Source organism: Aythya marila (assembly GCF_965140915.1).
Source record: "Aythya marila genome assembly, chromosome: 14".
NCBI classification, from domain to species: domain Eukaryota; kingdom Metazoa; phylum Chordata; class Aves; order Anseriformes; family Anatidae; genus Aythya; species Aythya marila.
This window is the reverse complement of record NC_139055.1, coordinates 3,022,550-3,094,638: the sequence shown is the minus strand read 5'-3', so window position 1 is coordinate 3,094,638 and position 72,089 is coordinate 3,022,550.

The window sequence follows — 72,089 nt, the reverse complement described above, 5'->3', positions numbered from 1 at the left end:
GATCCTGAGGAGAATGCAGACAACAGAAAGAATATTCATCAAGGTCCAAGGCTTATATATTTTGTTCGCAATTACCCCTAGTTAACTATTCAACTGGGAGTTTCAACGTGCATTTTCTTCTTGTGAGCAAACCATTGTTTGGCTGAAGCTGTCAACAACTGTATTATTAAGACGCATTCTAAGAGTTCAGTCTCTTAACACAGTGTATTCACCGGCACGTTCCAAAATTATTAAGTCATATACCTGAGGCATAAAGTAATAACAAAAAATTAAATAATTTGTTTTTGATTTCAGGACAGAGTTTAAAGTATTTTACGTTAAGCTATTAAAAGCTACCAAGTTGGAGACTTGCCTAGCTGAGAAATAGCATGAACATTCAGTGTCACTTTCTAGACCTAGACAGCATCTTTTCATGGCATTTTACTGCCATGTACATAGATACCGGCATACATAAAGTCATGCACCACTGCACTGCACGTGCACTCACCTCCCACTTTAATTTCTAATCTTGCAATGGTAATCAGCAGAAGTCTTTAAACCAATTCCTATTTTTCAGAGAAACACTGTCATTGGCAAGATTGTTCAGCTTTGTTTTCCATTTAGGCCTGAAATATTTATAGCCTACTTACTAAATATGTCATGGGTTGAAAGTACAGCATTTTGAATGGCTAGCTACCTATTTCAGCTATTCTTCACACTCAAGACTATAGAATACAAGGACTGCATTTTTATCATTGTAGTTGCTCTTTTGTTATTACAAATGAATACTGTTTTTATTTAGGTGAAGAGGGCAATATCTTTAGCACTACCTGCACACTGAAACCCTTTGTGCTGGGGAAAGGAGGAAGGCAGAGAAGTTAACTTTAATGAGCTCTTCACAAATATTTTTCAGTAGATACAAGCCAGCTCCATACACACTGACACTGGGTGTACACCTTCCCCTCTCAGAGTATAAACACACCTCTAGTTGGCAAATATATACCCAGTTTCCTTGGAAACATTGTCCTAAGAAGCATTCCAGACTATCCAGCTCTATAAGGTGCATCCATCACTAAAAATCAACCACCCTTGCTTGATAAAGGCATGAACCTGAATTATCCATGCACCGATAATTAGCATGTCATTTAGGGGTCACTACTCTCATCTATTTTCTTGCCATCACTTATTAAATACTGGATAAGAAACCATATTTTCAATCAGTCCACTAGCATATAGCTTGAGTATAGAAATTGTTTGCAAGTTACTAAATTCCATGTAACAGAAGGCTTGACATTGCCATTAGATGAGAGAAAAACATTTTTCAGATGCAATTTCACATACCCATTTAAATATTTTCTGAGAAAATGACAGTCAGTAGTTCTTATCACAACAGACATGATACAAACCTTTGTGCTGGTAAACCAACTATGTGATGTAAACTATATATTCTGAAATGCCAAACTGTTACCTACAAATGCAAAAGCAATTCTCAGTTGTGCTTGACATACTAATTCTTTAACTTTCTCTTTAAATGGGAAAAGAAAATAGGGAAATTCTGGTAGCAGGGCTTGAAATATGAATGTCACAGCCGCGTAGGCAGGAAAGAAAACAAAGCTATAGAAATACAGTATTTAAAGTCAGGATTAAAGTCAGGATTTCATACCCTGCCTTCATTCTCTACTTGACTTAGGAAATTTTTTGTTTCATTTTATAAGATACTTTTTATTTGTGCTTGTATTTCAATTCCTTTTTTTTTTTTTAATTGTATTTTGCATAATGTGACACAAATTACATACTGCAGAGCAAACTTTCTCAGTGAATGAAACCATTTTAATCTCAAGAGTTTTATTATCTGTTAAAATCTATTTAAATATAGATATTCAATTTTGTATTGCTTGACTTTTATGGAAGAGCTATTTTACAGGAGCAGGATTGTGACTAGACTAGATCACAATGAATACTTGTGACTATCTGACATGTAAGATGAAAAAAAAAAAACACATGAAAAAGAATAATCTAAATTTTCAGAAGTATTCACCTACGTCAAAATATTTCTACAGGTCAAAAACCTGTTAACACATTATGTTTATTATGATAATGCCTTTCTGACATGTAGCAGTGTGAACGTGTGACCAAGAAGAAAAAATAAGAAAGAAAAAAGTCCAGGACTGTTAAATTTAAAGCTACTGAAGCATTCTAACATTTAATCATGTAACAGTATATTTCCAATTGATGTATATTACTTGATTGACCACAGATCATTGAATATAACACTTTCATGTATCACAGAATAAAAATGTTAGACTACCACTTCACTTTTGTTTTAAGCAGACGGTAAAAAGGAAGCTTGACTTGTATGCTATAAATAGCACCACAGGCTATTTCTATTTTTTTAAACATACTGCAGCAAGAGACATCTTTACTGAAACACTTGACCAAATTGCCAACTCTAGTTACAGTTAAAAGAATTGAGAAATTGAACTTTGTACATTAAGTGTTACAGTGCTGCAGGCTCTTCATGCCTGGTGTATGATAAAGAAAACTAAGATTCTTACAAAAAAAAAAGCAACTCATTGCAAGATTTTAAATTACACAGAACATTCTGCATGAAACTTCAATCCATCAAATGGCCACTGAAAAATGAGGTAATTACCTACAATAATTTGCATGTTAAGAGCTAATACAATATTACAAAGTAAAGTCCAGTTGCACATTAATTGTGAAAGCAATGCATAATTTCCTGATTAATGTTTCATGCCTAATATTCTTCCGCGGTCTGTCAGATGCTAGAGAACAATATGGCCAATCAATCTACAGAAAGTAGGTTCAGACAAGGACTGAGCTCAGTTTTCATAAATCCTGATGCAATGATTTCACTCACAATAGATAATATTCTGAAGTTTATAAAAGCAACTGCTCAAATTGAGCTCAAAAATATTTTAGGTAATTAATCCTTTCACTAAAAGGATCCAGGATACTATGTTTTTCTAGTCCTTCATGCAACAAATTATTAACTCCACTTCTTCCCAAAAAAGGGACAACAAACCAGAGCTGAGGAAAGAGCAACGAGAGGGTAATATGCTGTCACCTTATACAAACCTTGGCTCACGGGGGTTTGTCTGGTCAGCAAAGGCTAAGCACGTCAAAGAAATGATATGTTCAGTCTCTCTAGAGGAGGATTTTTTTTTTAATCCATGCTCCTCTGTAGAGGCAGGAAGGAGTATTCCTCCAGGAATGACACTCACCTGTCCTGTCAGCCAGAGGCAGGATGTCACAGCCCTGAAAGAGTGTCAAAGAAATGAAAGGATGACAAAAGCGAGGAAAAGCACAAAATACTAATAATACTAATAGTGCTCAAATGAGGGAGGGCAGCATTAAGTATAAACAGCCAAAAAGTAAGCATGGCCTCTAAACTCTTTTTGTCAATTCTCTCTCTTGTCAATTCAACGGTCAGATTTTTGGCAGGCCTAATCTGCCAGGCATAAAAATTAAAAGAACAATTCCAGGAACAACAACAACAAAAAGAATCTTTTTGTTTATTGGTTTTGTGGGAAAACCCTCTGAAAGGTCTGGCAGGTGAATTACTAAATCAGTGTCATTCAAAGAATGAAAACGCTGCAGAACCCAGAGAGAGTGGTTGGCACATCCTCAAAGCAGACCTTTAAAATGTTAAATAGTCAGGTGGAATGAGCAAAACAGAAGAAAAAAAAAATTAAAACCAGATCTCTTGGTATGAACGGAACCACTGGCCACCTATAGAAAAAGAGAGACTTCAAAGGAAGAAAAAACAGTTGATTTCACTGGATGCTGAAGAAATTGCTGGAGACTTTGTTATCCAGTGGATGCAGTAATGAGCGATGGGAAATATTTGATGAGCTGTGTCATTGATTCCACTGGGTCACTGAAGTTTGTCACTTTCCTCATTCCTAGAAGTATTATTCTACCTATTTCACAGCAGTGTTTGGGAACTTGATTAACTTCCAAAAATTGCCTCAAGCCTCTTGGAGGAAGGTGACTCTTAATTGATTTTCCCTGAAGCAGACAATTTTGATTAGAATAAAAATGGTAGTAAAGCAACTGCAGACTTTCAAAGCCAGACTCCAGGGACAGATTCAGTATGTCCATTTTTTAGTCCTTAACTAAACAATAAATATTTGCTGGGGGTGATAAGAGTATGTTTTGTGTTAACTTCCCTTCCTACACATAAGCTAGGTGAGCAGTCCTCCAGCTGTGGAAGTTAAGATTTCACTCTGCCTGTGTGTAGAGATGTATAAAAATTTATTGACCTGATGGGTATAATTTGAACTATCAAAAAAAAAAACTCACCTACTCATGAAATAAACAAACAAACAAACAGAAATGACTTACATGGTTTAAAGATGTTCTCAGAAAACCCACTAGTAATTTTTTTTTATATATTCTTGTATTGTCATTCCCTATCACCTTCCAACCTCCAGTCGGATGTCTACAGAATCCTACTGGGACGCTCAGAAGCCAAAGGAGCTGAACAGCTTACTGCAGCAGGAAGCAGCAGATCCAGTTTTACCAACAGTTCAACAGTTTTCTTATTTTCACTCTCTTTCTCAAACTCTGAGCTAAGTTTTCTTGGCTACTTTTATTTTATTTATTATTTTTTTTTTTGGAGGGGGGGGGGCAGGGGATTATTCCTTGGGTTTAGACTTTCAGACTTAAAATGGCTTTCCCACATTTCTGCTATTATTTCATTGCAGGATCCATCTGAAAGAGTTTTGAGTCTATCATGACAATAGATAGATTTTCAATGAGAGTGTTCAACAGCAATGCTGTATATTAGGACCACTACTGCAAACATTTGCTACAACTTTCCAGGCTACACAGCAAATCCTATTCACATCAGTGAAGGACCACACAAAATAAACACCCTTAGGCTGCAGAAGAAAGAGAAAACAAGCGAGGAGAAATCACAGTTTATTCTACTCATCTCTTTTTTAAAAACAAAATGCATTTTTAAACAGCTATTTTACTCTGCCGCAGTCATGCTGATTCTTCGTTTTACTGAATCATTCTCTGTGATAGCTTCAGTAAATACAAGCATTTGTTTTTATTCTCACCACTGTAACTGATTAAAATGACTTGGAGTATAGTGACTCAATACTTTGTATTCTTCCCTCTTGTGGAATTTACTTTTCTTTTCCTCTTAAAAGAACACTCAAGACTGTCAATACAAGAATTTTTAAGAGAAAAAATATTTCCCTTTTGTTCTCTTGCTATTTAATTTCCACACATCCTCATTTTCCGCAACATGAGGTGCATATAATAAATACATGTAAAAAAGCCAGTGAAAAGTGTCACACTTTCCATAACTAAATATAAAATTTACCATTTAACCCATTCCCAATAAATAATTCTTGCATTTTCCAATGAGGAGTGCTTCTAAAAGAAATTTGAAAATATTATTTGTCGTGCTCCTTTTCTCAGCTTTCAAAACCAGGCCTGTATGATATAATTTTTATGATAACTACGTAACATTTTTTGGAAATTGCTTCAGAGAAATCTCTAAGCTATGCTAAAACACATAGTACTAATCTTTATGTGTACTATGCCATAGCTGAAACCCAAGGAATCCAGAATTTACTGATGTGAATACGTTTCTAAGACTCACATAAGTAGGAAAAACACACTTGAACACCTCAAAACATAATATGAAAAATAGGAATTTTTAGCTTACTAAAGGTTCAAACATCTACATACTATGCATAATAATTTTAAAGCATGTATCACTGATCATTAATTTTCTATTTTTGTTGAGCCTACACAATTTCCTCACCATTCTCTTTATCTTTACTTTTTTCACAATTAGCGAACATGTTTTGATTTAACAACCCCCATCACCTACTTTTAAAGAACAGTTTCATAAGCACCAGAACTAATAAAGACCAAGTTTGTAGATAATGTATGTCATAGTGTATGATCTATGTAAGATTTTCCACATAGAAAAATCTATCTTTTTAATTGCAAATAATGTGCCAGTACATTCTATTTATCTTCAGAGGTAAGAGAATTCACTACACTCGTTCCCTCTTCAATATACTGAATCAAAAGTTAATGTGAAACATTAAATACACAACAACTATGAGAAGGTATAAGAAAAAAATAGTTCTAATTGAGTGGCACTTATCTACAAAAAAGTATTATTCTATTACTATAGATATTAACACTGAAATTATTCTTGGTAATTGTACAGCAGTTTCTTGTAGTTAGTGTTGTAAAATTTTTTTCTTTAAGAAATAGACTAAAATGGAAAATAACACTAATAGCAATAATTACGTAAATGTTTTCAGCATCTTATCCTATAAATATGGTAGTTTGTAAGGAACTTGTACTGGAATAAGAAAATACTTCATAAGCAAGTAATTGATTAAGTCATTGTGTTGTAGGTAGGTCAGACAGTTTGGGAACCAATAATAGAGATACTCCAAAGAAAATGTTTCAAATTTTGACAATCCACATATGTTGCTTACTGTCATTGTAATTGGGCTACTGGCTAATCATCTAACCCATAAATAAAATGTGAAGGTGCTCTACCTTTTTTCATCTGCCTGTGTCCTGAATTGTACTCACAGTTGCTGTAGAAACAAGGGCACTGGGTTGTAGGGAAGCGGCTTGTATGGAAAGCGACACAGACATCTAATTCTGGGGACAGTATTTATGAAGTACGTGCTACACATCTGAGTTTCCTTCAGTGGGAAAGGAATATAACAGCTTGTCTACACTCCAATTATTTCCCAGCATACACAAAGAGAACCAGACTAACAGAAATTAAAAGAGACACAAACTTGCTGGTTATCTTAACTGCAGGAGGAAGTGGAATGTGTTTGTTGTTGGATTTTTTTTTTTTAAATTTCCCTTTACTACTTCCAGTACAGCCTTCATGAGTTACATAATACATAAACTGTCTTATTCTTTAACCAGAAAATAGATACAGAAGTTTTCACCAAATACATAGATTTACACATATATTTGCATGCATAATACAAATGCATTTCAAAAAGGCCTGACAAAATTGCAAATCTTCTATGATCTGCATAAAACTTACAAAGACAGAATCCCAAACCCTCAGGATTTGGGATTTGATTATAGAGTAACATTTGACAGTGATTAAATAGCTGGACTGAATCTTAGGTTTTCTATGAGTCTTCTGCCACTGTTTCCTTTTGTATCATACATTTTCCCTTGCAGTATTTTATCTTGCCTACTTGACTTGTATGCAGTTCCTCCATCTGCTCCCATTTCAGAAGGAGTCTAACAGGAATCTATCTCGTGCTTTCACTTAGGTGCACAACAAGAGATGGAGATGTTTGTAGCGTGCTATAAAATTCAAGTACCATGCTGCTCCAGCCCCTGACCAAGCAGCATAAGCATTTCAATGACCAGATTCCAGACCCGATACAACAAAGCATATGAGCAGAATGAAAAGAAAAAAAGAAAAAAAACACCACACCATAACTCGACACTCCTCACCATATCTGAAATGTGACCGCCCATGAAGACATTCACATGAACAGCCTTGTTCAAGCCTTGTTCCCAGGGCTAGACTTTTCCCCTCTTCCAGGACAACTTGGCTCAGCCCCTCAGCGGCTGCCTCCTCACTCCCACTATGCACAGTGGTCTGTCACCTTCCCCAGCTTATTCAGGAAAACATTCACTTTGCTTCAAGCCCAATATGATGGAATTCCAACAAGATGGAATGTTTCAAAGTGAAAGCTCCAATTTGATGCACTCTTATTCCATAAACAGGTGTTACTGTTTTGTCAGAAATTAATGAAACACAAGCTCAATTAAAAAATAAAAACCACAGACGCTTCATAAGCTAAAGACAGTCAAATTCCCTCCCACTAACAGACTTAGAGTATTAAATAAAACTGACAATTGCTGTAGCACAGATTTACTTCCAACAAATTCACTGATGAAAGCATTAAAAAGAAAGCCTTTTCTTTTTTTTTTCCTTTTTTTTTTTTTTTTTTAGTCATAATATAATCCAGCACTTCAGGAGGAAAGGTCTGAAGGAAAGCATATGTACTGCAATTTGCACCCATCACATTCTCAACCACTTATTTCTTTCAGAATCCAGAATAGATTCAGAATCCAAATTCAGAATATTAAAGGATTGTTTTTTTTCCCTCTGTAGGAAAACTTTGACTTACCTAAGTACTAAGTAGCCCTACATTTCACTCAAAGCAAGCAACATACTCCAAATCCTTGTGGCTGAAATGATATCTTGAAAAGGTTATAACAATAAGTATTTTTCCTGAAATTGACTGTTTTCAGGTATTCACTGCCATTTTCAGAGGAAAGTTCATTACGATATACTTTGTGTCAAAAACAACTTTCTAAATACAGAAATATGAGGAAAGGTAAGAAGTTTTCATCTGAATGTACCACAATCCTGAGGATGACTGGGTTTGACAGTGTTTAAATGTCATAGATACATTATTATATTTTGGTTTTAGACTCAATCATCTGTTTACACTTCTGCCCTCAGCTACAGAAAGATTCAACAAAAATCTGCATATAATTTAAATATGTTTTAAGAATTATTCCTCCAGTGCCAAGTACAATACATTCCAAGATAGATTTAATTATCAAGTAGAAGAGCAGATTAAAAAGTTTATTGAAAAATGTTACTTAATGGAGAACAATCTAGATTTTTTTTTTAAACTCCTTTGCATGGGAGCTATTTTCCACATAGATAGCTTGAAAAGTAAATTTGATAAAATAAGGAGGAAAGAAATAGAATCTGACAAGGAAAAAAAAAATCCAAGTGAATATTGCTTTAATTGCAACGTTTGTATTATTTCTGACTTCCAAAACATCAGACTATTGCATTTTAAGTAAAGACTCTGAAATGTCAATATTATTTCTATGTAACAATAGGAATGAATAGATCCCAGGCTTCTAATGGGGATGTTTTGATAAAAGCATTGTTACAAAAAGAAAGGAATAATAATTACAAAATCATTTGACATCTTTTTTTTTTTAAAAAAAAAAAAAAAAATTTGGTCAAAATACTTCTGAGATGCAAAACATCTTCAAAGAAAAGAATACAACAACTAATAATCATGAGCATGAATTGTGGGATTGAGAACATTCTTGCAGTTTTCTTCCTGTCACAGTTTTACAGTTCCCCCACACACACTTTATCCACCCTTTTCTCACTACATTGGTTGATCACTATTATCCAAGATCCACCTAACTGGTTTATGTTTCAACCATAGCTGACATGCATGGTTAAACGCAGCCTCTCCCTCAGCGCTGGGGCACACCACTCTCCTAGCTGGCATCTATTTTCAGGAATCTTGCAAAAGCATGCTCAAAATTACTTGGGAGGAAGAAACAGAAGTCAGACAGATGCCCACATTGTAAACACTGTCATCAACGATAGCATTTATGATGTAAGGACAGGTGAAAACGTGAGTACTGCATTATGATTCCCAAATACTGTTTCTTGTGAATTTATGACATCCTACAGTCAGATGCTACTCTCGGTTCATTTTGGTTTGATCTAATTTATGTGAAAGCTGCAGGCAACATCCTGACAAATTCAGCAGCACAGCCTTGTCACTATAGATGAATATATATGCACATAACAACTCGTAACTTCACCCCTTTTTAGACTGGGCTCACAAAATGAATGGCACTAGGTACTGATGCTATAACAAATACTTTTAAGTCTGTATATATTATTGTTAAAAAAAAAAAAAAAGTCTTGAAACAGTTGGCTATCCTCTTTACTCCTCTGAAAGTCATGACCATGACTGTAAGGTGGCAAATATGTGTAGATAAAAAACAGAGATCAAGGGCTAATCTTTCCTGATTCTATTCATTAGTGTAAGATTGTATGGCTAGAATGAGTCAGATATTTTCTGCAGCTGTCAAAAGCAATGGATATTTTACATGTACTTGGTTTAGAATTATGATAGTTTTTAAGTGCTTCAAAATACCAAGTGTACTTTTTTTTCTATTATTCACATTGATTTAGTTGTTCCTTGATTTCCAGCAAAAAAAGTTGTTCCTTGATTTCCACTTTACTATTTTCTAAGCAGTCCATGTAAAACAGCATCCCTAGCAACTGTAAATACAGTGCCAATTTGCATCACTTCAGTTAATTACCATATACATTTCTGCAGTAAAATAGTATGAGTATCACATGGGATAATAACTTCTTAGGTGCAAACCTTTTAGTCAGTCAAGTATCACTCATCATATTTCACCTGCTAACAGAGCTAACAAAAGATCATACACTACACAAATCTCTACTGATGCTCAGGCAAGACTCATGCATTTTAAATATTTGAGCTGTTTCTTTCTCTGAAAGGAAACTTGCCAATTTCTAATTAAAGATAGAAATGAACACTGAAAATAACAGGCCACATTTTGATCTCTTCTGCCAGTATGATGCAGGAATACTACTCCAAAGCAACATCAGGTATTAATCTTTTGCAAGTTCAGGTGAACGTCTCTGCTGTGGTCCCTAAAAATCACATAGCTGTGTCCATTACAAGTTTCAAAGGAGACAGGCACAGTAACAAACCTGACATTGCAACCTGCCTTTGAGAGGAAATTCAGTGACACAGAAAAGCACATTTGACAAGTACATAGCGCGTTCTGCTAAGAAATGCATAGCTTTATGCATGGGGTGGAAGTGGTGTTGTCTGAGTTTCTTTCCTTTTTTTTTTTTTTTTTTTTTTAGTATATGCACTGATGTAACTTTTCCTTTTTTAAATGTAAATTTTTATGCAGCTACATTTTCACAGTACTGAACAAGTTGATTGTTGCTTCAGCTTGCCCTGAGTAGTACATAAGTAGTACTTTCCTCTAGGGAATTTTTATCCTAAAATCACTTTACACCACCTTCACCCTAAAAAGAGGCCTTAAAGAAAGTGAAATTACATTTGCATTCCCTGCCAAATCTCTTCCAGAGATTTATGAAGTCATTTTTCACAAACATAAGAATGAGAACTGTTTTTTTTGTTGTTGTTTTGTTTTTCCCCACTGGTGAAACATATCAGAGCAAGCTGATGTCACCTAGAACAGGACTGTTGAATGCAATTAGTAAATGTTAAAGCAGTGTGAAATCATCATTTATTGATGCAATTCTACAAATACAAAATGAGAGATGCAATCTGTAAGTTACTCCTTATGCAATATAAGGTATTTCATGTACAGACTGAGCTTGTCTAGAAATAAAGTTATAAAAACTAGGATTTGTTAATGTTACATTTTAGAAAAGTTAGTCTCCTAGGCTAAATATGCAGTATAATGAGGAAAGATTTTCATTTTTTGCCTGCATAAGTTCTAAGTGCAGTATTTATCATTTGCTAAATCACACTCATTTTTCTGCGTTTTGCCAGCAGTTGCATCAATTGTCATTTAACTGCTCTAAATAATGTGTTCTCTTCCCTGCTGCATTAAACTATTTCTATCAAGGCTAATGATTTTCTGATTTCCACATGCCAGTGAGCTTGGCAGTAACAAATGATACCTCTCTTTTGCATGTTGCAAGTAGCTTAAATTATATTTTACATACCCATTTAAAGGATCATTAGTTAAGTTAATATCCTTGGTATTCTGGAGGATCAAGCATTTTGGTAGAGGATAGTCTCACTATATATTCTCTGCTTGCTCTGAGTACATTTTGAAGAGCTTGGCCTGTTAAACTCACTACATAGGAATAAGCTGTAGAAACCCTCAATATCTCTTAAGGACACAGCTATACTGGCTTACCACCACTTTGAAGTTGTTCTTACAAGGAATTTCTCAGAGGCTGGAGAACTAAACAAGAAGCCATCAAAACCTTCCAAACAGAAACCATCAAAACCTTTTATGTTACAAAATACATTTATAAAATATTTTCTAAACATAATGAGCAAGAAGCAAATGAAAACTTTACTTCTAGGGGATCAGAACAGGAACTGCCTGAATTCTGGATGAAATCATTGAGATCACTGCTGTATCTGATTTAGACATCCACACAATAGAAAGTCTGAAGCCAAACAGCAAACATAGATGGACAAGTATATAGGCATAGACTCCAAAGTCAAAATCATACCCCATGTTTAATTGAGGTGTTCCTTTAAATTACACACCATGACTAATTGTAATTTGAGGCTATGCATTACACTGTACAGTAATCTGCCAGTGCAACAGTAACAATATTCAATGCAGTAGCACTTGGTGATGTCATTTGACAAAATGGACTTTTTTTCTCAGTAAATTTATGATTTGAACCCCTTTCTCACCATCAGCTGTGCCTCTCCCCTCCCTGTCCTTGTAATCCTTAAGAAAAAGGCGGCAAAGGCTGAAAGGTGTGGAGGGAGTGTGCAGAGTGAAATGGCACAAGCAAATATCCTCAAGGAAGTCAGAGGCAGTGAGCAATTGTTTTCCTTCTGCAGCTGCGACAGACACACAAGGTCTGCTCCCATAGAGCTTGATCTGTATGAGTCCCACATGGCATTTTTCTAGCTTAGGGGCCTGATCATCAGGCTCTCATTTGTCAGCTACCTTCCATCTCTGTGTATACATAGATCTTGCACATAGATCTTAAAGAGAGACAAAGGTACACATACACAAAACGACAGACTCCCAAACAGAACAATGACAGAACAGAGAAGAGGTGCTGTGAGAACCACCTCAGCTCAGCTGAAAAACAAGCTGATATTGCTTCTTTTTATGTCCACTGTTTTTTAATCTGTTTTTGACTATTTATAACTGTCAAAAACACAACTTATGTGCTGAGCATTTCATCACTGGTAAGTTTGCTCAGGCTACTGGCTCCAGCTTTGTTAGTTCTAAAACTTCCACATTACATCAGGTAAGTGGGCAGGTTTAGGTAGTCCATTCCTGGCCAAGTTGCTATACTACTGTTTCCAGAAACATATTTATAGTGATTAATATTAAGTACCATAAGTAGTCTAATACTCAGTACCATGTCAGATTCTTCATCATTCACAGGAAATGTATATAGTAAACTATAGTAAATACTGTTCAATAGAGCTATCCAAAAGAGAAGTACTAGTTGCTTGGTTTATCTTACCTTAGTTCCACAGTTCAGCAGGGTCCCAGGTTAAAAGGATCCCACGGGAGGCTGGCTGGGCCCAGCACAACCCACCCAACACCTTCAGCCCGGCCAAGGCACAGGGCTGGCAGCTCCCTGCACACCACACACCCCGCCTACTGGGATGCCGTGAGCACCTCTCCCACACTGGGCCGCTGGAGAGACCCCTCCAGCCATGCTCTTTTGAATGAAGCAGAATACATGACATATACAAGCTGCCACCCAACAAACAGCTTTGCCATCCACTGCAGTTGCCATAGAAGTAGTGGCTCATGAATTCTTGTCAATTTTGCCATTTATCATGCATTAACAATTTCGCTGAAGTGATGCTGTCTAGTATACTCAAACCAATTTTTATCTTAGATAATCACAGAATATCCCAAGCTGGGAGGGACCCACAAGGTTCATCAAGTCCAACTCCTGGCTCCACACAGGACCACCCAAAAATCAGGCTGTGTGTCTGAGAGCATTGTCCAAACACTTCCCGACCTCCGACAGGCCCAGGCCATGACCACATCCCTGGGGAGCCTGTCCCTGGGACCAACCACCTCTGGGTGCAGAACCTTTCCCTAAGCCACAGCCTGACCCTCCCCTGTCCCAGCTCCATGCCGTTCCCTTGGGTCCTGTCGCTGTCCCCAGAGAGCAGAGCTCAGCACCTGCCCCTCCACTCCCCTCATGAGAGAGCTGCAGGTCGCTATGAGGCCTCCCCTCAGCCTGCTCTGCTCTGGGCTGAACAAACCAAGGGACCTCAGCTGCTCCTCATATGTCTTGCCCTCCAGAAACATATATAAGTTTATTGCCAAAATATGATCCTTTACCTCCAATGCCCTGTTTAAGTAATTCCACTATATCTTTGGCATTGCAGGTTATAAAACACCTAATTAAAACTCAGACTTGAAGTGGACTGAAAAGAGGACCAATACAAGTCAAACCCCTCTTCATAGTAGAGATACAACCAGGAATCTTAGTGGAAGCTCCCTCCTGTTCATAATATTGATTTTTGTGGTAAGTGCACAAAACAGCTAAAGCAGTCTCTTAAATATGTACCCACGAGTGATCTTAACCTATTATTGCTTGCACATCTTACTGCTATTTGACAATTGATGATGTATTGCAGTATCCTGGATATACTCTCCATGCAATATTTAATAATTAGCATCCCTCAGATATATTGTCAATGAGAAGTATCTTCCTTGCTTTACATGCACTATATTTCTTTCAACAAATGTTTCATCTACATAACTGTGCAAACCTGTAGTTTTAGCTTTGCAAGGTAAGCCCCCAAATACCAATTGAAAGGTGTTAATTGACATGATTAATCTTTGAAAGGGCTGATCAGTAACAGAATACAGTTTGTTGGTTTTTTTTTTTTTGTTTCTTTCTATTTTTCTGTGAAAGAAAGACTATGAAAAAGATACTATAGTCCCAAGCTGTATTACTAATGGGAAGATAAATATTTCCCCTCACGTAATGTGGGGCTTGCAGAACACCTTTCAGCCAGCTCGGAGAGCTACTGAGGAAAGCCTCGCAGCCTAGCACTGGGCTGGATGCTGACAATGCTCTTCACTGGCTGGCACTCCATGAGCACAAGGGAAAAATGGCTGTATATAGCTCTGGTCCAAGAAAAAACAGAACTGAACTAATTCAAAAATGCTTGGTTAGATTCTCATATCTTCCATTTCTGGCCCAAATTATGGTTTACCCTTTACAACACAGACATGAGAACAGGAACACACAGCACTTGCAAGCCATGTTGCTGCCATTACTTGCAAATCTGTACTGCAGTATTTTTTCCACAAACCCATTATATTCCTCAGATTTTCAAATATAGGAAAAGTAACAAACTTATTCCAGATTATCTAAAATACACCTTTTGAGTCTCTTTAAAGTAACTGGCAATTAATCCACATTACTGCGGGCAGCCTTGAAGTATTTCTGAATTCAGAAAGCAAATTATATCCATAGATAGAAATCCAGTTTATTCATAAAAAGATACAGACTGTCTACTCAGAAGTCAAATAGGCATGCCTCAGGTATAAACTACAGGCTTTTATTATCTGTCAAGTAATGATAGAAGAAGGAAAAGCCACTTTTACAGTGTGCTGTAATCATAGAATATGTTTTCATTACAGATTTGTTAGCAAATGGAATCTATAGCTTCTGTAAAGAAAAAACAGTAAATATAACATATATGTTATCTAGTCACCAGGGAACAACTGTATACTTAGATGACCCATAAGAGGGCCTTTGTAAGCTGCCACAAACTTAGGAAAGTTTTCATACACCTTATTAGTCCTTTCATTCTTTTTAGGCCTTAGTTACTTCCTTCAGTTTTTCTACTAGTCTTACTACTGGTACAGTATTGGTATTCCATACAAACTCCCACAAGAATAAACAGTTAAAAAGTGGCTAAAATGCTTGCAACGATTTATGAATTGCAGTCCTTGAAAGGGACTGAAATTCAAACAAACATACTCTCACTATCAGCATTTCCCACTTCACTATCCCTAGGTTGGAGGTTTACCAGGGCAGTTTCTGCTGTACCTTTTTGTTCCTGCCTGAGACACTCTGAGAAGTGGCAAGTTCTCAACATTTTTGCTTTTCTTCACAGCTTCAGTAACTTGTGTAGATTCATTCCCTGCAGTGCTCTTGAGTAGTCTTTGTGCCTTCATCTATTTAATTAGGTCACAACATAATACTTCTTTCAGTACTTCAGATAATCAAGGGCAAATCGGGTATCCAGCAAAATATACCTTGGTCAGATACGGCTGTCACTAGTTATTTTGAATGTAAATGAGTACAAAATGTACTATAAACACAATGCACTTTTAATGCCATTAGCTTTTTCTAAAACATTCTTAATTGGCATACAACATTTACCTCTAAATGGAAGAAACAGAATGGAGATTTTTTTTTATTTTTATTTTTTATTTTCTCCTCAGAAATGAGCAAAACTAGTGTACAGAAACTATAATAAGGAGATATCATAGCCAGAGGGAATCTATTAAATTTCAATTAAGGGTATAAACTTCAGGCTATAAAACTGAAAGGGACAAACATCCCTTCAGATCATTATGAAAGGCATCTTTAAAAATCAGATCCTAAAGGACTAGATAGATTAAATCCTTCCATAAATTTAAAAATCCCAATTCACAACCAGCAGAAGATAGAGCTAGACCAATTTATTCATGGTGTATTTTATTTTATTCAACAGAATATAACATTGTTCTGCTGTGTCAAGTTATAAGCCCCAACTCATAGAGGTAGCTTTTGATTTCATTTCCATTGCCTTGGGCAAACATGGCTGAGCATCTACAAGGCTGTGTCAGATGCTGATTGATTCATTTGAGGCTGGAAGATAATAGAAACTCTTCAAATTGATTGTAAGAAAAAGAAATCTGAATTGGGACATTAGGCAAACTGCAAACCACTTTTGTGAGCCTAATTTTAAAAATTACTTTAACAAGAGAAACAGAGATTTTAATTCAAAATTTTCACATAAGCTTACCACAGCCCATTAAAATTTATCTGTTGTATTACATTATCTAAATTTTGTGGAGATTAGAGGCTACATGAAGCTTAGAAACCTAAAAGTTAAAAAGGCACTTTCTAGACAATCATTTATGCGTTCAATCAAGAAGCTCAATTTCTTTGGTGCCTAGTGTGTGTTTTCCAAGCAGTGGAAGGTTCTCATCTAACACCTTGGCTTCATAATCTTTTAACAGGCTATTGCTCATTTAAGCCCTCAAAGTCAACATAATGCAATTACGGAATCAGAACAAGAGCAAGGGTAGCAGCATAGCTTTTCAAGGTTAGACAATCAGGTGAATAAAATACACAACTCCAACCACTGAGTACCTCTGTAGTACACAACTGACTTGAGAGTAAAGGTGGGTGAGCTCATAGCAGTATTACAGCCTTAGCAGCAAGTACGCAGTATTAGCAATATAAACACACCTTAATCTTCAAATATTGATAGCGAAGGTAGAGATCATTTTCCTGCCTCTGTCCTGTTCTCACCACACGAACCTCCAGCTCTCTCGTTATACCATCAGTCATGTAAGAGGTTAGTGCTTGCAACAAGTCTCTCAAGGGGGCATTGGGAAGGAGCTATAAAGTGGACAGCTTGGCATAAAAACATCCTGCCTTTGAAGTGCAGTTGTCTAGGAGATGAAGCTTATTCTCCTGTATATATAACAGCGGGTTTGGTGCCATCACACAGTACATATATAAACAGGAAAAAAACTAAAACTGGAATTAAACAGAAAATGAATCAAATACTACCAATAAATAAAAGCTGTAGTACCAGGAAATTAATCATCCTTTTCCCAAATCCCATTAAATCGCAGGACTTTGTTTAACTTGACTGCCCAGCTAAATTGTGAACAACTGAGACTGTGAACACAAGGTAAAGAGTACATTGCCTTTTATGAGTTTTAATGCTCACAGGTCCAGTGTTTGGGAATGGCAGGTTTATAATAAAACCTTCCATTTTATAATTGAAATAAATGAATATGAAGATAGCAAAAAAAAAGCCTGATAAGTAAAGCTGCTGACACCATTCTCCTTACTTGACTTACATGAAGAGTAACATGGATATATGTAGGGATAACATCTGCAATGCAGCAACTCAGGATATTATTATTTGCTAGAGATTCATAAATTTGTCAGATTCTGAATCCCCATGTGATACTTTCAGTGTTAGAAGTTAACTGGGAATGTATAAAATGACACTAAACATTAAGGGAGTCAACAAAATTGCTCTACCTACACAGAAGTTTAGTTACTTTGGTTTTCCTATTGATACAGCCCAAGCTCAGCCTCAAGCTGAGATTGCTCGGTGACTGCTTCCCAGAGAAGCCGCCAACAGCACTAGCTCTTACAAGTTTTGCAGTCATGGTCCAGGCAAAAATCACAGATCATTGATTCTTGCTAAGAAATCCTCACTCAGTAATGATTTATCCAGGACAGTTTCAGCTTCTTGGCCTGTAGGAATAGTTTCTGTGAAGTATTACCAGCCCACTGAGCCACCTACTTCTATAAGAAGTACTGTATAAGCTGTGGTATCTGCAGCACATTTTAGGAACTGGGTTGATTGTTAAATCAGAATCCCTGCTGTAGACTAATGGTTATAATTTACACATGGCTAAATATTCTTCCCTTTTTGAGAATACACCTTTACAGATCAGTTTAGAATTTTTTATTTTATTAGTGTTTTATTTGAACCTCAGATGCATGAACCCTCTCAAAGTCTACATACTTGAATGCTTTGCAGCACCAGTCTCCTCCTCTTTTTTTTTTTTTTTTTCTCTCTTAAGCTGCATAGTGATTTCTAATTTATAGCTACCTCCTTTCTCACCTTTGCTCTAGACTCAAGGTACCACTATTTATTTATTTTTATTATTATTATTAATTTATTAATAATAATTAATAATTTATTATTATTATTTATTTTTATTTATTATTATTTATTTTTGCTATTTCCTCTACCATTCCTTGGCTTCACTGTCATAGAAACAATGCTTGGTCATTTCCATGAAAAGAAAACATGTAGGTGAATTTGATCAAAATAATTCTGAGATTTTTTCCACTCTGTTTAATCACTAGTTTTCACATGTTCATGATATTTTTGTGTGTAATACATTATAGATGACAAACGCTAAGTCAATACATGAATTTCATACTACGTGTGTTACTTGGTTATGTCATACTTGAACACAAACATTTAAAATTGCCTTCCAGCCTTCTAGATCTATTATAAGTATTTCTTAAGCTTCTTATATAATCTAGTGGTGTGTGAACAGCCCATAGCTTTAAATGAATGTACCTGTGACCCAGTAACTTCCAAACTAGAGTGCAGTCTCCCCTTTTCCTGCACTCCCACAGGGGAGGGAATGTAAAAGCATACCTCCAGATGCTTGAACAAGCACTGCAAATACTGTGCCCCTCTGCTCCCAGCCCAGGAGTTACATCTTGGGAGCCAGAACTGAATAGCTCAGAAGACTGATTCTTATAGAACTGACCTGACTGGAGCCTTGAACCCATAACCCATGTGGGAAATTATCTCTAGCTATGGTTGACTTTAAAAATGTGCAAATACATCTCTAGCCCATGAGCTGAGAAACAATGGTACAGCCCTCAGTGTTCAGCTCAATGTACCAATTCTACTGACACTACTACCCAATGACGGGTCAACAAACAAAAAAAAGTTAAATTTGAATGGTCCTCTGTGATTCACACCCTTTATCTAGCAAATGGTGGCTTCAACTGAACTTCTTAGTTATTATAGTTATAGTACTCCATTTTAACTCTCCTAAACCATGGTGTAGGGATGATATTCTATTCATGTTGATGTAAAAGTTGCACCCTCATTTGCTTATTAAAAAATAATAATATCTATGAATCCATGACAGTGTCCTTTTTGGGGTATTCTTTAAATATTCATACAACTATATAGCCACATTAAGCACAAAGTAAAAAGCAACACTAGTTGTAATTGAAATAGACAATGGTAACATTAGCCATTGAATTTAGTTGCTGGGAGAGCTTATTCTTTCCTTTGGGATTAGTGAGGAATCATTGCTCCTATACACAGGAAATTTCCTCATACTGAGGAATTTTCCAATGTACCAGAAATAAAATGCCTGTTACTCAGGGGCTTTATTTATGAAATTTGGGTGGTCTTTAATTCCTCCTATTGATTATTCTGTATAATTTAGGGAACTGAGGGGGAGCAAGGCAAAGTCTCTTAATACAATCCAGTATGGCCACAGGTAATTTCCATAAGGCCAAAGAGTTAAAAAAAAAAATATGGAAAAGTAAGTGGGCTGCAAAAACCTGATGAAAACGCTGTAAGGATGGCTCTCCTCTGAAATACAACAATTTACACTTATGTTGGAGAGTGACTAATCAGGACTTGGGAGTGTCTGTTTAGGGAATCTCTAGGTTGTGCTTCATTCATTTCACAGAACAGACATCTCTGTAGATAGTGCTGGCAAGAAATTTCAGATGAAATCTTTATTCTGAATATATAAATATATCTACAGACACTATGGACAGAAAAGAGAATATCAAGTGCCCTAGTGATGGCCACAGGTAAAAAAAATAAAAAAAATGTATGTTATTAAAACTAAATGCATTTATGTTGTGGACTTGGACCACAGTAAAAAAAAAAAAAAAAAAGAAAAAAGAAAAAAAAAAAGAAATTCAGTAGAGAAATGCCACTTTCAATATATCTAATATAAAAGGAAGCTCTTCTAGCTTCTTTGTTAAGCAGAAACTACCAGTACATTTAAGAGATTCATATTCTCCTGTCTTTCAGGTGGCTATTCCTTCATGTTACACTTTCCTCTTTCTAAGGGGACTATCATGCATCTGAAAAACATGAACTGCATGGGGAAGTGCTAACTAGAGCTAAAAATACAAAGGATAATTGGGGGTAAACAAATTCCAAAGTTCAGTTTTTGCATGGTCAAATGAGGAACTCAAGATCAAATCTGACAAATTTAAACTTTAATTCCATTCCTCTCAAAAAAAAAAAAAAAGAAAAAAAAATCATTTCCCCCTCCTAACTATTATTCTACCCATATAGAGACAGCAGTCTTAAATGACATGTGTATCAGAGAGATTAGGTAGTGCATGTGAACCAGTCTCCTGAAGGGTAAATGTCACCATGAGCTATTATTTGCATAATATACAGGGAAATAAGAAATTAGATTTTTTCAGTTTTTGTTTTTTTTTTTTTTGAAAACGCTGACATTTTTTTTACTGTGATTCACGTCTTGATTTAAATGTTTAGACATGCAGAATAAGTGGTCAGAAGCATTAACGATTATTCAGTTAACACCTGTTCTTATATTCAACCATATCTACTGTTAACTAGAAACAGTGGTGTAGTAGTAAGCAGCATTGTGAATTGCACAATTTAAGTTTTACAATGTGATGCAGTTGAAGATGTTAATTTCCAGTAACATTTAGGCATAGAAAGTGTTGGAAGGGGGAAACTTTCATTTCACTTTTTCCTTTCAACGTTTGCCCACATAGAAAAAGCTTTAATGAATCACATTACAAAGGTGAATGAATATTTGACTGAACAGTCTTGAGCTATAACAGTCTAAAGAGAATTGTGGAAAAAGAAATCTGTTCACCACAATGTATGGGGGAAGAAGTTACAAACATTCACATTGTAAGCATGTCCCCTTAAATCTGACTACAGTAGAAGACAACACATAAATGTGTGTAAAATTGGTAAATGAAGGCTCTGGTGCAAGTACAGAAACACTGAATGGTCTCTAAACCATAGCCTGGGCAAATTATAGCAGCAGATTAGAAGTTGTTCCATTTTAAGAGGTGTATCAGTGTGAGTTGATACAGACAATAAGGAAAGGGAGCTGTAGCACTCTAAAGCTTTGGCCCTTTTTTTGTGATTCCTTCCTGGACAATTCTGATGATGAACATCGCATTTTAGCTCTGGTAGTTAGACACGAAGGCAATCTGCCTATTCATTTTCCATGATAGCCTCCATTATGCTGAGTTATTCTATTTTCCACAGTTACAGCATGCTTGATGGTAGTTCCATGGAAGATGTACAGTACTGATACATGCTGATTAAGTACATGTGATTTCCTATCTACAACAGTTATACTGCACTATTTGGAGTTATTGCCAGCGCCAAAACTTATTGAACTGTAAGATCCTGTGATCACTGTTACCCATCTGTGCAAATATCCAAAAGGCAGCTAAGGTTATTGCGATCTAAAAGCGAATGACAGAGAGGAAAGGGTATAGAAACCAGCAGTGATAGAAACAGGCTGCGCTATGAGCTAGTCATTAGCAATAAAACATGCATGCGCAGGGAGAATAATACCTCCTCGTGAAGCAGTTGCATTAATTAAAAAAAAAAAAAAAAAAGCACAATGGCAAGAGGAAGTTGACATTACTGGTATGAACTACAACTTGAAGATGCAGCTGAAGTGAAGGATATCAGCAATTCTTGCAGCATTGCCTCACTGAAACATGTCAAGAAATATTCTTTTCAAAGGAGTTAATTACTAACAATAAAGAACCAAAATTTTTAAGGTACTGTTCTTGTGGACCCCCAAGGTCAGTGAGAAGAACATGATATTAAGTAAAAGTCACCCAGCGAGATAAAAGTGAAAACTGGCTTTGAAAGTTCTGGCTAAAATGGGCACCACTTGGAGAGAAAGCAGCTCACCCAAAATCTCTCTCAAAGTGAGAGTTACTCTCACCTTGTTGCTGCCCTCAAGTAGCTGGCACTTGTGCGCTGAGCGATGGCTCAGCACCACACAGTAAGAGATAAGATACTGTTTGTGTTCCTCCATTTCAAAATGTCTTTTAAGAGACATTTTGCTACAGAGGAGAGAAAATGACTTACACGCTACTTTCCATGCAGTCTAGTCCTCAATGTTCTAAGTTACCAGAGAGACAGGTCAAAACCACAATGCAAAGAAGTCTGCCTTATCCCCCTCCCTTTCAAGCACAAGAAGCACCTTCTAACATCCTCTCTGACCTAACTACGTGAGTATTTATAGTGCAGGAGGCATGTAAATATTGTGCAAAAGGATAGGACTCCAGCTGCAGGAAAGATGGGAGATGAGCTTCTCTTATGCTTTCTCACATGAGATAGTGACTCACTGCAGAGCATGGAGGCTGATGAAGTATGTTTATGGCACAGTAGTGGTGAATGTTTGTCTACACCTACAATAGGTATTACCTACAATAGGTAATGCTGGTTCTTATATAATTACACAAAGATATCCTTTTTTGTGTAGTAATCAAGCAAGACAAGAAGCAAGCAGCACCATGAGCAAAACAACAGAATAAATGTTGCCATTTTGCCTACAAGGAATGGTTTGGTCTGCTCAAATGCACAATACACAAATACATTTGAACAGATCTTCATCACTTCATTACTTCTAATTTCTTTGTGCAACATTTTAAAAGTTCCCTGGGCTATGTTCTGACAAACTGAGAAAGCCCACCCCACAGGAGCATAAGATGATCTTGCACATAGAAATATACAGTGAAGAGGTTTGGGATATTTTGCTTTTTAATTGAAGGAAAAAAATCAGCATGACGCACACAACCCTATCATTTTAGGTTTCTTCAGTGAATTTGTTAAAAGCCACATCAGATAACAGGCAGGGAGACTCTACTCTTATTATATATATATATACACACACACACATGCATATATATATATATATAAATTTAAAAATAAAAACAATGAATAAACTACAAGATCCAGCAACCTGCAAGACCCATAACATAAATATTACTTAGACCTGTTCATTGTGATCCAAGTGCATACAACTAGGACTGAGATACAAACCCCAAAACATAGAAGTATAATATGCAGTGAGGTTTTCATAACAGTAAGATAGCTTGAAGTTCTTGTTCTCTCTCATGTAAAATAGAATAAAACCTGAGGTGAAAAACTTATGAGCTCAGATAGTACAGATATTATCGCTAACACTTATTCTCCAGATTTTTCTCCTGCCCAGCTGTTTGCTGTAGAATAAACACCTCACAATTTGGTGATGTTTTGAAATCATGTTCCAATAAGAGGAATTCCAGATAAATCCAATCTAAGTGATTTACAGCCCACGAAAATGAATACTGGTTGGTATTCAGTCCTTTAGAGAAATCAAGATACTGCAAAGACAAATCTCAAGACCGATTATTTTTCCTTCTAAAATCATGCATTATTTCCCTTTTGAACCTTGGCTGGTTAAACGACTTCTCACATTCAGTGTTTTCTAAGTTTGAATCTACTAAGGCAAACATTCAGAATCTTTCAGGGATAACTGTATTTATTGTTGTCTCTTATGAGATATAATTCTAGGATTTGTCATTAACTACTGGATTTTTCACATCCAGACCAACAGTGCTCAGGAAATGATTTATATCTCCTAGTTAAAGTCATTCAACAACTACATTTCGTAATAGGCAGATCAAGTCGGTGACGTTCCTGTTGGACTTGTGACTGCTACGTTCCAGGTAAATGTTCAATGCCCTCAGTGCTGTCAATCTTCAGTTTTCACTGAATAGATGTGACTCTCAAAGAACAAACTCCAGCTTTAGCTGATTTTTAAGCACTATTGTGTAAATTTAATGAGATCTACAATATTCATTAGAATCAAAGGTCCTTCACCAGACATTTAAAAGAGCCTAAATCCTTTGAGGAACATTATAATCTGCAAACTGACTTTTGAGAAGAATCAACAGGAAACAAAACAGGAAAGGACATTTTGAAAATCTACAAGGCCATCAGGTGCCTAATAGCACCTGATATTAAAGGAGAAGAAAGAGAGAAGAGGAGAAGAAAGAACCATGAACTTCTTTCTCTGACATTTAACATCGAACCGTCTTCATCTGCTGTGATTGATACCATATCCTTTATTACAGACCCATTCCTTAGCCCATTACTCTGCATCATTTATTTATGAGGCTGTTTCACCATGCTTGCATATAGAACACAGTATTTCTATAGAGAAATTTGGAATAATTTGGGGCAGTTGTTTCCAAACAACTCAAGACCACTATGCACCTAATCACCTCCCAAAGCATGTGTCATCACACATAAATGTAATAAACTCTAAGTTCTTCTGTCTGTGTGTTATGGAAGTGTTCAGTTATGCCATATATCTCTTTACAAAAGTACCTGATATATTTTTCTAATCCAACAGTAAACCATTGAAAATTATGGAGAATTATTTCATCAAAAACTTTGTTATCATGATGATTTTTTTTTTTTTTCTGAAGTCAAGTAAGATTTCCAAGTATAATTGGAACTTTTAGGAATTAAATTGCATATGATGAATGCAGTGAATTCATCACACACAGAAAAAACATTTCAACAATATTAACTTCAGGAATATATCATAGCAATATTTCTCTGATACGGCAAAAGGGTTATCTATTATTAAAAATAATAATAATAATGGGAAACTTCATAGATAGCAGAGGTTTCCTCATCAGAGATTAAAATTATTTTTTCCTCTTACCCAAATCACTTCTCTTATGTCTCTCTTCGCATTTTCTCATAGAGTACATGATTTAGTAGAAATTTATAAAGAACATTTGTGGAGTTCTTCTATTCAACATTTCTCTCTGCTACTGCTCTCAGTAAGAGCACGGTCACATTCTAATCACACAGAATCACAGAATTTCTAGGTTGGAAGAGACCTCAAGATCATCGAGTCCAACCTCTGACCTAACACTAATCCTTCAGCATGTGCTTTTCTCCCTCTACACAGCAGTTGGTACCATTCATTACCCCTTTAATCTAACTCAGAAGTTTCAGGTGGGGTTAGTTTTCTTAATTTTTTTGTCAGTGTATTTTTGGTTCAATTGGGTTTAAGAATTCATCACCAAAATCTTTTATTTATATAATTATATTGTACATTATATATATGTATATGTACACATATTTGTGCATTATATATATTAAAAATATTCAGGAAACAAATGGGAATATATTCTTAGGCATAAAGAGAAAGTTATTTGATTTGAACTATTTCTTGTCTTATTAGCATGTTTCAGAAGTACTGAAAACTTACTACAAAACATTTCTGTTCCTACTGCCTTGCAATACCAAGCAATCTGGCCTCTTTATTCTCTGCTATCTTTACTTACTCGATATGCCTTATGCTTAGACTTAAAATTAGGGACTGACACTGGATTTTTCACCGCCTTTCTTATTACTTTCTTACTTACACTCCTCATTAATAAATGGATAACTTGAGATTAAAAGCAGCATTCTGTTGAGCTCACAAGTAAAATTTCCAGAATGCTATTGGCAGTCCACTGATGGATACAGTAGGAACTTTTGTCAAAAGAAGCATTTCTTACTCGTTTTCCTTCTTGAAGTAGTAAGGACTGACAGTAGAGAGAATTCACTTCACTTACAAAATTGATTAGTTTGGAAACAATCACTTGTGTAATTAAGATAGGTCAGGCCAAGTTTCTTTATAAATAATTCATCAGGAAACTACTCTATAAAGAGCTAGAGAAATGTCACTCCAGGTGCACTCTTTTAAAACTATTTCTGTATAAATCAATTAAGGTGTTTTATTTTGACACCCGGTGTCAGTATTTACAAAACTTGGATAGACAAGTCCATCCCTGCAGCATGCATTTGCAAATAACTTTACTCATTAATGTTTAATTAAGACAGAGGAAAACTGTCCTTGATATTTTGCTGCAATTAGTGCTCTCTATACCCCACTGACTTTCCATGATGAATTACTTTTCAAATGCAAAGTGAAGTGATTAAATAAAACTGAAGATTCTCTAGCCATTGCACATTGCCCATCCTACAGTTTTAAACAGAGACAAAATGTATTGTTCAGCTGTAGCTGATAACTATTTGGTAAGACATTATAACAACCACCAAAATAATATATTTTTTTAAAGTACTCTTACATTATTCCTAAACATAAATTCTTAAGTCATTTCAAGGTGCAGAAAATCTTTTTGATGTGGAAAAAAATAAATGCCCAAATTCACATAAATACTCTGAAGGGCTTGGCTAAATATTTTTATTTATTTATGATCAATACAATATAAATTCTCTAAATCCAATTTTAAAATTCTGCATTTGCATAAGGAGCAAAGAACTGTTCTAAACAAAAGGACAAAGTTTACATTCACTGATATAACAGCCATAAAAATGCCTCGATTTTTTGAGAAACTATATTTTGGAATGTAGTTTTCTAATCCATTTGAAATTTTGTTTTCAGAAGTATTTTTTGGACCGAACTAAGACAAAATGCAAAATAAATATTTCAGCAAAGAAATCTATAATATTTTGCTCTGGATGCACCACAACACAGTCTTTTGAAAATAAAGACTCTTTCCAAGCACCCCATCTGCCAGCCTACAGAGTGACCTGCAACCCTGCAGCCCAGGCAGCTGCTCACAAACACGGACAGGGTTGTCACCCTGCCATTAGCACCACTCTGATCACTTCTACTGCAAGGAGTCACTTCCATGCAGGGAGCAGTGCTGAACCTGATAGGCTTCATCTGACTGCAACCTGCAGATGCTAGAGCTCCCAGTATCACCAACACAATAGCAGGAGCTCCTTCCAAGCCTCAAAGCCTCTGTGTCTCACCTGGCTAATGAAGAGCTGAGAGCCCAGGAGAATTAGCTGTTCAACTCCACAGCTTCAAGCTTAATGGGGTACTGAAGAGCTCAGCAGAAGAGTTGGCTAATAATCAGACAGGGTTGTAGCTAAAACCTTTTCCCTTTCCACAGAATCTTCATAGAAATTAAACCAACTTCACACAACACTTCAATTTTGATGAAAAAAATATTTCTCACAGTTTTTTTTTTGTTTTTTTTTTTTTAACTGATTCTAATGAAAAATATTTTATGTCCTGATATTTTGACTTTTCCTGTTCCAGTCCTAGGTGGAGCTCAGAAATACAGAGAAAAAAACACACAAAAACTGGGGACAGAAGCAACTGGAAGGACCTCTACCTAAGGCCCATCAAAAGGAAAAGAATGACAGAAGTACGGGAATACAGAGAAAGTGTGCAGGGAATTGATGGACAGTGTGTGCTTCAACCACACATCACAGTTTTTCCTGCAAGCACCTAAAACAATTGCTGCATACCAAGGGCACTGATATGTGCCAGGGTCAATTCTTACTGAGCTAACCTCACTGGCTTCAGTACAGAACGCGTCTACTGTGTTGAATGTCGTGTGATACATGCACACAAAACAAAATTTAAGTATCATGTTGGAAACAGTTAAGCCACATAAGGAAGCTGCTTAGTCTGGGCTATTTCACTATTTATTATTTTATGGCCAGTCTATGGTGGTTATAAAGTACAGAGACAGTGATGATTTTGTGTTCTGACAATTTCAAAAGGTGCCACATTCAGAAATCATAGAGGATAAGGATTACCCTCCATCATGGTTACTCACTGGTCACTCTTTATTTATTACAACTACCAAACAAGCTCTCTCTGGTCCATAGCAGAAACAAACAATCAAAATGAACCCAAAACAAAAGAAACAAACAAAAAAGCACAAAGACTAACAGAAGACATGGTTGCTGAATCTTGACCTCTCCATAGGAGGCTGCCATTTTCATACAAAAATTGAACTGTCTGTATTGTCTACAGCAGTGTTGAAATACAAATTCTAATTCCTGCAGTAAGATAAGAAGGCTGCACTATTTAGGGTTGGGAAATATAGATATAAAGCAGTCTGATTTAAGCAGCTGAATAAATGTTTTCATCTGGGATTTATTTGTGTGGTTAGAGCTTGCATTGGGCAGGGAAGGTCCAAAGCAGACCTTTGATCTGTTTGGATAATATCTCTATCCTGTCATAGGTTTAATTTGATGTAGGGACCATGTCAAGATTAGGGCCCTTTTGCCATGCTATCCTGACAGAAATAAGCCGAATTCCTATACAGACAGCCTTGTCTACCCCTGTTTGTGTCTTCTGAGAAGCATGCAGGGTAGGTATCCATAGCTGAAGTAGTTACAGTAGGACAGATAAAAAAAAATAGAAGTTGGAGAAGTACTAGAAATACTAGAAACTCCAGTAGATAGGTGCTTAAATGGTGTTCTTATCCAGCAAAGTAAGATTTGACAAGAAACATCTGATCCTATTCTAATCAACTGCTGTGCTAAAACCAAAGTGTAGCACTAAAATGAAATATGACTGAAGGTTGTTGTTGTTTTTGTTTTGTTTTGTTTTTATGCTGAAAGGAACCTACAGGACATTGCAGAACTCTGAACACACTTTGTACATTATACACCAACATGTATTTATGCTTTCCTAGGCATAATTTTTATTTTCTGAGTGCACATTACAGCATATAGAAATTGATATTCATCACTTATTTGCAGATGAAGTGGATGTCATGTGAATAAAAACCCTTGTGGACATCTTTGTTCCCAAAGCAACAATATAATTTAATACCCTAGTGAGTCACTAAACCTCTTCCTTACTCACTGAGAACTAAAAATTTCATCTGATGTCACAAGGTTCTCTATATTGCCTTTCCCCACACCTTACAGTTTTCTCAAGAGTAAAAACTTGCATGTTTCAACCATCTATAGTAATCTACACATCTTGGTATGAACCTATAAAGCAAGGCAATTACAAGGAATTTTTCACTTATTTATTTGTATAACTTCATAAATGTCATTCTACAGTTACAGTGGTAACTGGATTCAAATCTGCTGTGCCAAGTGCAAGGAGAATATAAATTGTTATATGCTCTTTCTAAAGTACATTAATATTATTTTTCTACTATTTCTGTTATCAGTAAAGGGGATCCATATCTCCCCCTGCCCGAGGTGGGAGATATGGATGCCATGTCAGCTCTGCAACCTAACCACCACTGCATTTTTGGCTGCCTGATCTTCAGGCCCCTTTAATGTCTCCCTCATTGACCAGTCCTAAAATGAGAAGGTCACAAATTTTACTGGTGCGTGGCTTTTAAATTCTGTGTATAAATGAGAAATATCCACACTTGTGCCTACCTCCAGCATTGCTTGGGATACATACCTGCTTATTATAAATGAAAATATGTTAATAGTTTTTGTTTGTTTGTTTGTTTGTTCTTTAGAGTGATGAAAATTTAAAATCCGTAATTCTTCCATATTTCAAATACTGAGTCTTACAGAAATAACCTACCAAAATTTCACTGCCCTTAAGAAATACGTTCCTGCAAGTAGTCTGTTTAACTTTGCTCTCCCCCCGCCCATCTCCTTCTGCTGCAGATCTTTTCATGGTGAAAGGCCCCTGTTCTCCTAGAAAAGCAGTGCTCATTCGTATTAATTGCTGTTAATGATTCTCACCCTAATGTACTACAACACACAAAGGACACATAGCAGCTTGATCCTCACCCTCTTCAAATTTTAAGCTAACTCCTTTGATCATTCAAGGGAGAAAAATAAAATCATGTCTGTGCTGACAAGTTGTTGGCTATAGTTTTAGCCCCAACATAACTTGAAAAAGCTGAGGTATAATAAATCCCTGGGGAAGTGTGCGTGTGGGGAAATCTGACAGACCCTTAACTGCAGCAGCACTACTGGATGCCACTTACAATAACAATTCAGAGACCTTGAGCTATCAAACAGGTTTACTGATGGAGAACTCTTATCAAAGTTCCTGCTGTTAGTTCTGACAGATTCACCACACATGGCTGCACATGGTTACACTTGCATTCACTTGAGTATACCAGAAATGTCTCTTCCTAAGCCTCTAGGGCTTCGCAATAGTAATGTTTTAATTGCAAAGATGCTGAAGAGTGACTAATACCTGATGGTGAATGTTTTCTCATGGTATGGAGCCTTTTTTCTGATCTGAAAAGCAACCCAAAATCCTACTGTATATTTAAACAGTCTCTTCAACAACCCTGTACACTGTAAAGGGCTAGACAAAAAATAAATAAATAAATAAATAAATCAATAAATCCCCTTTTGTGTAGGTCCCTGCACTCCTAATATTTGATTCTGCTTGTGTGCTGCTTGTGTGTACAGTCTGATGGATGGTTGTTGAACTACTAATGAATCACACCTAACAGCGCTTCAGAAGAGAGCTTGCCATTTTATGAAGAAGGTGCAACTGCAGTTATGCTGACTAATTTGCTGGGACAACCTGAGTCCAAGTACTTTCTCCAAAACCATACTTAGTAAGCAAAAGAGTAGCCATTTCAGCGCTACATCACTATAAAATGCTGTCATTCTTAATTATTAGGATGTTGCATTCACTTTGAGCAACTGTGAAGAACTATTATGCACAATGCTGCAACTCAGCTAGTGTGTAACTGCAGTGTGCACTGAAGAAGCATGTCAGAGGAGACTGAATGTAGGTGACACAATAGGACACTTAACATCTGATGTGGTGGGTGGGTGGTGGAAACTGACTGCTTTAGAGGACATTTTGAAGTATCCCAAAGCAGATTTCTGCTTTGAACTGCCTGTTGGAAAAACGTCTGTCCACTAACTGTACTGTGATTGGGTTTGGGTTTTCTTTGTTTTTATAATGTTTATGAAATTAATGATTAAGAGGAGAAAATAAAAAAATATATGTTCAGTACTGAGAAGGTGACTTACAGACTTTTAGAAAGACAAACCTTGAGAGCAAGCCACACCGCTATTAAGTGGTCTCTCATGGGATATCTCTCCCTAGAACAATGGGATATGAAACAAGAATACATGTATATACATGACTTAGAAAGCATAGACATGACTGTAGTAACCCCCACCCCCCAAAAAAAAAATAAAAAAAAAAAAAAAATAAAAAAATGTAAAGCTAAGAATATGCCTACTTGGAACTAAATAACATTTTTCTGAAGCCTCCTGCAAATCATTCGATGATTTAATACTGTCTAGCATAGCATCAGTTCCTTTGTTGTTTTGACTAGAAATCCATTCAGACAAATTCAGACAAGTATTTTAGTAGTTTTCCAACTCTTCCTTATGTATCAGAACACACATATATACAGCTTCTTTCTGACTCGATGAAGCTTTAAGATTTTATGTAAACTGAATATGTATAGAACAAGAGAACATAATCTGACTTGGGACACTGCAAACCTATATTCACATCTTGTTTTCAGCTCATGCACTTGTTATATATGGAGCCGTAATTCGTGTCGAGAAAATGGTTGATATTAATAAAGAAGGGGGAGATTTAGGAATGTGGCCATGGGGGTTGGAAAGCCCCATGGTTGAGATAACATTAGACTCTTTAACGACCAGGCCATCAGGAATATAAAAGAGTTTAGAGGGAACAAAGAAGGGTGATGCAGGAGACTCCATGCAGTCTCTGGTTTCTTGTTCTCCAGCCGTTAAGGCACGGATGTTTCTGGGTGTTTGCTGTTGTTGTTACATTCCAAGTTGTCTGACCAATGAAAAGTTGTTTGGAAAAGAACTGCTATGGAGAGAAGGGTGTAAGAGGGGAGCCTGCTGTAGTGGGTTTACGTGGCAAGGTTTTGGTAGCAGGGAGCCATAGGGGTGGTTTCTGTGAGAAAGATCTAGAAGCTGCCCCATGTTTGGGAAGGGCCCCATTGTTTTCCAGATCCGAGCCAACAAGCGATGTTGTTTTGCGCCTCTGTGAGAGCATATTTAAGACAGGGAAAAAACGCTGCGCCACACAGCAGCCGGGAGAGTCAAGGGAGTGGGAGAACAGCCTTGCACCAAGGTCAGTGTAGAAGGAGGGGGAGAGGTGCTCCAGGCGCCGGAGCAGAAGTCCCCTGCGGCCTGTGGTGAGGACCATGGTGAAGCAGGATGTCCCCCTGCAGCCCATGGAGTACCACGGTGGAGCAGGGTTCCACGCTGCAGCCCGTGGAGGAGACCACGGTGGAGCAGGTGGCCCTGCACCGACGGAGGCTGCCGCCTGTGGAAGACCCCTGCCGGAGCAGATTCCGGGCCGGACCTGTAGCCCGTGGAGAGGAGCCCACGCAGGAGCAGGTGATCTGGCAGGAGCTGCTGCCCGTAGGGGAGCCAGGTTGGAGCAGTTTTCTCCTGAGGGATGGACCCCGTGGTACGGACCCATATCTGGAGCAGTTCTGGAAGAGCTGCTGCCTGTGGGAAGCCCACGCCGGATCGGTTCATCAAGGACTGCATCCCGTGGGTGGGACCCCACAGCACAGGGGACGAGAGTGACCGAGAAGGAGCGGCAGAGAAGAAGTGCTGTAGACTGACCATAACCCCCATTCCCCGTTCCCCTGCGCCGCTCGGGGGGAGGAGGTGGAAAAGGGTGGATGGGGGGGGAAGGTGCTTTTGTTTTTTTTTTTTTCCTTTGTTTTCTCACTTCTCTCGCTTGTTAGTTGTAGGCAATAAATCTTACTATCTCCTTATGCCGAGTCTGTTTTGCCCGTTACAATAATTATTGCATGATTTTCTCGTCCTTATCTCAATCCTTGAGCCCTTTTCACATATTTTCTCCCCATTCCTCTTTGAGGAGGGGGAGTGAGAGAGCGGCTGTGGTGGAGCTCGGCTGCCCACTCGAGCGGAACCACGACACCTGCCCTTAAGACAAAAAAAAAAAAAAAAAAAAAAAGGCAGCACGATGAAGTTACATCAATAAAGAAGCAGGAAAAAGAAGTGAAGAGGAACAGGCTGGCAGAATGGAGACCAGGACGGGAACAGGCACTTTGATTGCCTCAGGAAGATATGTTCGGCCAAACTCAGCAAACTGCTCAGAGAAGCTCGTACAGAAAGTCACTGGAAACAGGCACACTGGAGCTGGAGAGAAGCTCGAGCTGAGAGAAGCGGACCCGTGCACACAACTGCCTCTCGCTGGTCAGCAGTTGCGCATTATGGGGAATCATACGTCCTTAGGAACAAAGACTGTCCTGCTAACCTTACAGCTTATTCTCCTTATTAACGATTGGATAGTTCATGAGCCTGAAATATGGGACCAAACTGAGGTCAAGGTGTGGGACTCTGCAACTAGAAACGACAAGGTTGCAGCGGGATTGCTCGGCACCTGGCGAGCAGTCTCTGAGGCCTTAAAGAGCCGTGTGGAGCCACAATCACAAGCGTGTGGCTTGCCAGATAGTGAGGGAGCTGCGGGCTCCTTTACTGATCCGACTGCTACGCCATGGGCCCCTCTGCTGCTACAGCCATCGAAGGCTTTTGCTGTTACGCCCCCTGCTGACCCGAACGTGCCTTTTGACCCAGGCCTATTGGCCTTGAAAAGGAGATGGATATGCTTTTCTGTGATCTGGGAAGAATGGGATACATAAGGCCTGAAGGCCGAGTTGCTTGACAACTTAAAGCGAGACATATTGTTCAAATGGAATGGTAAATGGAGACTTGTTAGTAATCAAGAAAAGGAGTGGAAAATGGAGACTGTTAAGTCATGGAACTTAAAGGATTGTTTGTTACCTTTCCTGATTGTACGTATGTATAGGCATACTCGGGTTAGTATGTAAAGCAATGTTCTATATATTTAGAATGTTTGATGTTCGTGTGTGCGTGTTGGTGGAGCATAGACTCCCCGCACATCCAGCGCTGTTTACTTGCCTTTTATACCTTTTATAGCTTTTATACCTTTTAGAAATATATGTTTTATAAATATTACTAAATTCAGATTGAGTTGAGACCTCATTTATAACGCACTCTAACACAACCCAGATGATTAAACCAAAATTTCGATACTAACCACTGGGTTAGCTGCTTGCATCATGTCCAACTCTTCATTGACACTTTCAGAAAATATCATCTGATCAGAAGTAAATAATGAAAACTAATTGTCTGGATAAAACTAAGTGATTAGTCCTTGGTCACAAATCAGATTACAATTTTCAAAATAAAATATTAGCTTTGAAATTCAGAAATACGTTTTATTTATTTTCTATAAATAAGCATAATTTCTTTCTTATATTTAGAAACAAATAACTAGATATTTAACTAAAATATGTATCTTGTTTGAAATCAGCTACTGATCTCTTTAATTGCATGAAGACCTTCCAGTAGATGGGTGTTTCAAACAATTTATCCTTAAAAGTGCCATATCACAAAGCATTTTTAAGACCTAAATCAGTTGAAGAATACAATTGGAGTTATGGTGTTTTGTTTCTTTGTTTGTTTTGTGAATCACATTTTCATCAATCAGCAAACAGTATATCTAAGTGCCCTGCCCAAGTTATATGCAGCCTTTGATGGGACTACAAACAAAGTTCTGATCTCCTTAGTTCCATATTCTGAAATGAATGACCTCTCTTTCTTTTTTTTGTATTAGCACATGTGGAAAAATCATCCAATTTCTTTGATATTTCTTTTTCCTATATTTAAGTAATTTTACTCTCTTATTTTTGCTATTAAGAGGAAAAAAAAAAAAACACTATAGAAAAAGTAAAATCTATTCATTATGATTCTGACGTCTGACAATTTTGACAAGATGATTTTTTCAAACACTGTGAATGAAGCACTTGTTTTTGCTGGTATTTATTTTTTAGTTTTTCTATTAATAGACCATTTTCTACTTAATTTGTCTTTGAAGATTCTGCATATTTGTGGCTTCTGAATGTCTTTCTTTGTCAGAAACATTTTGACTGACACATAGCCACTGTCTGACAAACAACAGAATTCTGTCTCAAGGTGTCACGCTTTTCTTCTTACTGAAAATCCACATAAGGATTTGATCAGTGGTTCTTATTTATAAGACAGATTTTTGGACTCATTATTAAAAACTGTATGCATATTTTATGGAGATTATCTCATTGTTCCATTTTGTAACTCTAAGCAGAAACAAACTGAACTGCTTCAGAAATAAAGTGAACATGAAGGAAATCCTTTCAAATCTATTCAATACGTTCAAATCCATTACATGGAACAGCTCTCACTTGAAAAAAGAATTTAAAATTAAAAAAGACTACTCAGGGAAATATATTGAAACAAAAGGCATCATGACTTCACCCTCTGCAACTGCTTCTTATCAAGTTCTCAGTCTAAATTTCTTAGTACAAGATAAATTTTATTATCTGTGATGGCATATATTGAATATCTTTAGAATACAGTTTCTGATTATGACTATTATAAAGACTTATCTTCCTGAATATACCAGTAAATCATTAAAAATAATAATCATAAAAACATAGCCTTTGCTTTGGAGGATTCCTGGGTTTTTCCTCATAAACTGAAATCCCCAAACAAATGGTTATAGGGTATTTTGATGCAACTGCTATGTAGTACCATATTGGCCTTCTTTTGCCTGGGGTCTCTTATCATTAGCCTGCGCTCCTCCTCTCTTCTAGTAAGATCTATTGCTTGGCTCGTTCCTGTCTTTTTAATTGTGCAGCATCCTTCCACAGTTCCCAGAATCTGCTCAAGGCTAATACCCTCAGATAACCACAACAGGAGAGTAGTTCCAGTGGGCACCCTTAAAAGTTTCCTTTTACTTGTCAGTAAGTCAGAACCAGTTACTGGTGTTGCTCATTAAATGTTTAAGGAATATCTCCTCATTACAGCTACAGCTTATCTAAGATTGAGTAGGTAAAAGAAAACTTTGCAAGAGTTCCCATTGCATTTTAATTGAAATAGTAAAATTACATTTGTCACTAGACACATATATAAATTTTCTTATTGATTGAAACCAACCTTTGAATTGGTCGTTAGTGCTTCACTTGAGGACAACAGTATTTGCATACATATTTTAGCACAAAACCACTGATTGCATAAGTTTTTGACCACAAGTTTTCCTTGAAGATATTACACCTCTTAGCCAGCTTCCAGTTGAACCCCTGTATGGCTTGTTGCGATCACTCCATTAAACATCTCATCATTGCATAGAAATGAAACAGTGAATATCTTCATCCTTTTATCCTTCAAGCTGATTTATTGAATAAACATATACATAACGTTTATTTGACATTATGAGTAGTTACAATTATCACTGCTCCACAGCTCGCAATAATTGTCATCAGTGAGTAACACTTGAGTTCTGTTGCTTTTCTGTCCTGAGGGATTCTCAGAAACATCATGTTCAGCCACGTGCATTGTTTAATTTGCTAGGTACTATTTAAAAGGGAATATAAAATGGCAAGTGCATCTCTTACATGCTGATACTATTTTTTGTCATGTGTTAACACATCCACCCGATTTAAATCCTCCTGGCAAGTCCACAAAGGATCTTTGCAATAAAGAATAGATCTAATTGTCTTAGTTACCTATATGCTCTTTGTAAAGTAGAAAACACCACAAACCAGGAAGCTAGTTTCCCCTCTTACCCATAGGACAAGCCCAGGGTAATCACCCTGCACAACAGGGACCATGCATATTTTCATGTGTAGTGAGATTATTAATGCTGAAAGAGAGAAGCAGAACCTTCAGCCTAGCTTTTCTGAGTTCTGATTCAATTTTGGGGTAGCATTTAGAGGAAGCCATAGACCTACAGTTGCAGCAGAGATATCCCACTTCTCTGCATCATCCTTTGAATCTGCCAGCCTTCTGAATGAGATGCTAATCAACTCAATTTCCAAGCAGATGCAATATTTTTGATGCAAAGTGGTTCAACGGGAGAAAACACTACCACTACCTTTTACTTAGGCAAGATGTTGGTGGATTTGGGCTGTTTGTTTCTTTATTTTATTCAAAATCAGAAAGCAGTGGCCACTGTTTTTGAAGAGGGAATGTCTCTCTCATCCCACATTTCCTGGGAGATGTCACAGCTGTGACAAGGAGGGGTTTATAATGCCACAGTTCGGTGCCTTCATAATTTATTCTCTCTGATTTTATGCTCTTTTAGTCTCCTGCTCAACCATCCACTAACAAGCAGTGATATTAGCCAATAAATCAAAGACGTCTGCTTGTCACCACCAGATGCTTGGTCACATTGCAGCCGATTATGAGATGTACAAAAGGACAATTTCATGTAGAGAGCTCAGTGGAGGTGTTCCACCGATATTCTGTTTGATAGGAAACCAGCGTGAGGTGAATGTAGTATAACTCAGTAACTTTTATGCCTCATGGCAATGGAGAACTAAACTGAAATAAAACTTGGAAGTAAATTAGAACCTCACCTTTATGACTACACTTTTATGATACTGCATCTATTCCTTCAGTACGCTGACACAAGTTAGCATAAAAATAAATCTTTTAATTTGTCCATCTTGCACTGTGCTGGATACAGAAAAAACAGCTACTTTAATTGTCAAGAAGGGCAGGAGAGGTTCTCAATATCAATTGTTACAAAGTGCATCAATTTTTCATGTGGCACTCTTGCAAAAAATAATCCATTAGCCTTATCAGTCAAATGTAACATACCCAGTGCAAAGATACTCTTTGATCTTTCTTTTTCTCTCTAATTTATTATAACAAACACCATTAATAATGAGAGGCAGGGACTATTCTGCAGAACAGCTAAGGAGAGCTAAACTCTTTTGAAGCATTGCTATTGTAGCTTTCTTCTCAAACTTAAATACTATTATCTAATACTACACCATAATATTGTAACAAAAGATTAGAGATAATTCTAATGTGCTATAAATAAAATCCATAGGAAAAACAGACTTTTGGATCAGGTTTGCCAATTCAAAATCCTGGAATACATGGAAAAAGAGTCCTAAAATGAAACATAGCATTTGCTGAGTGCCCTCTGCAGAGGACCCCTCTTTCCAAAACCTAAAAAGCTGAATAGCTTTATAATCGTGAGTCACATGCTGAAAGGAGATTCAGCCAAGCTTTCTGAATGTCATCATGCTTCTTTCCAGTAGGTTCATTCTTTATAGTCTTTAAGCTTTATGAAGTTACCTGTCTTTCCTACAGCATCTTTGACACACACAATGTGGATGTTACCAGGGTGTCACCACACTAAGGCTTTTTACTCACTCATCCTTGTATTTTAAAATATCAATAGCTTTAAACAGGGACAAAATTCAGCACTGTTCAGGTGGGTTCAGCTTTACAGACCTCTCTTATTACATACTCTGGTTTAATTTCTGCCTCTGCAAATCCAGATTTGAATGTCTAAGAGTTTCTTTTACTGGACAGAGGTTTGGCCTCAGGCCATCCCAGTTCTTAGCGATACAATTGTGAGGACAATGACACCTGGAAAAAAATTGTGTTGTGATGTCAACACAACAAACCCAGCCAGCAGCTTGCCTTCAGCTAATTGGGACATTAACTACTGTACTTGGTTATTCAATAGCTAGAAAATGTGAGCTTATGAAAGATGTGGTATTACAATATATATGCTATATGCTAATGAACCATATTTCAACCACAACTCCAGCCAGAAGCACTTTATAGTGAAATGACAGCTTTATCAGTTGTATGGCTTGAATTCTCACTATAGTGGCACTAGAAAAAAAATAATAATGATAAAAAAAAAAAAAAGTTCGATTCCCTGGTAGAGAGTGATTGACATATAGCTTTTGTTTTAAGAAGCACTTACCAATGGCAGTTCTCTTCCTATTTTATTGCTTGCAGTAGAATTATGGGTCAAGCCAAATGACCTACAGAAAAAAAAGAGCAGAATTATGCACAATGTACAACATCAGAAAAAGCAAAGGAGTGCTTGACTGTTTAACAGAAAGTAAAGTAGATAGATAGTACAGAAAACTGCCAGGGACCAGCTTTACCTAGCATGTTTGATAAGTCATCTCATGCAGTCCCCCAGTATTAGATCTGTGCTATTCTGCACTGCTTTACATGGGTGAATTATTCTAGAAGTTGCAATTTAAAATGAGCCTCAAACCTTAATTATTCATCTAGCTTTTCCAGCTGAATTGAGGCATGTTAGAGAAGCACTGCAGAATTATGCCTCATGTCCTTTTAGGGTCATGGTGTTTGTGAAGAGTATAGAGCACATAAAACAAGAGTGTCCTATTGAGGCCCCGATATGTTCATTATGAAACACAGCTTCTCTGATGCACCCCGTTTCCAAGCCAAAAAGACATTCTTCTGCTATTGAATGCTGGAGTTATATCAAATAAATGACCTTCCAATTTCCAAATATACTCCAAGGAATAGATATCTAGAGATATTTACATTTAAAATTACAGTTAACAGCTCTTTGCTGGTTAGTCATACTTTATTTTTCTGAGATGCATTATGCTCTCCTTTCAACAGCTTTAGACAAGCACCTAGCTTTCATTGATTTCCTCAATTCAAAACATGACTGCATTCACTCCTCTTTTTCTTGATAATGGTTTCAGGAGAATTTATAGGAAAATATTTAGAATATGAAGTTCAATTCTTAAAATAATTATATAATTCATAACAATGAATTATTTTTGATGTAACTGATACATTTTGATGCCTTAACACAGTCACAAAGCAAAAAGCTTTGGAAGTAGTCTCAAAACAAGAGTGTACATTGCTGGTAAAATGAAAAGTGTAGTATAAAAGAAATCACTGACAAACCACATCAAACACAATATATAAGAAATTGTCTTTCTAAGGTGAAAGGTTAGAAACCTACCGAATGGACTTAAGCATGTCACCTATTTATGAAAAAATAAATTTCTCAAATATCTTGTTCCTAAAGCCTGAGGTATACACTACAAATCTACCATCAGAGGGATTATGAACCTTATGAACCTTGAACAGTATTAAAATAAAAATCAGTGTCAATTCAACCAGTCATAAACCACAGTGTTGCTGATACAGAGCAGCACCCTGACATACTGAGCAATGAACCCTTATGTGTGGCTGTCCTGGACTAAAACTTAGTCCTAACTATACTAACAAGAAACTCAGCCTACTGCATTCGGTGAAGTAGCCTCAGAGAAAAATTGCGGATATTGTTGGAAGTGGATGTTTTTATTTATGGCTTAATTGCTTGTTTACAATAAATTTAAGTTTTCATTAGTGTTTTTTCTTTTTCCAGGAGAGTATTTTGTGAAACTCCTCTTACTTATCCTGAAATCAATCTCTTTCTCTTTTTTTTTTTTTTTTTTTTTTTTTTTTTTTTTTTTTTTTTTCTGAAGTACACTTCTCAAAATTATAAACTGATTTATAAATTCACCAGGAAAAAATATTTAAACGGTTGGTTTTGTATAACTGACAGCTCTGTCTGTAATTAGAGCACTGTCTTTCCAAAATTATTCATTTTCACTAATTTTCAGATTTTTTTTCCAAAGTACTAGCAATCTCCTTTGATAAAAGGAAACAATTGTTTTTTGTTTTAGTTTTTGTTTTTGTTTTTTAATTCTTGTTTGCTGATATCAAGAGCTTTCTCAGAAAGATAAAAGTCTTTATCTTTCCCCTTTTGAAAAGTCTAGTTCTCCACACAAGTAGTATAAATATGTTTACTTATTAAGGCCATGAATAGCTGCAATGAACTCCATGGGATATAGCAGCTATATTTAATCCTATGTACGAGTCATTAAATATCAGGCCAAGATCAAATGAGAATTGTGATAAAGGTCTCTTTTTTTTTTTCTTCATGGCCTGAGATTTCCATTGCCATCATGGATTAAAGAATTTATTTATTTTTTTCTTTGGTAAGAGCTGAATATGCTTCAAAGCATCTCAATTTTAGCTTATTCAGAAAACATTTCTTAAAATTCTGATGTCACTTGTCAGCAAAGTGCTTGGAATTAAATATGATCCTTTACGGTAATAGAATTCAGTGCAGTTTATTTGAATAGGTCCAGATACCCCGAACATAGTCTTTAAGTAGGCAAACTGTTGTGCAGATTTCAGTTGATCTATTCATGTTTGAACTTTAGCACATGGCCAAAGTGTATGCAGTAGTAAGATCTGCAAAGGCTGAAGAATTAGCTTAAAATGAGACTTAGAAATAATGGATTCATCATGAACACGTCCTCCTACTGTATGGTGGGTATACTGCCAATAATTAGAGACAAAAGATTAGATTCTCTGACTTTAAAATACTGGCCAAATAAGGCTATTGTAAAATAAATCAGAGGAGTGAGGTGGTTTAATGGCTTTTTAATGATCCTAATGTTTTCAGTTTTAATGAGTCATTTTACATCAGCTTTAATCATTTTATGAGTCTGAAAAATGGCTGAAAAATGGCTGGCATTAGTTTGGTTTTCTGTTCAATCTTCCCACAAGCCATTATGGAAGAGTGGCTAATGGGAGTCAACTTGCATAAGTGGAATCATAGACAATAGAATAACTTGAATTTATTAGAGAAACTGGTACATTAACTAGCAATACAGGCAATGATATATTTTTTCAAAGATCCAAGGAAACATATTTTACTGAAGTGCAGGTAAAAAATAACTTAAAAGAATTAAATATTCTGCACCCTTTAATGCTGTTAAATGGAATTAAATCTTACTTTTTTTATTATATGCATTTACGTAAGTATCTTTAAGGATTCAAAAAGACAAGTTGCTTAATCTTTTGAAATTCACTTGTAATATAATTTCATGTCGTACAAGAAAATTCCAAAATAGATCATCTACACTAGCTCAGCAGGATTTCTCTCTTCTGCAGTAGCTTTAGCAGGTCTGCTCAAGTGTTTTTTGCCCTCCAAGGAAGTGCTTGGGGCAGACAATGGAGTGCAATCACTGTTGTGTGGACACGCGTGGACAAAAAGCAGGGAGGAGAAGCCAAGATCCTAGTGTGCCCAAGCTGCTTGTTTTAGTGATGCGCTCCCAGGTGGTCTGCTGGATTTAGTGGTGGCAGCTGAAGGCACAGACGCCTGCCCTTGGTTACCCTACAGCAGCCAAGCACACACGGTTCTGCTGGCTGTTGTGCACAAATAGCTATCTCTGGCAACTTAGCCTGAGACAGAGATGTCCTCATTCCTTGTAGCAAGAGTACACAGGGCTTATGGATCTCCTACAGCTCAGCTGAATGGATTAATACAAGATTACTCTGAGCTCCACGATTTCCCTCTATCCTCATTCTCCAGTTTTGACCACCAAATAAATCGTGGTTCTACTAAACTTTTTATTTTTTTTCCTCTATATTTGGCCCTACAGATTTTAACAAGAAGTTTAGATGGAATATGCATTATTGTGGAAAAAAATATTTTGAAATTCTTTGCAATATTCAATATTAACTTTACCAATATTTCCTGAAACCTGAAGTAAAATGAAATTAAAATCACATACAGGATGCTTAAATTCTGCTCTCAGGTAAAACAAAAAAACAATTCTAGTGGAGTCAGACTGTTAAAAAAACACAACTGTTTCTCACAAAAGGTCAATGGTTTTGGGCCCCTCGCTACAAGACATCGAGGTGCTTGAGTGAGTCCAGAGAAGGGTGATCAAGCTGATGAGGGGTCTGGAGAACAACTCCTATGAGGAGCGGCTGAGAGAGCTGGGCTTGTTCAGCCTGGAGAAAAGGAGGCTCAGAGGCGACCTTATCACATTCTTATCACATTCTACAGGTACTTTAAAGGCTACAGCCTCATTTAAGGTGGGGGTTGGTCTATTCTCCCATGTGCATGGTAACCAGACGAGGGGGAATGGGCTAAGGTTGTGCCAAGAGGAGGTTTAGGTTGGATCTTAGGAAGAACTTCTTTACCAAAAGGGTTGTGAGGCATTGGAATGGGCTGCCCAGGGAAATGGTTCAGTCACCATCTCTGGAGGTCTTTAAAAGACATTTAGAAGTAGAGCTTTAGTGGTTTAGTGGAGGACTGGTTAGTGTTAGGTTGGAGGTTGGACTCAATGATCTTGAGGTCTCTTCCAACCTAGAAATTCTGTGATTCTGTGTCTCTCAGGTATTGAATACTCACCTAAAACAAAAATTTATTTCAGTAATGGCAGCAGTATCAAATCAGGCTATTTGCTACTTTCCATTTGTACTATTATAGATATAAATTACTCAGTATTATCATTGGTTAAGTGGGACCTCAGCTAATGGTAAAGATGGTATGTATTTAATATCCTGGTAGTTCCTGTGTTCCTGTTGTGTACATCATCACAGGGATATTTCTCTAGTAAGCAAAGTCAGGAAGTCCTTTTTAAAATGAGTTTGCAATGTATCTAGAAAAAAAAAAAATAAAAAATGTTCTAGAGCCAGTGTAACCAAAGGAAGGGAAACTAATTATGGCCTATACAGGCTAACCTAGCTTACCTAGCTTTGTCAGAGCAGCTGCCCTATAAAATGACCGCCATAGGAAGCTGAATTATAGTGGCTTGTTGTTTGCACTTCCTCTGAGGGGAGCTTGACCTTCATAGGTGACTAAAAGGTTTATTTACCAGCATTTCTCATGAAAATGCCTGTCAGTAGTATTCTTGTTAGAAATTTCTTTTCCTAGAGGTTCATCATTTGGAATGCTGAACTGATTTTAAAAAGAGAATGACAGGCCCACAAGTAAAAGGTGAATGGAAACAGCATAAAATAAATGTGAATGAATAATACATACGAATTTAGGTGATGCATTTGAAACAACATATAAAAGCAATATGATGCTTTTTATAAACAATAGATGGTTTTATATATGAATCTTTGTCTGAGATACTCTAAAATTACCCCCAGGTAAACAAAAGGTGTTATGATACCCATAACAAAACTGTGAATGTGGTTTGGCTGTGCCTAGGCAAGAATGACATATTGTAATTTCATCCAGTATGAGAAGACAGAACGAATACCCAAGGTAGTTCAGTATAGAGAGAGATAAAAAATTCAGATATTGCAAGAATTTTTCTTAATTCAAACATGCTATTAGTGATTGTTTCATTGTTCTACTTTAAAAGGACAGCCAATAGCCTATATTTTACTAGTATTACAAGAAAAATATTGTATTATATCTTGCCTCGGAATACATTTCTAGCTTTGTACCAAAGACATTTATTGGCTTCTCAGCTCAGCAAGACACTTTCGCTACATCGTCTCCCAGTTAGTCTTAGAGATGAGGTATATGAGTTTTCTGACCTAGTGCTGTGCTCTTTTCCCTGCTCACCCATGTACCATGCATATTCATGGCCTCCATATGAGAATATACCAATCACTGCCTTATGTCAATCATTTTCATGTACTACAGTCAGAAAAGTTTGGTGTCATGCTCTGGTTGTCAGAGCATTTTGTAGCAACAAAACAGCTGCAGTTTCTCTCCACTTTACATTATTCTATGCAAGAGGTAAATATTCTTTTCTCAGCATAGTAAGGATTTTGCTAATTTTCAGAAATAGAGACTCTTTTTACTTACCATTCAGTTTAGAATGAATCAATCACCACAGGTAAAATCTCTTTGGCTTCTATAGACCAAAGAGAGCACCAGAAAATAAAAATAAAAAAAATAATAATAAAAAAGTTGGTTCCAAAAGGAGGAATCATATCCTAAAATTATTTCTCTTGGCCATCTGCTCTCTCATTTTTTCCCAAATATTCCTTAGAGAATGATGCTACCAATCCCCTTCCTCGCCACATTTTTTTTTTTTCTTTCAGATAGAAATAAATAGTGGAGAGGACATACCAGAAAAGCTTCTCCAATGCCCTTTCTATATTTACATGTCATGCAGAGTTAGAAGGGAACTTCCAGAATGCCAAAATGGATTTGAGGACAAATATTCTTAGTCTTACTTCATTTCTTTCTGTTGATTTCTGGGTTTACAACTTCTAAAACCCAGTTTTTCAAACTCTTCAATCCTGAAGACAAATCTCATGTGTTTTCTTGGTAAACAAAAGAACTGTGGTTACCTAGCCTCAGGTATTGCAAGATCTTTAATAAAATAATGAACAGACAGTAACTTTGGGCGGGGGGTAGAGTGGGAGGATTGTTGTTAGCAGGAGGAGTATTCTGAATTACTGCAGCGTAAAAATGCTTTTCTATGAGGAATCTCTGACAGATCCATTCCTTATTGCCATGGACATTGCCATGGAGTTTCATTCAAAATACATCCTCCATTGCAGTATTTTTACAATGCAGGAAAACGTAATTTTGGTTTCTTCTACCTTTGTATATTCACTTATCAAAGCACAATTAACAGCAGCCAAAAAAAAAAAAATTGACTAATACAGAAAACTTCAAACAAAAATTCAAACAAAGTAATATTTATGTGCATGCTTGGAAGTATCAGAAACAATGTGTGTCTCTTTGGAGAATAATTATGAATATTACAGCATGTACACATTCAATCAGCTGTGAAGGTTTAAGGCATAACAGAGTATACAGTTTTCATTGTCTCTGAAAAAAAATAATAAATTTTTCAGTGCAGTTCCAACTACACAGAAGTGCCCCCACCCCTCCCTCCCTGTATGTTTTTGGTGCAATAGTCAAAGCCTAATTCATTAGTAACAGAAAATACGGAGAAATAGTTGTACGTTAGAGCTGACAGTGTCTTAGGAAAAAATACTAGTCTTTGTTACAGAGAAATCAGGCTGAAAGTTGCCAGCTGGAGGGATCAGTGAATATGAACCGACAGCCCCTTATAAGTCTCACTGGAAGCAAAGAGAGCCCAGGGATGAAAAGAACACTCTTCAAACATGTGGAACGGCCTTTGGAAGAAAAGTGGGAAGCAAATCAATCAGAACAACTTTGGGGAATTGTGGGCTTAATAGAAATACTGAGGAAGCAGAATGAGGAAGGTACAGGGGGAAATTCTGCTTTAGTGAAAGCGGAAAAGAACAGCACTGGAGCTGCAGGAGTGGCTGCTCTCTCTGTGTGCATCTTATCCAGAGCTATAATGCCTTGGCTGTCTGGAACACCTCTTCCTGCATGCTGCAAGTGGAAATTGTGGGAGTTTTTAAAGACCAGACCTGCAGAGGTGGCAGAGCCCACTGGAAATGATGTCAACTGCTGCCAGCTCATCTTCTCCTCTCCATGTGAGTAATCTCACAGAGTGCATTTGAAACCAATTTTCTCACTTCATTAAGATTACTTGGTGATTTGGCCCTGTCGTGGTTCCGCTCGAGTGGGCAGCTGAGCTCCACCACAGCCGCTCTCTCACTCCCCCTCCTCAAAGAGGAATGGGGAGAAAATATGTGAAAAGGGCTCAAGGATTGAGATAAGGACGAGAAAATCACGCAATAATTATTGTAACGGGCAAAACAGACTCGGCATAAGGAGATAGTAAGATTTATTGCCTATTACTAACAAGCGAGAGAAGTGAGAAAACAAAGGAAAAAAAAAACCAAAAGCACCTTCCCCCCCCCATCCACCCTTTTCCACCTCCTCCCCCCGAGCGGCGCAGGGGAACGGGGAATGGGGGTTATGGTCAGTCTACAGCACTTCTTCTCTGCCGCTCCTTCTCGGTCACTCTCGTCCCCTGTGCTGTGGGGTCCCACCCACGGGATGCAGTCCTTGATGAACTGATCCGGCGTGGGCTTCCCACAGGCAGCAGCTCTTCCAGAACTGCTCCAGATATGGGTCCGTACCACGGGGTCCATCCCTCAGGAGAAAACTGCTCCAACCTGGCTCCCCTACGGGCAGCAGCTCCTGCCAGATCACCTGCTCCTGCGTGGGCTCCTCTCCACGGGCTACAGGTCCGGCCCGGAATCTGCTCCGGCAGGGGTCTTCCACAGGCGGCAGCCTCCGTCGGTGCAGGGCCACCTGCTCCACCGTGGTCTCCTCCACGGGCTGCAGCGTGGAACCCTGCTCCACCGTGGTACTCCATGGGCTGCAGGGGGACATCCTGCTTCACCATGGTCCTCACCACAGGCCGCAGGGGACTTCTGCTCCGGCGCCTGGAGCACCTCTCCCCCTCCTTCTACACTGACCTTGGTGCAAGGCTGTTCTCCCACTCCCTTGACTCTCCCGGCTGCTGTGTGGTGCAGCGTTTTTTCCCTGTCTTAAATATGCTCTCACAGAGGCGCAAAACAACATCGCTTATTGGCTCGGATCTGGAAAACAATGGGGCCCTTCCCAAACATGGGGCAGCTTCTAGATCTTTCTCACAGAAACCACCCCTATGGCTCCCTGCTACCAAAACCTTGCCACGTAAACCCACTACAGGCCCCCACCATGTTTTTGGTGACAAGGCATGTCAAGCACACTGGACATGCAGAACTGGACATGAAGTTGTATTAAATATTGGAGATGACAGCAGTCTTTAGGGGATGAAGCAATGTGTTTTATTAATGATGAGTTTATTTCATTAATTGATTTAGTCATTGACTTGATTAAGTACTTTCTGCATTTCTCAGTTCCCAAGAGCAACCATTTCCAAGAATCTAAACATCATCTGTGATGACTGCATATTTAAACTGCTATAGGTGAAAAAGAAATTAATCTCCTGGCATGACATCACAAAATAACTCACAATCTTTATAAACCAATGTATTTCAAAAGGAGTAAAATCTAGCTTTCAAGAAAAATATTTTTATCTGTATTGTTAATTTCATTCATCATGGTCAGATCTCAGTTATTATTATCCTTGGCTTTTGCTACAGAAAATCCTGGAACCTATACAATCTTTTATTTCATCAGAAATAATCCATTCAATTGGGAAAATCAGAAAGTATCATTTTCCCAATTCTGTATTCATCAAAATCTTTAGACACGTGTTTTATTATCAGGGCACTGCATATACCTTTGCTCTTTTTTGCAGGAAGGAAATAAAAAATGTAGTGTTCTCAAGATAATATTTATATAAGTACTGTTGTTTATCTAAGTGATATCTCAGATGGATTGAAGTGATGGACAAATTAAAATTAAAATTAAAATTAAAATTTTTAATTAAAATTAAAATCCATCTTTTTTTTTGTTGTTGGTTGGTTGGTTGGTTGGTTGATTGGTTGGTTGGTTGTTTTTTTAGCTCATTTCTGAGGATACAGAAAGTATAGCAAGGTAATGGACAACTTATTTATTGGTTTAATTTTTAATATTTGGATTATGCACCAGTTCTCTTAAAGAAGACAAATGATTCTCTTGAAAAATGCTTCAACAAATAAAACTGCAGTGAAGAAACTGGCTCACATTTTAGCAAGAACAGTCATATAATGCAGACTTAAGAACGTAACACAATCAATGACAACTGTGCAAGGGAGCTTTTCTAAATGAAAACAAGCAGACCTGTTCTAGCTCTAATTGCCAAATGCATTATCATCCTTTTTTACAACCTTACAAAATCTCAAAATCAGATTTCTTCTGGAAACTCTGTTTCCTGCCAAGAAAAATAATAGCAGGCAAAAAAAGAAAATCTTGTCTTAAAGGTGAGCAGCAATAAATTGTCATTGATTTTAAGTATAGTTACATAGATCTGCATGTGCTGAAAGCACGCATCAGCAAATATAATTACATCATCAAATGCAGATGGCTAGGTAATGCTCTCATTGAACTATTGAACCCAATTCTGTCATGTACCTAGATACATGTACAGTTTTCATACACTGGTTTCTATTTGCATGGAATTATGCTATTTAGTTGCATCTTGTGCTTTAATGTTTATTACTTTATTTTCAGAATCTCCCTAACACAAATCACTTAGTTTAGTGCCACAAACAGAATATTTTTAAAGCATATACTGCAGGATCTATAGTGGGAAAAAGAAATAATAATTTCTTCCCTGGAGATCTTAATCCACCAAATACATTTTAATAACATCCCCACTTAGGATTCCAAAATTTACATTCTATATTCACTATTATGGACCTGAAATATGTTGTTCTGCAAACAATCCCAGCAATAACAACGTATCTCTGAAAAAAGAATCCAAATAGATACACCCATAACCAAAAGAAATTCCATTTTATTCCATTATTCACTGGTACCTAATATTCAAAGATTTTTTTTTGATTGCTGTCAGATTTCAAACACCATCTGATATGATCTTCCCAGTGGAACAAAAAAGAGGACTCAGGAATAGCCAGGGTTATGTCATAATCACTTGTTATTAGCATTATGACCCACTTTTTATCCAAAATAAGAAACAAAATTCTGCAAATGACCACTTACTTGCTTCTCCTATCTTCCACCAGGACATACCCATCCACAAACATAGAGCACTGTGTTTTTATGGAGTTGTGTAAATGCTGTTTGTTAGGCACTGAGGTGAGTTTGCTAGGATGAAATCTGAGTATATAGGAATCATCTCATGTTCTCATAGGGCCTGACAATTCAACACGTAGCAGTATTTAAATGGTCAATGGTGATGATTTAAATTAACCTAGCAGTAAATGTCTCAATAACTGTAAATATCTAAAAAAGAAAACCATAAATGTTAATATGAATGAAAAGCCCTTTCTTACAAGGACACTCATCTGTTAGGCTTCAGTTTCCTACACCAGAAAGGAGGAGGTGAGCAGTCACGGACATGGCAATTTTTCTAGCGTACCATTTCATTACTGCAGTACTGCAATATCATTGACCTAGTCCCTTACGCACTGCACACAAGAAGCTAAGACAAGTCCTCCGAATGATTTTGCTAATGGACCAAGGTCTCAAAATCTGTGAAATGTAATCACCTCATCAATCTTTCACAAAGATTATTATTTTTATATCTTCCATAAAAGGAAATGAGAGGCTAGAATCTAAAACTACATATCCTCCTTTTTTTTCTGCCTCGCACAGCATTAACAAGCACTAACAAATGGCACACCAGCATCTTCTGAACCAGTGACACAAGTGCAGTGATAAGCCATATAAAATATTCATAACCGGAACTTTAGATGCAGGCAGATGCACAACAACAGCATACAAGCTTTGTCAGGAATTGCTGAGAGATTGAAAGCATACTTAAAGGATTTATTAAAGCAATCAGAAGAAACCTCTACTCAGTCACCATGATTGCAAGGAGTTTATGGCCACGTATTTAATCTTCCTACTCTGTAATAGATAAGTTATGCTTTCCTGTGATTTGTGCACAAAGAGTTTTCTCAATCTTTTCCAGCAATATAAAGAATAGAAGTACCATTTCTGCCTTGCTAAGTGAAGCATTAATAGGAATGTCAGCAGCAAGATGGAACATGTAATAAATATTAAGGTTTAACATTTTTAAGATTTATACTACAGAGAATACGGTCCTAGATTATGAGATAAGATTATTATCTTTTGTTATATGAAATGATGGGAAAATGGTTCAATGACAGGGATTTCTTTTTACAGTGTTATATTCAGGGAGACCTGAGTTCAACAAAGAATAGGAAGTATAAAACAACATTAATGATAACTAACTAAACAGAGAACCAGAAATAACAGAAGTTGCTAACAAATATCAGTTCATCATTTACAGAGAGGAATATGAACAAATGATTTTTTAGTTCATAAAGAAATAGGTTTATTTCCAAGGTCAACTAGCAAACAGGAAAACTTCTCTAAGGGAGATGAAAAAGGAATTGTTACTCAAAGCTAAAGAAGCTGACTAGTATACCTAAACACATATACGTATATATGTACACATATATAATATAAATACATCTTACATTTTTGTATATCCATTACTTTTGCAAGATATTAACTCTATTCTTGTTTTGACATTAACCATTATAAGCCCTGAATAGCTGAGCTTGTTAACATCGACAAACCAGTGAAAGAATATATATATATATATATTTTTTTTTTTTTTTTTTCCTGTAATTTTGACTTTTGCCTACAGTATCTTTTAGTTTGCATTGACCTTTCCTTAAGGAAGCCTTCGAAACATTGGCTGTGCTTTGGAGCTATTTAAAATATTTCATATGCAGAACAGAGCTGACAGACCTTGGCTGCCTGCTGAGTTTGCAAGAACTATTGAAAAACTTGTTTCATATTTTATATCAGTTTTCTCTTCAATGAAATTGTTTTGTGTGCAATAGCAGTGTGCACACAAGCAGCTTTGGAGAGTTTTATGGCAGAAAGAAAAGAGCATTGCTTCACTGTAGAGTACAAGGAGTGCAGGATCTGTTACTGTAACTGGATCTTATGTTCCTTCTTTTCTTAATCTAGGGAACAGGCTCAATTTCCAATTCTAAGTGGGAATTATTAGCAAACATTTTTTTAAATTATTATTATTATTTTTTTTTTATTATGATTATTTACAAATAGGTACATTAGTCTTGCATGCTTAGCATAAGAGTTGGAACCTTCCTCACCCATGCAAGAACTCTTCAGCAGACAGGTACACCGCCATTTTAAAGATATTTTTGTCCAGTGACTTTGTCCAGGAAAATGGCATAGAAAATAAATTTAACTGCTTAAACTTACCCTGAGAACATTTCCTCATCCCACAAAATTTAGGTACACTGTTAATCCAGTCAGACCACATGACTTGCCTGCCAATAGTGGATTTGGCATTCATCTCCACTCCCATTCTTACTATGTTACAGCTTTGTTATAACGCAAAGGAAGCAAGGTCTGGCCTGATCAAGGGAGGGTGTCACACACTTGCTGAAATGAGCATTTCTGCAACAGCTCTTGCAAGGATTATAGTATCCTATATAGTATCCCAAAGATTATAATATCCTATGCAAATTCTATAAAGATTTTACCTATGATATAGACTCAACCATACAGAATCATTTCATATACTTTACTATATATATTATATACCGGTTCTAAATACTGAAATGAGTCCAAAATATCCCTAGGCATTTAGTATCAGAAGAAAAGCAAACCACTTCTTCTGAACTATTTAAAGACCATTGTCATTATCCGTGTGCTTCTGAATTTATGTTCTTTCTTCTTCATTCACATTAAAACTCACACTGATCAAATGTTTTGCCATGTAGTACTTTTTTCCTATTAAAAAAAAAACATCAGAAGAACTTACAAACTTAGGTAGTCAATAGGACCCCTCTCAGTCTCAGTGAAATAAAGACTTCATGCTTCAATTAATATCTTGTTTACATGAATATTACATATGAGAGCAATGCTGATTTTCTTCATTAGCAAAAATCACACATATGAATTAAAATCTGAACACCTTTCTTCCATTTTGTTCTCTTTACCTTCAGTCAGAAACAAGAATAATCTCTCTCCCACATACCTGTCTAACAAAAATGTAATCCTCTAGGAAATTCCAAGATCTTGGTGACCAAGAATTTCCTTTAGAGTCCTTTTCAACAGAAACAGAAAGAAAAATGCACAAAAAGGAGAAAGAGTAATGAAATTATGGTTTGAAACAGCTTACAGTTTGTTTTCAGTTTTGCAAATGTGCATGGCTTCTCATCTTACTATACAGTTCTGTTTTTTCGGTGTTTTTTTTTTTTTTTTTTTTTTTTTTTTCTGGATTCAAAATCTATAATCTCATCCTAAAGTCTGAAACACAATAAAACAAAGTCAAAGAGCAATTCAGACACAGTTCAAGAATTTCATAGCCTCCTTCTGAATGTAAAAAGCAATCAACATTTGCTAAATTTGCTGTACATCAAAAAATATGCATCTGTTCTCAAACAAAAATCCACCTTCAGCTACCAACCTCCTAACAGAGATACACAAATTAAACTAGAGTCTCTTAACCTGTGTCTAACATATACCTACGTATATAATGCTCAGTGAATTTAGAAGCTTAATAAAGAAGTTGGAAGAGTTAAATTTTGTCTTAGAGTCATTTTCACATTCTTACAAAAACCTCAACCTCTTTTATTTTTTAACTGTAGCCCATACTGGAAGATTTTATTTCAAATCAGAATTCCGTACCTAACAGAAAAATTGTTATATGAAGACAAGTTTTCATGCTAAATGAATAATAAATTATAGGTTACATGTCTCTTTGATTTTAGAGGCTGCATAATTCACAACAATAAATAATTAACATATCAAAGGATTCTAATTTAACTGATGCCTTCAGCATCAGCACAGCCAAAGTACAAAACCTTCTGTTTGATTCTTAAAATCCATCTTTGTGGTGGTGGTGAGCAATTGCTTTGTATAAGTAGTTATTACGTTTTCCAATAAGTTTTTGCTTATCACTTAAAAGTATTAGTAAATATCAGAAAGTTCAACTTCTGACATGTGATCTGTAAGTGTGCTGTGGCAGAATAAGAAAGGCAAGTACAATTAGTAGTATGCAGTTAATAACAGTATTTCAGCTACAAATACATCATGCAAGCTTTAGTTTCAAATGGTATTAGAGTTTTTCTTACAGACAGCTTGTAGTACAAGTCAAAAAAAAAAAAAAATCTGAGAAAATAGCCCCAAAATAGCCCATCTCTAGCTAAAAGACAAATAGTATTATTTCTGTATAAAAGAGATAAGCTAAATTTATTTCTAGCACTTTTCTGTAATTATCAGTAATGTTTATGGCTATATCAAAACCATCTGAAACAAGAGAATGACATAAAAGCCTATCATTCTCAGTAGTCCATCACTCCAACGAGGTGGGTGCAAGTTGCTGTGATGCAGCTCTGTGCCGGGAGGTGGGCATTGCTGGGGAGGAAACAGGGCTGCACTAGGAGTTGGGTGGTAGTGACTGCTGATACCACTCAATCAAAGTGAACAACTACGGATTCTGAGAGGAGAGCACACCAAGGCTGGCCATTCATGATACAAGTACAACATGGGTGAGAAAGTGAGCCTTGAGCCACAGTCATCTCCTGAAGCACTACGGACTGAAGACAAACTTGGCACTTACAATCAACAGACAGCATAGCCCTGCCCTACATCAGCTAGGGGATTCATGGGTTAACCTTTAGCACATGTGAAGAAATGATTATTTCCTCAAAGAGTTCATGATGAGGTTATCATCCTGCAAATGGGCTGCTGGGAAGGGAGTGATGGTTATTCAGTTCCATTTTTATCAGGCTGAGCCCTATTTTCAGGTTATAGCCAATCCCAATAATAATATTCCTGTGTAAAACAGTAACTTGTATCTTTGGTGAAGATGCAATCAAATTCTTTTGGTTTGCTTCCTTTGCGTGTTTGTTTGTTTTCCTTTACTTTTCCATTGTTTTTTGTTTGTTTGTTTCTATGAATGGCTTACCTATGAGAGAGTCATTTTTGAAACTATGATAGAAACAACTGTTATGTAGACTTCAATGTCTTTTAATTTTTCTCTTTTACTAGGCTGTAAGAAGTATCAAGACTGTTTCTTATAATCAGTTAGAATCCATTTTAAATAAACCAAAATGCTTAAATCCAAAAGGATGTCAATATCCCATGTAAAAGTGCAATGGCTGATATAAACTTACCAATTCTTCAGAAACTGCATGCTATTGTGATATTGATAGCTAATTCATCAGCAGTTAGTGTAGTCTGCATGTGACCCTTAAAAGCAAGTGCTTACAAAGACAGCAGGACTGACTCACTTTTCTCCTTGAAAACAGTAACCATACAAACATCCCTGTCAGGAAACAAACAGCTCACACCTTGGGGACTAACATTTAAGCAAGGAAGTTCAAGTTCTTCTGTTGAAAAACATTTAGTTTTATTTCAAGTTTAAACATCTTTTCAACCAATGCATGTATGCTCCCCCCACAGACATGCAGAGCTTTAGATCACTTAAGCCTTGGTCCACGGCATTTGTTATTTTCCAGCCGGAAAGCCTGGGCTGTTACACCCTCATTGCCACCCTGTCTGGTCCAGCTATAATACAGTTAATTCAGGTGTGTGTCATCTCTGTGCTGCTTTGCACGCATATGTCAAGAAACTGTTATTTAAAGCCAAAAAGTGCCAGCAGGCCGGTGTGACTGCAGCCAGGTAAAAGCAGGATGCAGCCCACAGCCCTGAGCAGCCTCTTGCCCCCTCTCCTCTGCAACCTCTCAGTGCAGACCTGAGAATTTATCTCAGCCAATTTCCCTTACGAGCCAAGGAACCTATATTTTTAATCACATATAGAGGGAAAAGTGACTGAATAGTTAGAGTCTTGCATTTGTCAAAGTCCTTTATAGTGAATATCAGCTTCTGTGAGGCTGCAGGATGAATAAAAATTGTAAAAAAAGATTGGGGAAAAAAGTACAATTTATTACATATATATATGTACATGCATACACAATTTATAAAAAGTATTTGTATTGAAATTCAGAAAGCATTTGATTTATTTGATTCTCTTTCTTAGAGTATGATTTGTATTTGGAATGAAAAGTGATGGTCACCTGCAAACGACTGCAAAGGAGAGAAATGAAACCCAAGTGCTCAAGATAAAAAGATAAATGTAATTTTGAGCCCAGGAAAATCAGTTAAAATTTTTATGTAGATGCCAATAGAAGAAAGATTCCATCAAAAGTGCTTGCATGGAGACACATTTAATTACCACTAGTTTAACGAAGCTACCTCCGCAGTAAGGATGTCATCACAAAGACCATTATGAAATACAGATTTAAGAAGGCAATTTAAAAGGTTTTGCTCTAACATAAACTAATTAGCAGATATTTATGGTCAGATTTACATTCTAAAGCACTGATTATTTTTTCTTTTTTGGTCTTTTTAATCCCTCACTTCCATTGTCTGTACAATACTTCTGATTTATCCCAAAATAGACAGCAAAATTATACTGAGGGACAGAGAAAATGTGTATTTCCTGAGAGGATGCTACTGAAATATTGGGTCATGAAAATATACCTCTATAGGAGATTTATGGCTGGATTAGAAATCAGTCTGGCATTTTTCAACAATTCTTTAGCTAGTTTCTTATGTAGAAAATAATAATAAAAATCTACTGTACAACTTGTGAGATTTAGCTTAAAAATAATGAAAATTGGTTTTTGCATATTTTCTGACAAAATTATTTATTATTATAAACTGTTTTCTATCTGATTAAGGGTGGGAATTGACTTGCTTTCTCCCAGTAAGTTTAACACTAGTAGCATCTTATAGCCAACAGCAAATTGGGACATGCATACAGATAAAATAAAAACTAGTTACTGAGGTCTAGGTTTTAATAAATTGTCATTTTATAATTCTATTTGCAAAATAAATAAACAAACAAATATATAAATAAATAATTTGACACTTGTCTTGTTAATAGTATTACATTGACATGGTTAACCTGTGTGGCTCTTCCTTTTATCTTCCACTTGTTCTTCATTTTGGTATGCGATAGCTGAAGCAAAAAATAGCTGCCTGAAGACTATCTAGGTCATTTCTTCAAATTTAACAAAAATTTTACATAATGTTAATACATTGCTTCATAAAAATCTATTTTCATTCAGCCAGCAATTCCAGTATTTTGAAATAAGATTTTAGTCAAGCTAGAAAAAAAAAAAAAAGTCTAAATGGTATTTTTGGAGTAAAATAGAAAATAAATATCGAATAAATTGAGAAAACTAAATTCAAAATTTTGCATTTTCCTTAAATTTATATTTAGGCTAAATTGGTGGATCTTACTGGCAGCTCTGAAAAGCAAACACAATTTTATTTTTCTGGATCTGGAACAGTTATGGTTCAGTTAATAGGTTTGTGTTAAAATGCTTCAGATTGGCTCCAGAATTATAATCCATTTCCTCTTTAAGCACACACTACTCTTGACTTTACCACGTATATTTTAAAAGAAGAAAAGTTAGTTATATGAAGGCAACCACTTTTCTCCTTTATAATTCAATTCCTTGGAAAATATTGCAATGAATTAAAAATTAAGGTAGACTTGAAAATACAAATCTGGTCATTTTTAGCCAGTAATTTATGACTGCACATTTAGTTAATGTTTAATAATAAGGGGTCATTAAATATTTCCTATATGTATGACCGCGAGCACACACGAATGGTGGTTTTGCTTTTGTCACAGATCTGGTTGCTGAGCAGCAGCTAGATGACAGGTTCTGTCAGCAAAAAAAATTTGGCCTTGTAGGAAGAAAACAATCAGGATATAAGCCACACTCAGGTTCTATACAGTTGCCCTAAAAACACGTTTTAGACATCAGCATTCAAAGTAAGCTGAACAGGAATGCATGTCCATGTACCATGATGCATGCAGAAGAACACAAGCTATTCTTCAACGAAGATTTTTGTTTGTTTGTTTCTAGTGATATGTAGTTCAGTACAAAGCTCTTTGTCTGAACAGAATCAGTTCCGATCCCCAAGATTTCAGCAGTTGAGTGAATCTGCTAGGCTACTGCAGCACACTTCCCTTGGCTGGAATGACAGCTCTGACTACTCAGCATGCCCTTTATCTTTGAAGATTTTTATTCGTCTACCGTTTCACAGCAAGCAGTTCTGATGAATGGTGCAATTAACCTTCCTGTTATTAAAACAATTAATTGCAAAAATTAAAGACATGACAAGGGCTAAATACTAATGCATAAATTATTAGGATCATGAATTGTAATTATTAATCTATGTACACTAATTGTGAAATAAACAAAGAGGACAAATTGTAAGCAAAAGTCAGTGCTAGAATTGATGGCCATTTGTTTTCTCTATGAAAAGAGAAATGCACCATTTTTCTCTTGGCATAAAGAATTAATCATGCCAAGCCTTAAACTGGAATGATTTTTTCACTTGCGAATCCAAAGATTTCTTAAGTTTTGTTTTGTTTCAACAGCAATATAAGCTTAAATCAAATAAATCTTTAAATTACTTGGTAATGAACTAAATTGACATGCCAAAAAAAATTACACTTCAGTGTAAAAATATCTATCTCAACTATACCTCCAATGAACCTGCATTAAATTTTCACTTCAAGTAGCCAGAATGCTGCCAAGCATTGCAGAATTCCTATAACAATGTGGTGTGGAAATGTTGCAACATACTAGAGAGAAGAAGATGTTGATCAGAGGCATAGCTGTGTGACATTACAGCATTTCACTTAAAGAAGTGTCTGCCTTATAAACATATAGGCAGATGTGCTGCTCAATAATACATCTGGTATGGAGGTGACGTGAACAGACCAATTCAGTAAGTGATTTTTTTTTTCTTTTTGAGATTTCAACAGTTTTGTAATTTTTACCTAAAAGTTAATTGCTGTATAGCCGTGAAGACTCTAAATTTATCCTGCAGCTTTGTGCTAGAGGTAATAGAACAATGATCAACACTCATTTTAAACCATCTTTTGTCTTCTGTCTTCTAGCAGTTTTCCCATCTACTTCTCCAGCAGCTCTACACCCGCTCCAAGTCACTCTCTCTGAGAGCAGTGCCCTCTTCCTTGGGGTTTTTGGGTCACTGCCTTAAAATCCACAGCAGGACTTGAACAGCTGAGCAATGGTCTCATTATACAATGTTAATGTAATGTTCAGGCACTGCATACAGAAACACCCTAGAACCCTGAAGCCTGGCAGAGCTGCCTCTTTCTCTTTCCTTCCATATTTACTGTCAATAGCGGGTTGTGTATAACAAGTTCCAAGTGTTTTTTATCAAAACAGCGCCTGTAAAGGCACAGTTCCCAACAAAAATCTGCAACGTAGTTGTCCCTACAAAGTATCTACCATGCAGGTGATGTAGTGTCCTGGTTTCAGTTAGGACAGAGTTAATTTTCCTCCTAGTAGCTGGTAGGGTGCTAAGTTTTGGCTTAGGATGAGAAGAGTGCTGATAACACGCTGATGTTTTAATTGTTGCAGAGCAGTGCTTGCAAAAAGCCAAGGACGTTTCATCCTCTCACTCTGTCCTGCAAGCGGGCAGGCTGGGGGTGCAGCAAGAGCTGGGAGGAGACAGACCCAGAACAGCTGACCCAAACTAGCCAAAGGGGTATTCCATACCATCTGACGTCATGCTAAACAATATATAGGGGTGGCTAGCCGGGGGTGGGGAGGGCAGGTGGACTGCTCGGGGTTAGGCTGGGCATCATTCAGCGGGTGGTGAGCAATTACATTGTGCATCACTTGTTTCATACACATTATTAGTAGTAGTACTATTATCATCATTATTGTTATTATTATTATTATTGTTATTATTATTGTTCTGTCTTAATAAACTTCTTTTATCTCAACTCACAGGCTTCACTTTCCTGTTTCTCTCCCCCATCCCAGAGAGGGAGGGGGAGGTGGAGTGAACAAACAGCAATGTGGTGATTAGCTGCTGGCCGGGTTAAACCACAACATGTAGAAAGGTTTTACTGTGTTGATCTTTGAGATTCAAAAGTTTGATAATGGTACAATAATGGTGTGATAATGATAATGACCATAAGACCCACAGTGTCAAACACCTTTTGCAAAAGAAGAAAAAACAAAGAATAGGCCGTATGTTGAAGTAAGGACATTTTGCTCTTGAGTCAACCATCCTCAGAGTTCTAGAAAGAAATGCAGACTTTTCTCCTCATAACCAAGTTCCACTTCAAGTATTTATTTCTGCAGATGACCTTTGGTACTACGTGTAACTCCATTTTCAATGACTAGATTACTCATAGCTCACTGAAACCATGCTAACTATTTAGAAAATGAGCAAAGACTTGCTGTCAGATAATCATCAGTCTGCTCAGCACCTGGCCATGCAGTTGGCCAGCTGGAGAATTTCAAACCTGATAACAATATGGTCTGCTAAAAAATTAGCAGTTTAACACCCAGCTTTGCCCTCTACCAGAGAGGTCTCAAAGCCATAAATAAATAAATAAATAAAGCTTTGGATTTCAATTAGCTTTTCAAATGCTTGCATCATGGCACTTCTTTGAATGTACAGTTTTTGCATAACATAAAAAAAAAAAAAAAAGCATTTCAATTTATTCTGAAATTATGTATTAAGCTTTATTTTGGCCTGTATCTTATGTGACGTGGACTTTAAGTACATCAGTGTATCATTTCTATTTTATAAGACATATTTATTCAAACAAGTTATGGTATCATGTGCAATGTATTATTGAGAATTACTTTCATTCTGATTATTTGGTTATAAGGTGAACAAGTCACTGTATATTGTCTTAAGATTCTGTTTTTACATCAATATAATTCATCCACCCTTAATTTCAGCACTGTTGTGATTTCTCTCTCATTCTTATACACTCCATCTAGGATCCTACATGCATCATCACTGAGGTGCGAAGAGTTCAGGTGCTGCAATGAAGGTGAAGGATGGAAAGGCATGGGGAGCAGCTGAGCGTGTCTCAGGGAATTCAGGACAATATTTGGATCATCTTTACTCTGACATCTGTTTTTGCTCTTATTTTTGAAATCTTATTTCACAAACCGTCATGTTTTTGGCTGGAATACATTAATGAGAAAATTACTCAAAATCATTGGTGTCTAAAGAAGTTTCAAGGTGTAGATGGCCATGTATGGTAGCTTCAAAACTACTCATGATCTTGGTAAAGCAGCCCAATCACCATAAAAAATAACAAGAAAAACCTGGCCACCCTTTCAGATGCAGCACATGGGACAACTAAATGGCTTTGTTTTTATAATTACCTTTTCACAATATAATGATAATAAGTTCTCAATTATGAAACCAAAGTTCTGGCAAATCCTCTCTCATACCTTCTCATTCGTTCAATGTCTTTGTTCTCTGTATACCATTAAAATGTATGCATTTATCCATACTAAAGATAGAGCTAAAAAGGGCAACGGTACAATACACATTCTGAAAACAGCTATATCACTCATAACAAGGTACAGCTTAGGCATATTCCTGCATTTAATTATAAATGTTTGTGCTTGAATGTCAATGCAAGAAAACATAATCTTGTTACAATATAAAAATTTATTATACAATGGCCTTTCCTAAAATACAGTTTACTAGAGCATGGCAGGTGGCAGACAGGAGGCTGAAAACTGTAACAAGCAATTACATTACAGATTTTTTTTCCTTCAATTTTATTAGCTAAATTTCTTCATATTTTAATCTGATCTTTTTAATAACTTGTCAGGACTGACACCCCAGTGGACATGAAGCTCAGAATGGTCATGGTTGAATGAATTCATCTATTTAATTTTTCTCTTCAACTAGTTTTAAAAATTAATTTATCTGATTGCTCAGGCTATTATATAAAATTTGTTGAATTTTGTGTATTACTAATAGGCACCTTCCTTGTATTTCTGATCACTATGCCTAGATGAGCTTTTTCTAATATTTGCTGATGGCTGATTACAGAAATAATGAAACAGTGACAAAAGTCAATTGTGCATACCTCCCATGAGTCTTCAAACAGATTTGGAGTTAAGTGCAGATGAGGTCTTCAGAGTGTTTTTCAAACACAGTTTTGGGGTACAGATGATATATCTGGTTCAGGTCATGTCCACACCACCAAACCACATATCTAACACTGTTGCCAACCCAAGGATGCTGTTTAAGATTGTCTACCAATCAAATAAGCGAAGTTTATCAGGTTATTTTTTTCAGAAGTGTCCAGAAAAAAAAGACAGACTAATTTACCATCAAATCATTATGGAACATGGGAAAATCTTTATAAAAATAGGTCATTTTACTGCAGTTGTAAGAAACATGGGAAATACCCCAGGAATCTTTTCACCACAAATAATTAAATAGCCTTGAATAACACAGCTGTATCTGTAGAATTCTGCTCTCTAATTTTCGAGATGTGTTTGGATTTATACTTTATGACACATCCTGAAACTTGAGAACCATCTAGAGCTAAATCTTAAGGAATTAAATTTGTTTCTTGCAATAGAGATCATATCAGGGTAAAATATGAAAATATTTGTTACTTCTTTTTTTTTTTTTCAATGAAAATTTATATAAAAAGTCAGTGATAATTCCAAAATGTCATGATGTAAATTCCTAAAAGTTTTTGCAGGATCTGGTAAGGTTTTTTTGAGAGAACTAGGAAAAATAAATCTGTCAAAATTAAGCGTCTCTCCTCATTATTTTTTTGTTGTTGTTGTTGCTGTTTTTCATTTAATATTTTGAACTCTTTGTTTAATGTCTCAAACTCTATATATTTTGCATCCAAAGATACTTGGCATGGGAATAAAATGGACAGACTTCTGATGGGGAAATGAAATTTTGAGAGATACTATTTACCCATTGGTGAAATTCTTGACAAGTATTTAGACAATCTTATTTTAATCCCAAAATACATCCAGTCTAGTTATGCTGAAGAGAATGAATTTTCAGTACTTAATGAATGAATGGATAATCAGAATCGATCTTTGTTTTTCAGAGTTGTTTAAAGAAACCCTAATAGAGACATTCCTGGCTGCTAAGAATTAGTTCCCTAACTGTTAGGCCTTGCTGTAGTCAAGAGAATTAGTCACTAGACAGATCAGAGGTCTTGGTTAATTTTGAAAAGAACATCCACTCTTCACCTTTTAGACTTTGGATGTGATATACTTCTCTTTCATTGAAGATTAGTAATGTCCTAAGTTTCATGCAAATATGTGGTAATAATTAACACTGAACTATTTCATTTATCTCTCTCAAGATACGCTAAGACCAATGAATTCAAATATGCAAATATTTTGGGTCCATAAGTTAATTGCAGTGTTATCATGTGATAACGTGTTAATGAATGTGTTTACCCCAAGCGTGCCATGACTGCGCTTCTTGATGCAAAGAATAATTCTTGGCCTCTTGAGGGCTGTGTAATTTACTAAGTATAGCTCACTGTACAGAAGATGATGTAAAAAGAGGTAAGTTATGGCAGATATACTCTAGCAACTCCACATTTTTTCCTTTACATTCCAAAAATAGACCAGTTCTCCTGAGATGTACAAGTTATAGATAAGGATGGACTAAAACTTACATTTCACATTTGCTTAACGCAATATAATGCCTTTCAAATCACTAAGCCTTGCCTAGTCACTTAAGACTTGCCCAAAACTCAAGTAAATTATGAATCTGAAGAGATTACAACTGTCATCTTTATCTTTTACACTAGTAAAAGATTTATATTTCAATTCTTGGTTATCTTTGCATACAGTTCAATGTTATATTGTCCTGCCACCTACTAATCAAGATTTGGGGAAAAGATGAATCTCCCAAAGCCAAACATATATTTTTCTCTTATCACACCAACACAGTTTGCACCTGTTAAGGAGCCAATGCTGCCATTAAAAAAAAAAAAAAAAATGATTTCCAAGGGTATAAGTAGGTTGTCCATAAAGTTTTGCTCTAGAATTAAACTTATAATGAAAAGTTATCAGGTCATAAACTTTTTTCCCCCTTCCTTTCAGAAGTACTATTTAGAAAGAAACAAAACAAAAAAGAACATTCCGTGCTGACATTTGAAACATCTTCTTTCGAATCAAAAGCTTTTCATTTCTTAAACTATAACATTTTCAGTTGTTAGTTCATACACAGTTCTGGGTGCTACTTGTTAAAACAAAACTCCCTCATATATGTAAACAATAAACAACTTTAATTATATTTAATTATATATTAATATTTCAACATGTTAAAAATTAACATATTAAAATGCCAATAAAAACGGGGCTCTGGTAGTGTAACACATTCCCCAACTTCTGTGAATAACTCAGAATTCTATTTTTTAATTCCCAGTCCTGATGCTACTACCTTAGCATTTAATCCATTCTTTTGCTTCTTCTCATCGCATTAATTAAGAAAGACTATAAGAAGATTAGCGAGAATGTGAAGTAGAGTAAAAAAAATAAAAAATAAAAAAGCCAAATATTCAGCATTTCATTGTCTTCCCTGATTTAGTTAAGTAATGCCTATTCCTAGGCGTGCGCTCACTTGCTTTACTGCTTCCTTTCCCTTTTTGCCAGAATCGGATTAGTTTTTGTCATTTCCTCTCCCTTCCCATGCTACAACTCTTGCAGATCCCTGTTCTCCCACTGCCCTCTCCATACTCTTGCCCTGGGTCAGAAGGGAGCTCTCAGTCCTACATTTGGGTCAGTCAAGCCATGCCCAAGTCCTCTGTTGACAAAGACTAGACTGAGCAGGAGTGGCCGCTACAGCCTAGAGCAGATCCAGATTCCTTCCTCCTTGGATAAGGAACACACAGAATAAATCCTGACCCACCATCGACCCTGGAGGTCAGGTGGCAGCACTTCAATTCCTGGTCTACCGGGATGTACAGGCAGGGTTGCAGCATCATGTTGAGGAGGAAGCTCGCTGACAACAGCTATTCCTGAATCTAAGTCAATGCAAGCAGATTGAGAAGGAAAGAAAAGAATGTCTTCACCTCTTATGGCCAGGATCATCACCCTGGTTAGTCTGGGCTATTGTTTTAGAAGCACAATAAGGCAAAAATAGAACTCCTCTTTTGAAAAGCTTTCAAAGGCTCCATTGTCCTACCAACACCTGTTGAGATGAGAATTGCACTTCTGACAGTTAATATCTTAGCTAACTTTGAAAAGCCACCTGAGCAATGAGCTGTTACCTTCTAATTGATGCTTTGTTTCCCTTCCCTCTATACTTTCTACCTCTTGTAGATGACAGAACATTTTTTTTCTGCTTAAATTCTTTTCTGAATAACAGAAAATATTTTCAGTCTTGAATTATTTATAAAGGAAACAAGGAGGAAGACTAGAGCTCATGTACACTTAATACTGTTATACATGAAGAAAAACCTAAATAACTGATGTTCCAAAAACAAACAGAAAAACAGTACAGCTTGACATAGTGGACATCTTCCACTTGCTTTCATATCCTGAGACAGTGTATACAGGCCATCCATACAGTACACTGTTGCAAAACTCAATTTTTCATATATTTACCTATAGATTCTCTGTTCTAAAAGTTAAAACTTGTGCACACACAAACAACAAAAACAACAACAAATAGGCAGAGGAAAAGTTAGTTGAAAGCAATTCTTCCTAGAAGAAGGAACTAATTATGCATCATTATTCAGTGGTAGGCTTTCTTCTGACTTTGTCTTCAGTGCTAAGCTGAAAGCCAGGACAACTTTCAGCTGCCCTTTTCAACATATTAGCCCCAATTCCATTTTCCAAATATGTTATCAATATGGTAATTCCACACTTTCCGTTCTGTAGACAGTCCACTCATCATAAAGGTAGCATTATTACTACAAATATACTGGGGGAAACTATTTCAATTACTAGGAGACTACGCAACTCCAAGTCTATTTATTTCAATTTATTCAAGTGTCTTGATATATTCGTGCATAGAACTTTTATAAAGAATGAATAAATTCACCTTGAAATTGTACCAATTGACTTTGGATGGGCTGCGTGATGGAATCAGAATCACTTTTGAAATAAGCCCTGACAATACTGATCAAAACAAAGTGGCTACTCATTTATTAAACTGACAGCTCAGCAATGGTTTCAAGCTAAGGGATGACGTGGCCTGGGGTGTTAGCTATGGCCTGGGGTGATAGCTGTGGCCAGAAGCTTTTTTTCCAGTTGCACACTGTGAAGCTGCATCTGACGGTGTGACATTTCCTAGGGCTCCTGCACCTGCCTAGATGTCAAGCAGCTGGTGTGAGCGCTGTCACCCATTCCAGATTGTTATTCTATGAGTGACAAGTTTGCCTTGAGACTACATACATGAAATTGATCCTGCTTCTCTTTGCTATGAGCAATCCTGTCGTGGATAAAGCATCTTGGGTAAGGCACATGTGTAAAATACGCAATATATTGTAATTTTACATATATATCAACAACTGAAATGAAGCATCACAGGAAATAGAAAATAGAAAAGCTGAGAGATGTTTGAAATTTTCAGCCTAAGAACTTGAGTTTCTAGCATTTACAAAGCAATAGGTTTAGTGGTGTTCTTTCTGAATGTTCAGGTAAAGGATTTCTATAGCAACCTACATCCTGCTTAAAATCAATAGCAATTCAAGCAAGGCAAGCTGTACCACTGCAACAAGTAGAAATGCGCTCCCTTGGTTCACTGTAGGTGTTGCTTCAATAGAAGTTTAAGTTATAGGAAGAATCAGAAAGTTCCTATATGATTTCAGAAAACAAGTTAGTAGGTGAATGGGAGGATGAATAACAGTGAATCTGGATTTGAGAAAGGGCTTAACTGAAAGCAGCAAAGCTCATGAGCAAGTGAAACAAAGACTCCAGATTGCACTCCTGCAGCTTGTTTAAAGAACAGAGTTGAGCTTGAGTGAATCTGTGCTTCCTGGAAAGTCAGTTTTAGCTTTCCTGTTGTGCAGAGAAAGTCCTGTAAGATCCAGCCACAGCACTGCTTCTCTATTGAGTTGTTGTGAAAGTAAAACCCAACCAAGCAGAGTTAGCATGAGTTCATATACAAGATTTACTCTTTCTTTCACTACAGCAGAATGTGGTGTTGCCATGAACATGTCATTCAAAGCTATTATTATATCTTGACAGTTCTAAAACTAAGACTTTTTTTTTTTTTTTTTTTTTTGGGGGGGGGGGGGATTACTTAATAACCCAGTCATTTACTTTTCCATCTTAATATTTTTAATTTCAAATTGTGGGGAGAGCAAGTAGGAAAATAAATAAATAAATAAATAGACACAGTATATGATGTTTCCAGCTTAAGAGTCCAAATAAAACTTAAAAAAAAAAAAAACAAAAAGCTAAATACAATCATATCAAAATGAGGATCTTAAAAAGCTTTGCCTAGTGGCACATGAAGGTAGTGTGGCAGAGTGATGCAAAGAAGCTTACCTGATACAAAGGCATACTAGAACATGCACATCTTGTATTAAAGAGAAATTGGCATATACTGAGAGGTCTTACACCAGTAAGAAGGGAGAAAATGTAAGACTTCAGAAAGTAAATGTAATTCCAATTCCCACCAATGGAAGCATAGCGTATCTGGCAAGTATCTTTTTTAAAAAGGGAAATGTTCCACATTTTAAAAAAGCACACAGTTTTGGTTGCACATTAAAACTCCACCAACTAACTGTGAAGGTTTCAGTTCGTGCATACAAATGTACCTACATATGCATCAGGATGAAATTTTTCCTGGGTTACTTATTATTAAGCCTTTCTGCCCTGCCTTGTAAATCTTTTAAACATGATCTTGAAAATTCTAGCACACAAAGAGAACTATATAAGAAAGTGGAAAAGAACTGGGTATCTATACAGAAATATATTCCATCAATTTCTATGTGACTTTCTGAACTAGAAGTATTATTCTAAATATTCCTGATGGATTTTTTCCTTCCACAAATTTGTCCAACTGTTTTCTGAGCCCACATCAACACTTAACATCCACAACACTCTGCATCAATGAGTTCCACACCTCAGCTACCTGCTGTATGAAAATATTTGCTCGTAGCTGTTTTGATTTTGCCATGGGTTTGCTTGATTTGCGTCTTTCCCCTCAAGTCCTTCATCAGGAATGACTGCAAATGTTTTGGTCTCTTTGGTTACTCATACCACTCCTGCCTCTATAAACCTCTATCCCTTTGCACATCACCACCCCTTCTGAAAGCTGATCAATCCTTACCATAGTTGATTCTCTATTTCCTTGCTGGTCTTCATTCCTTTTCAGTAATCTCTATGCTCTTATATACAATCCACACCTATTGGCCTTGAAAAGGAGATGGATATGCTTTTCTTCGATCCAGGAAGAACGGGATACGTAAGGCCTGAAGACTGAGTTGCTTGACAACTTAAAGCTAGACATATTGTTCAAAGGGAATGGAAAATGGAGACTTGTATGTAATCAAGAAAAGGAGTGGAAAATGGAGACTGTTGAGTTGTGGAACTTGGAGGATTGTTTGTTACCTTTTCTGATTGTACGTAGGTATAGGCATACTTGTGTTTAGTATGTTAAGCAATGTTCTGTATATTTAGAATGTTTGATGTTTGTGTGTACCTGTTGGTGGAGTGTAGACTCCTCGCACACCCAGCACTGTTTACTTGCCTTTTATACCTTTTATAAATATTACAAAATTCAGATTGAGTTGAGACCTCATTTATAACATATATTAATACTTTTACATTATTCAACCAACGTATTGATACGGTAAAAGAAAATTAATCTTTATACCTGTTCAATTAATTTCAATAAACCACGCATGCCAGCGTAACTACTGTCAGAGTTCCCTACTACCAAGGGAAATTCTCCTGAAAATAAAGCATTCCTTAGGAAAAAAGGTGAAAAGCAAATTGGCAAGTAGTATCTCAATAAATATGCAAAAACCTAAGAAAAGCAGAGAATGATCCTCAACGCAATGGTACAGATTAAATGAACTAATATTTTTTGATAGTTCCGACCTGTTTTTTTTTTTTTTTTTTTTGTTTGTTTGTTTGTTTGATTTTTATATTGTCATATAGTGAGCTCTGGGGGTTGATTCTACTTTGGGGGTTGAAGCTACTGTTTCCTCTTTAAGATGTGTTCTGCTGTGCAAAAAAAAAAAAAAAAAAAAAAAAAGGAAAAAAAGGATTTACTTTATATTTGTAGGAGGATAGAATCTCCCTTCCAAAATGTCTTCCTGAATGAAAACATTTAAAGTGTCTTGGTTGAAATTACTGTATATTGTCCTCTGGCTTGTTTTAGAAAAATTTACAGAGATTGTAATATTTACATCATTTTCTTACATCATTAAATCTTCAGTCTGGTTTTGAATTAACTCATCTTGGCTTGTAGCTTGGCATAGGAATCTTCTATTACTAAAAGTTTATTCATCCCATCAATCATAGAATTATAGAATCATTCAGGTCAGAAAAAACTTCTAAGATCATCTAATCCAACCTTTAACCTAGTGCTAAAGTCTAGCACTAAACCATGCTACTAAGTTCTACATCTACACATCTTCTGAATACGTCTAGAGATGGTGACTCAAGCACCTCCCTGGGCAGCCTCTTCCAATGCCACACAACCTTTTCAGTAAAGAAATTTCTCCTAATATCTAACCTAAAATTCCTCTGGCACAACATGAGGCCATTTTCCCTCATCACTTGAAATCCTAAATTTATCTGCAGAATATATTTAAACCTTTGTTCTTTTTATTTGTAATACATAGCTTTATTTGAGTCTGTCTGTAAAAATGTCTAGTCATTGCATCTGTGTGAATTCATATGGTTTCCAGAGAGTGTGGGAGAAAAAGTGCATTATCATTTTTGTCCTCAGCATCAGGACAGGTGTTCCTGTCCAGCAAAAGTAAAGTTTTGTATTTCAGTCTCAAGTATATTGTTTATCAATTTACTTGAAGTCTCTTAGCATGTCGACATTTAGAGAGGTGCACATGGGACAAAAGAAAGACCATCAAACTTTCATTCATAATCCCTACCAAATTTCTATTATATTCAAAGCTCATCAAAGCTCGAATAGACAATTACTTTTCCCTCTCTAAAAACAACAGCTGGCACAGTGCAGAAACCTGTACTTTTCTGCTTTGTTCCTCAGATATCTGAAACCAACTAGTGCAAAAGTTCAGTCTCATTTCAGACAAAATCAACCTATACATACTCAAAAATCACACTAATTTAGGTACATGTCATGCTGTGATGTCTGTGATGACTGTATTTTAGCTGGCCACGCAAACTTTCTTGATGGTAAGTATTCATGTTTTCTTTTTTTACTTTTTTATTTTTTTATTTTTTCCCATGGGTAGATCCTTGCTGATTTTCTCTTGCAGTATTTTCTCTTGTGGTTATAATTTCCTTAAGGTATGTGTATGTGGTTCACACCAGTTCTTTTTATAGCAAGGAAAAAATGGTTCTTATGGTGAAGGCGGTGAAAAAAAAGCCATTCTTTTTGGGAAAGCACTGCAGGGTATCTGCTGACCTGCAGACCCGTTAGTTTACTTTTACTCCCAAGAGATGTCACAAAATTTAGTCTTCTTTGAGTGCCTACATGTCTGTAATTTTTTGCTTTCTCCAAGTTAAGTTGCTAGTGTCAGGTTTCAACTAGTGTCAGTGTTTTATTGTTGTTGTTGTTGTTTTCCTGTGCATAATGTCAGCTCTATAAACTCCCCAACAATGTCCTCAATTTAGTTTAATTGTCTTCTTGCAGGTGTCAGAAATCAGCTGACAGTCATTCTTGGAAGTCTTCCCTATTAGAACAATGAACTCTAATCTTTTTACTGTAGCTGACACACGGGTAACTACTAACGAACACCTTGACAACTGCACTGCTACCATTTGTCACTTACCTTCCACAGCTTTATGAATCACCATTTACGTCATAACTGGAATATCATATTTGAAGAAAAAAAAAAATAAAAAGGTTATTTTATCCTCATTCGTTGCCCAGGATGGTTTAAAGATAAGAGCATTTAACTGCATCTCATTCCTGCATGCATGGCATACCCAAGTTTGGTTAAAGCTTTGCTCATTCTTAACCAATGGAAGGCAACGCTTCCTTTCTCCTCACACTCAAGTCATTCCTTATGTTTTTCTTCACAACTCACAGCAACAAAAATCTGCTTTCCATAATGTCTGGTTTTATTACTGTGCTTGAATATGTCCCCTGCAAGAAAATACAAGCAGCATGCTGTGATTTAAAAACTGTGTCCATGTTCACAGTTAACTCATTCAGTCTCAGAGATCACTCTGCATGTGTCTATGCGTGTATAGTAAGTACTTTAGCACAAAAGTGATTTTGTACAATCTAAAAATGCCCAGGAGGCAAATTGTTTCATTAAAGTTCATAGTCAAAATCAACTTTGCAGGGGAAGGGTTATCTGTCTTTTCCAAATTCCTTATTGCAGCCTGAAAGCTTGTGAAAAAAAGAAAAAACAACAACAACAACAAAAGGTAAACAATATTCTCATGGGTGTTTAGCAGCTGAGTTTTAGAGAGTCATTTATTGTCGTTGTTGTTTGGTTGTGGTTTTTTTTATTATTATTTTTTTTTTTCCTGGTTTTGCTTGTTTTTAAATTGCTGTTTATTGAAACTACAAATCACAGCAGGGGTCAGTTAGTGTAACTGTAAATGTGTTTATGGTTGTCACCTACGTTTTATCCATTAAAGGACCACACAACAAATGTTGCTTGAAATGCAAGCAGTGCCCTATTACTATATTCTGACCTTTGGATCACTAACTTTTTTAGAAGATGAGGTTTAATTCACTGTGTGTGTGTGTGTACGTGCACATGGTGCCCATTCGTGACAACCATCTCAGTCTGGGCACTGGGCTCTGACATCCCTCCCAGACCCCCAATGCCACCACCCCCATCCCCAAGCTCCTGGGAAAATCCCCCTGTCCAAACCCCTCTGGCAGCCAGGGCTCCCAGGGACAGCTGGGAACCTTTCCCCAAACCTATTAGCCTCTAGAATTTTTCAGGGCTGGTTAAACATCCTGCTCTTTCCCCTTCAAATCCCAATTTTTCTCCTTGCTTTAACACAGATAGTGTTCTTGAACAGCACAAACAGTAGTCACATGCCTAGACATGCGTGAGCTGAGGTACCTGAGTTTACATTCTTCTCCCCAATTTAAAATTATTCAGAAGAAAATTATGAGTTCTTTTTATCTTTGAAAATTCAAAGTTTACATTATTTCATTTTTAAAAAGTAGCCCCTACTGTCTTGAATAATCTTCCTGATTGCACTAAAACCACGAAACGAAGCCTGACCCTTTTCATTATGTTCCTTTTTTCTTGACACAGCCTTGGGGATTACTGTGATCTCAAGAGGATCAAGTTGCACCTTACTTGGCAACATGTGTTAGCAGTAACTGGGAAAGCTAGGAGCACCCTTCTCCCTTTTTACCACCATATGATTGTATTTTATTCTTCATCTTCCAAGACTTAGTAAAATAACATGGTAAATCGACTTAGGGCAAAGAATGACTTATTCATGGATGTTAATTTGAATATCACAGTGGAACACTTTTGATGTTCCATATCAAGACTAACATGTTGCCTTTCCTACCTGATTCCCCTCATCTCATCTACCAATAAATTCACCAAAACAAACCTATCACAAACTCACCGAAAGAAGCATGCAGAGTAGGCATATACACGGCATATACCTTGCCACTTCCTGAGCTAACTTCAGGGCAGACAATTCAAATATTTATTCTATATAAATTTCATACACATGAATGCCTATTTGCTCAGTTCCTGTTAATGCCTTCAGTCTTTTGCTTTAATGTCTATAACTTTAGTCAAATTACTTCCA